This window comes from Suricata suricatta, chromosome 5 (genome assembly GCF_006229205.1).
Source record: "Suricata suricatta isolate VVHF042 chromosome 5, meerkat_22Aug2017_6uvM2_HiC, whole genome shotgun sequence".
Classification (NCBI taxonomy): Eukaryota; Metazoa; Chordata; class Mammalia; order Carnivora; family Herpestidae; genus Suricata; species Suricata suricatta.
This window is the reverse complement of record NC_043704.1, coordinates 79,044,631-79,095,216: the sequence shown is the minus strand read 5'-3', so window position 1 is coordinate 79,095,216 and position 50,586 is coordinate 79,044,631. Positions and strand designations below refer to the sequence as shown.

Sequence of the window (50,586 nt, the reverse complement as noted above, 5' to 3'; positions counted from 1 at the left end):
CATTCCCTAATGCAGGGGACTAACATGACATGTCTTCCCCAGGCATTCAAGGCCCTCTGCATGTTGTCATTTCATCTCCCAGCATCCTAACTCACACTAAAGCAGGCAAAAGCAGAATGGAAGGAATACAGAATTTAGAAGCAGATCTGCATTCAAATCTAGCTGAGTTTCAGAATAGCTTCGGGATCTTGGGTAACTTATTTAACCCTGTGGAGCCTCCGTTTCTTACCAAAAAAGTATTTAAAGAACAATAATAACACAGGTTTGTGGTGAAGAATAAATGAGGCCATGAGGGTTGAGGACACAGTCCATAACAGGTACTCGGTATGTGGCAGCTCTTTTGACCGTGAAGTACATTGAGACACTTCCCAATTCCTGTAACACCCCGCCTTTTCTCAGACCTATAGCCCTGACAAGGTTATCAAATGCCCTTGCACATGGAGTAGGAAGAAGAGACTGGCCACAGATAATGGATGGGGTTGAGGGAGCACCCACATAAGGTAAGCTTCCCATTGTTAGCGACAAACAATGCACAGAGCTCTGAGAGGGGCCATGGATATCACAGGTGAGAAGGGAGGTCCAGAAGTTCGTGATGGCTGGGCAGGGGCCAGCAGTTCCAGTGTCTGAGTTTCTTCCCTGAGCTTCAGGACAAGCCAGGCGCGCCTCTCCACAGCTGATGAGGGCATCTCTCCCGCGTCTTCGTGCGGCTGAACTGTCTGTGATTTTTTAAGAGACATCCTTGAATGTTGTGTCCAGCACAGAGGAGAGGTTGGTGGTGGGCAACTGGGCCTGGGATGTAAACCTGAAGTCTGCTCACTAGGGCTTGTACTGCTCTCATGCCCATTATATATGTGTGTTATTATAAGGGGCTCAAGGAAATAGTGTCAAGAGACTCACTTCATAAGTACGTTTATTATTATCTCCGCTGTTCAAGCCACACAAAATAAATGTCTGGCATTTCCAGAAATTGCTATTGATTCAGCAGCAGATTTTACAAGGCCAATCAATAACAGTTTCCTCTGCGCCCCCCTCCCCCAGTGTATATTTATTTGTGATGGAGCTTTCTGTTCCTCCTATGCTTTCTAGTGCTTGTAATTGGTCCAGAATAAATGGATGATTTCATCTTTTTCCAGGAAAAAAAAAAAGAGAGAGGATAAAAACCTCTGCTGTTAAAACTACCTCCCTCCCCTTTCCAAAAACAAAGCGGTGTGCATATATGTATATATGTGTGAAAGAGAGAGAGCCTGCATTCGGACCTGCCTGTCAAAATACAGCCTCAATGCAGAAACCACAATGTGTGGCCTCTTTGCCTTGCACCTAAACCCTGCCGCAGGAGGAGACTGGGGACCCAGAAAGCCACACAGACCTTTCTAGTCATGGGTTCTTCTAACATGATGCCTTTATACTTTACAGTGTCACCAATTGTAAAACAGGGTCTCAAAGCAGGCTAGAACTTCAGAGTTCACCAGTCCCCCTACCCCTCTTCTACCAGATGAAAGCACAGAGGCTCAAAAAAGGAAAGTGGGTCTACACTCAGGTCTCTTGCCTCAGAATGTGACCTTATTTGGAGGTAGGCTCTTTACAGAGGTCATCAAGTTGAGATGAGGTCATTAGGGGGTCCCCAACCAATATGATCAGTGTCCTTGTCAAAAGGAGAGGCTTGGACATGGAGAGAGACACACAGGCAGAATGCTTTGTCAAGATGAGGGCAGAGATCAGGAAGATATGTTTCTGAGCCAAGGAATGCCAAAGACTGCCAGCCAGTTGCCAGAGGCTAGGAGAGAGGCAGGGAACAAATTCTCCCTCACAGCCTCAGAAGGAACACTCCGATCTCAGACTTCTAGGCTGCAGAGTCATGAAAAAAATAAGCTTTTGTCATGTAAGCCCCCCAGTTTATGGTACCGTGTTACAACAACCCTAGCGAATGGAGACACTTGGCTTCCTCAACCGCAGGTACGCAGGAGGCCCGGCACCGAGGGGTTCAGAGAGAAAAGCCAGAAAAATGCTAGAATGATATGAGAGGCTCAGAAACCAACTCTGATAACTTTGTTCCAAATAAACACAGCACAGGAGAGAGGGTATGGGCGTCCAACTTCTCAGGACAAAGTTTTTGCAACTGTGGAGAAAGTTAACTGCTAAAACTACATAAAAGTTGGTTGTCTGTGTGGTAAAAGCATATGTCATGCTCCAGTTTGTTCTATGATAAAGAAAATAGCTGTCTTTCCAGGTAAAATATAAAAGTAAAGATGCTCTATGGCACCTTGGCAAAATATAATGCTGTAGGGTTCACAAGGGTTACTTCACCAATGTCCTCCTATGGACCGGAAGCCAAAGTGGGCCAGTGGCTAGGTACTCTGGCCCATGGACAGTAGATGGAAGTGGCAGAAGCAGAAGCCTGGAGGGCTTTATGTGAGTTTTCTGTGCTTCGGCTTCCATCGCCACAGAGGCCCTGGACTTCACTTATTAAAGGAAGGGAGGCACAAAATTAAAGTAGACCAGATCCTTAAGTCACTGATTGAAAGGGAGCTGCCTTGGAAAGCCATCTGACCCTTAGTGAAGCCTCTGCAACAAATAAATAGACTCCTTTGGGGCCCTCTGGGTGGCTCAGTTGGTTGAGCGTCTGACTTTGGCTCAGGTCTTGATCTCATGGTTCGTGGGTTTGAGCCCTGCATCTGGCTCTGTGCTAACAACTTGGAGCCTGGAGCCTGCTTCTGATTCTGTGTCTCTTGCTCTCTCTGTCCCTCCCCTGTTCACATTCTGTCTGTCTCTTTCACTCTCAAAAATAAATAAATATAAAAAAAGAAAAGAAAAGAAGTAAATAGATGCCTAAGGGAATAATCGAACCTGGCTCTATGGCCTGACTTGGACGATGACGGCCTTCCCCTTGGCAACCTGCATTTGACTTGTATACTATTCAGAAACAAAATGAATAATGAAAGATTTGAAAAATATACTCTTGGAATTTCTCACGTGTCTTGTTACTAATACACAGCCTTGATAGAACAGCCCACCCCAACTATGTCCACGTGACCTCCTCTGAGAACACAGACCCTGGGTCCCACAGTAAAGGAAACGCCGCCCCAGTGTTCCGGACTATTCTCCGGTGGGAGCTTGGACCCTTACAGGTGAAAAGGTGCTTCCTAACTCACAGCGCAGATATTCTTGGCACAACTCTGATTGTTAGAAATTTATTCCTTAAGATTATCTATCATTAGACTCTCTGTGACTTCCACCCTCTGACCTCAGTTCCACCCTTCAGAGCTCTGCAATAACGAAGAACAAGTCCATACTCCTCCCAGGCTGCTCTCCCCCAGGTTGCTATTTTAATCAAAGGAGATTTCTTTCCAGAAGCCATGTTAATCAAACTATCACTAGTAAGTCAAATCCCAATAGAATGTAGGCCGCAGCATTGTCCCAATTATTTTGTTGTGTTAGGATTTTATGACATCAAAAAAATATTAGAAATAAATGGAATTCCACCTGGGGCCTAACATTCTTTCAGTTATAGAAAGATTTGCATCATAGCAGTATTTGTTTTATTGGGATTTAACCTGCCCATCGTTCTGCCGAGTGCCCCGGTAGGAATGTGGGAAATAGCTTTCTACCACCATAAGCTCAGAAAAAATGTCAGTGAAATGCAGGCAAATAGATGATGATTGCATCGACAGCTCTTTTCATAAGCTAATGGGCTGTCTAAGCTACTCATGCCTGCGTCCCCCATAGGGTCTTGTGAGCACACTGCCAAGCAGCTTGTTGGATTTGGCAAATTGATACACTGGGCTTGTTTGACTTCCCATTTCTATGAATGATCGTCAGGTATTTTAACAATATGTGAATGTGCTTAGAACGCCTAATGGGGCATTAGTTAGGCAAATACGCAACTCAGTTGAGAGCTCTCCTGTTAACACAGGCAAAAATCTCTTCTCCTATTTATAAAAATCTCCTTCTCCATCTTAATAATGGATTCCCTTCATGGTTCAAGTGGAAAATTTTAAATGTGTGCCTACACCTGAGTTTTCTTAGTCCTGTAATTTATGTTTAATCAACAGAACTCGTGTAGAAGGGATAACACACCATTTTACTTGAAGGACTAAAAGAATCCAAGCAACGTGAGGGCTAAAAGAAACCGGAACCTTGCTAGTAAGCAAAATCTTTTTTTAAGACATTTTAAGTTAGAACGCCTAGCTTTGGCATGGCTGGGGAAAACACTTTTATACACTCCTTGTGGGAGCATAAATTCAGATAATCCTTCTGAAATGCAATTTGGCAAACATAACAAAAGCCTTTAAAGTGTGCATACCCTTTGACCCAGACCCAATGGTTTCACTTCTAGGAATTTATTCTAAGGAAATAATACTGGGTGTGTGCAAAGATTTATTTACAAAGATGCTTATTGCAACATTATTTACAATAGCAGTAATTGGAAAAAACCAAATAGCTAACAAAAGGAAATTGGCTTTTTAAGAAACATGATACACTCACACAATGTTATATTACACCGGCCTTAAAATATGTGTTAGAGAAAAACTATTAATATGAAAATAACTCACAATGTACTGTTAAGATTTTTTTAAATACAAGTTTCAACACCATATTTTTAGGATATCAGTTTTACAAACAATTTTTAAATAAACATACAAGAAAACATACCAAAATTTAATAAGGCTTATGTCTGCAAGTTGAGATTATGGGTAGTTATTATTTTCTCTATATCTCTCCCAAATTTTTCTAAATGCTTTATAATGAACACATAATATATTTGGTATACAAAAAATATTGTAATGAGACCAAATCCTATATGGAAAAGGAAGTCTAATTTTTCAAGATGCTGCTATTACTAGGAAATCAGGCACATTTTTCCTACTGCCTTAACTCACAATGCCCAGTGAACCTTTCTTTGACATATTTAACTAGCACAGAGCCAAATAGTCTCCATATTTTAAAGCAAGTTTGAACACCAATGGACAATTCCACAATTAGCCAAGATATCCAACTCAGCTGCATTTGAAATAAACAAGTGTGGAGAATTTTTTAAAGTTTATTTATTTATTTACTTTGAGAGAGAGAGAGAGAGAGAGAGCATGAGAACGAGTCCACAAGCACTGACAGTATGAAGCCTAACGTGAGGCTCAGACTCACAAACCATGAGATTATGACCTGAGCTGAAATCAAGAGTTGGATGCCTAATCTACTGAGCCACGCAGGTGACCTTGATATGCGGAATTTTTTTAGCTGGAAATGGAATACTATCATTAGATGTGGCGTATCAGACATAGAACCCCTTGGGATCAAGTTCTAATTCTGACATTAGCTGGTGACCGTGAGCAAGCCTCTTAGTCCTTCCATGGGACTCTCATACTGGAACTACACGCACACGCACACGCACACACACACACACACTTTCTTAAATAAGGCATAAGGTCAATCTATCCACAGTGCTCCCTAGGCAGTACTTTAGCCTTGCTTTAGCCATGTCTAGTCTAGAATCTCCATAACCAACAACCAGTCAAGATTGGAATGACACAAAGGAAGGAACTGATTCTTTTCTCTCCTGACTTCTTGTTTGTTTGATGTGTGTAAAATAAAGCATATGTTTGTGCACAAAGTGCATAGGTGATAAGTGTACAGCTTAACAAAACTGTAAAGTGAAGCCCAGGGAAGTTCCACCCCCAGGAAGAAATGAGCATCACCCAGAAAGACTGCCCGTGCCCCATTTTTATAACCCTTGCTTTCTCTCTCTAGAGTCGCTGCTCCCCTGACTTTATGTGATCATTTCCTTGATCTGCGATATGGTTTTACCACCTAAGTATGCCTTTCTAACCAATATACTTTACTTGAGTTTATTTTTAAACTTTATATAAATGGAATCATACAAGAAATACTGCCATGATAATGAGTATAAAAGAATTTTGTAAAGTGTGATGTCTCCATGAGTGAATGGAATTGTTAGTAGTAATACGATCATGTGGGTCATAGGCATTGAATTTCCACCCTCCACAGCAGGTGCTGCTTTCATGATTTTTGCATCAAGTCATTTCCTGTCGGGTCTAGACCACCTCATCCTTCCAGATGGTCAGCACAAGCTCACATTCAGGGACCTATCAGGGCTCTGTGTCTGCAACTTCTCTGTGCTTATGACTTCCACCTGGATGGAAAAGTACTCACCTGAGGGTAGGGGGGGAAGGGTCTGTAAATACCTGCTTTGTTCATAAATTAGCAGGCTTCCCTCTGCTGAGTGAGTTCTCCAGCTATTATCAAGGCTCTAAGGTCACATCTGGTTAATCGTTGGCTAGAAATCAATACGCAGAGAGTGATGGTTTATGATAAGGGCTTATCATAAGCAAGTTCAAGTTCAAGGGACTGGCTGTCTTTTTGTTCTTAGATGCTAAAAAGAAGCTGCTAATCCCCTTTCCTGTTGGAAAAACACATAGCCCCACTCACGCTGCTAACTAAATCAAGAACTATTTGATATATTCTGTTTATAGGTACCCTTCTCTCTTTAGTCAATGCATTGTATCCTTAGGCTCAGCTGTTCAAATACCACCTAGGCTTTTTTTCAATCCCGAGGAAATGCATCAACTACTTCTCTAGTGTCAAAAGACCTCAGGGTTACAGCTACCCTTTGTCCCAGTTCTGGAACAATCCCGACACTCTTTGATGTTAGCGGCTACCTTGTGAACTGATCCATGGGGCTCGCAGTGCCTGAGGCTCAGTACTGTGGGTTTCCCAGCTGGCATTTGGCCAATGCTTGCCATTCCTCCTGTGCAACCACCCATGCATGTGTACATGAGCACATGCGTATGTGAATGAGTGGGTGTGTTCAAGCATGTGTAGGCATACTATCTACTCATTCCACAAGTAGAGAGAATCACCATGGATTGTAGCAATAACATAAGAATGCCTTTCATGTAGTAAATGTTGAGTGAATAAGTGAACAAATGAGCAATGCTCCACCTGGCTTCCTACCCCAACATTCCTCCTCTTTTCACAACTGAGGCCACTCAAATTCCACCTTCAGGATCAACACTGTCCCATTCCTACCACCATTTCAGGACTTAGTCAAGTAGAATCTCAGGGACCTTAGTCCAGATTCTCAAAAGGCTGAGTTTAGTGTACCTGGCCAATCCTCCCACAGTGGTATTGAATTCATATTTGGATCACCATCTTCTTCTTCTGTCATAGTTCCCCATGCCATTCATTTAAACACACACACACACACACACACACACACACACACACACATACCCTCTTGTGCTGTTCTTTGGGCTTTGGGGTTATATTCAATCTCTGGCAACCCTCATGTGTTTTCTGTTGCAACAGTTCGGCCTATTTCAGAATATCATATAAATGGGATCTAGTTAAAACTCACCAAACCTAAAGAACAACACAAGGGTGTTTGTTAGTATGTTTGGAAGCTATAGATGTCTCTCCTGATTGTTGTAGTGGTTACACAAATTTATCCATAGTTAACACTCATAAAACAGTACTTTACAAGATGTCAAGTTAAAAATTAATACTGAAAGTCTCAGCACACTTAGCATATATTTTCCTATATGCATGCATATTAATAGAATAAATCTGTATTAGATAGCAGTGTATAACTCATTTTATTTTTAAAACATTGTAAATAAGTTTCAATGTAATTAACTATGTATCTGCATATCGAGTTTTAATAGTTGGGTTGTATTGCATTGAATGGAAATAACACATATTATGTAAGCAATCCCATATTGTTGAATATTTGGGGTGTTACTGATTTTTCTTTGTTTTAATGTTTATTTATGCATTCTGAGAGAAAAAGAGCACATGCACGTCTACGAATAGGGGGAGGGGCAGAGAGAAAAGGAGAGAGAGAATCCCAAGCAGGATTTTTGCTGTCAGCATGAATCCCCATGAGGGGCTCGATCTTGCAAACCATGAAATCACGACCTGAACCAAAATCAAGAATCAAACACTTAACTGACTGAGCCACCCAGGGACAGCACTGGTTTTTCAGTATTATAAATCATGCTGTGTTAATCATGCTTTCAGTTAAAATATTTCACAAATCCTTCATTATACTTTGTATAAATTTTTAGAAGTAGGTTTATGGAGATTTTTTAAGTTTATTTACTTATTTTGAGACAGAGGCAGACACAGCACAAGTCGGGAAGAAGCAGAGAGAGAGGGCACGAGAAAGAATCCTAAGCAGGCTCCATGCTTCCAGCACAGGGCCCAGCATGGGGCTCAAACTCAAGAAACCCCAAGAACATGACATGAACCAAAACCAAGAGTTGGACCTGTAACCGACTGAGCCACCCAGGCGCCCCTCAAGGTACAAACTTTTTAAAGGTCTTTGGCATGCTTGTCAAAATGTCCTTCAGAAAAGTAGTGTCCCAGTGCTCTATCACCCCAAAAGACAACGAGGATGTCCATTTCCCCATATGCTCCCCCACAACCTTGCTCACATGCTGCCATTATATCATGTAGAGTTAAAACTTCAAAGTTCCTCCACATACATGGTAGTCATCTTTGAAAAAAACAACCCACAGGGCCTACCACATTGCATGACATATACAAGCCCTATTTAATATTCATACTTGTGGGTTGGCATGAATAAATTGATCAATTAAAGGCCTAGCTTTTTCTTTGGTAATGAATTTTCCTATTTATCACCAAATACTTAAGAGTTACCCCATGCACAATCATTAATAATTCAGTACCTAGAGCATAATCCACAATATTTTGTAATTAACCCTCACCAACAAGAAAAATTTGAAACATTCATCCCAATACATTTGTTTATATTTTATACATACATACTTCTGTCAATTTATACATTCAAGGGTAAAAAAGCTTAACACCTTATGTTGAGTTTAAAGTAAGCATAAATGAAATTCTAGTGTTTTCTTCTCACTCTCCAAAATATTGTTCTTTACATTCCCCCAGTATGTGTGTTCATACTCACATTTTGTAGGTCACGGCCCTGAGGAGCCTAGATGCCCAGGGTTTTGCACTGGCACCATCAAGAATACAGCAATGGATGACACACTCTTATTCTTGGATTTCACAGGCAGTCTAGGAACAAACACCATGAGAACTTTACACATAACCAAAGTGCCTTATTTCTTTTAATGTTTATTTATTTTTGAAAGAGAGAGCATGCGTGAGCGCGCATACGTGGGAGAGGGGCAGAGAGAGGGAGGCACAGAATCTGAAGCAGGCTCCAGGCTCTGAGCTGTCAGCCTTGGCAGGGCTCGAACTCATGAACTACAAGATCCTGACTTGAGCTAAAGTCGGAAGTTAAACTGACTGAGCCCCTCAGGCACCCCTGGAGTGCTTTAGGAAAACAGAGGAGGGACAAATTTCTCCCTGATTGGGAGGGGAAGAGGAAGCCTTAGGGCAGGTCACAAAGTTTAAGCTCTATTTGCTAAGGAAGTCCCACTTCGCCTCTCTTCTGCTCTGACCTCGGCCACATTGCAGGATGGCAGGGTGGGGGAGGGCTGTTGAGTAGGGAAGAGTCTGCACACCTGCCATGTATGGCTGTTGGTGGCTTTTTCTTTGTGCCTCTTTTTTTCCTGTTTGCTTAATGTATTTTTTTTTCCTCCCGCCTTCAGGACACAGTGACACACATTTCAGTTTGGGCAAGGGACAATGCCAGAAGACTGTGGGGAAGAAGAGCTCCTGTGCAGAAGTGGCCAAACGTTAGCAGGTGATGGCGGACACTACTTCATTGCCTCTTTGTTTTTATACATAAGAACCATACCTTCTAGAGCAAACACAAGGACAAAGTGATCTCTCAGGACCTTGTCTACTTCACTGACGCTGAAACACCCAGGAATAATTTTTTTTTTAAATACATGTAAACACTAGATGCATAGGACTCCTCGAATGTTCCTAAAACATGGCTCGGTCCTTGTCACTACTCTGCTTAACAGCTTCAGCGAATCCCTCCTGTCTCTGGAATAAACTCTTGAATTTTCCATAGTAGCATTCAAAGCACTTCAAATTCTGGTCTGCAGCTGGACAACTGTGACTTGCTTCCAATCTCCCACCAGACACACTGAACCATAAGCCCCTCCCTGCACATACTCAGCCACTTCTCCACCACCCTGCCTTATCCAAGTCCAACTCACCTTCCTGTCCCAGCACAAAAGTCACCATCTCTGGGAGGGCTCCCCATTCCCATATATCACCTTTCCAGGCAAAATCAAGTTCATTCTCCTTTGAGTTCCTATTATCATTCTTTTTTTTTTCCCCCTGTCACACTTTTCCTAACCTGCCTTGGGTTACAGTCATCTGTGTTTGTTACTGTCTCTTAGTTAAGACTAAAAGTTCACTGACCATAGAGTACCAACATTGAATTATCTCTTTCTGCTACATGGCATCTCACATCACCGAAAGGGGAGGATTGCCAACCTGCTCTGGTAAACTGAGGCAATTCTCACCTCACTTAAAAGCTGTTTAGTTTTTCCTAAGTCCCAGGGGCACTTGGGTGGCTCAATCAGTTAAGCATCTGAATCATAGCTCACAGCTCACAGCTTTGAGCCTGGAGCCCATTTCAGATTCCATGTCTCCCTCTCTCTCTGTCCCTCCCCTGCTCATCTCTCTCTCTCTCTCTCAAAAATAAACAAACATTAATTTTTTAAAATTTTCCTAATCCCAGAAATTTGCTTCAAGCTAGGAGAACAGGTTGGGCAGGAAAAGAAAACCTCTGATGTTTATTTTGACTTCTTGAATTTAATAAGCATGTGGCATTTTCAAATGGTGATGTCCAGGCATTGAGCTACACCTGGCTGGACCTGAGCAAAGGTAACAATTCATTATTCATTGGCATATGGATGATAATAAAAATAATGAGAGTTTATGAGATTTCCCAGACAAAGTATAAAGTGACAGGAGAAGTGCATCAAAGATAGAACCTTAAAAAAAATACCAGTATTTTATAGGCAGGGGGGAAAGTGTCCACAAAGGTGAGCAAGAAACTATAATACAAAAAAAGATACAAAGAAAACCAAAGATGTGAAAGTTCCAAAAAATGAAAGAAACAGGAAACAAACTGTAGAATGATACATAAAATCTAATAAAGTGAGGACTGAAAAGTGCTCATGGACTTTGGTAGTTGGAAAGTCCTTCATGATCTTAATGAAACATATTTCTATATGGTTAAGTCATGAATCAGTAGTAAGATAGCAAGAGGACAACTTTTTCCAAAACTTGAATAAAAATGGAAGAAAGAAGATGGGGCAGTGGCTTGGAGGCATAGGACTCATGAAGTAAATTTATTTGGTTCTGTTATTATTGAAAAAAAAAAACCTCAAGCATGTTTATTAGCTAAAAAAGGGAAATCAATAGAGAAAAAATATGGAAGGCATAAAAGAAAGAGGGACTCCAGAAACACAAAAAGAATCCTATACTATGACCAAGTGGGATTTATCCCAGGGATGGAAGATCAGTTCAACACTGAATATCAATGCGCCATATTAATAAAATAAAGAAAAAAGGCTAATATACACAGAAAAAAAGCACTTGGCAAAATCTAGCACCACTTTGTGATAAAAACACTCAACAAATTAGGAATAGAAGAGAACTTGCCAACTCAATAAAGAGCATCTATGAACACCCGCCACTAATAATGTCATACCTAACAGTCAAAGACCAAAAGCTTCTTCCCTAAGTTGAGGAATAAGACAAGTACGTCCACTCATCATCTCTATTCAGTGTTGCACTAGAGATTTTAGCCAGGAAAACTAGGCAAAAATAAATAAATAAAACTTACTGAGATTGAAAAGGAAGAAATAATGCTACCTCTAGTCACAGAGGACATGATCTTGTGAAACAAAAATCCTAAATAATCCACCAAAATACTGTAAGAACTACACACAAGTTCAGCAAAGTTGCAGGATACAAAGTCAATATGCAAAATTTAGTTTTATTTTTATAGACTAGCAGTAAAATTTTTTTAAATAAAATTAAAAAATAATTCCATTTTTAATAATATTAAGAAGAATAAAATACTTCAGGAATGAATTTAATGAAAGGTGTGCAAGCCTTGTTAAACATTGTTAAAAGAAATTAAAGAAGATCTCAATGGATGGAGAGACGTCTTGTGATTTTGTATTTAAAGACTGAATGCTAAGGAACTATCTCCCAAATCCATCTACAGGTTCAATGTAACCTCTAACAAAAGCCCAACTACCTTTTTTTTAAAGTTTCTTTACAATGAGAGATAGAGAAAATGCATGAGTGGAAGAAGGGCAGACAGTGAGGGAGAGAAAATCCCAAGCAGTCACCATCAGCTCAGAGCCTCATATTGGGCTCAAACCCATTAACCGTGAGATCAGGACATGAATGAGCTGCAACAAAGAATCAGACACTTAACTGACTGAGCTACCCAGGTGCCCCCCAACTAGCTTTTTTGCACAAATCGACAGTTGATCCTAATATTCTCATGGAAATGTAAGAAACCCAGAGTAACCAAAACAAATCTGAAGAAGAACAAAGTGGGAAAACTCATATGTCCTGATTTCAAAACTCGCTACAAAGCTACGGTAATCAAAATAGTATAAATTGCCATAAACAAAACATATACATATTAGTGGAATCAATCTGAGAATTCAGAAATAATGCCTTATATTTATGATCAATTGATTTTTTAAATGTTTAATTTTTAGAGAGAGACAGAGACAGAGATATATCTCAACAAAGCTGTCACTGAAGAAAGAAAGGACTAATTGATGGAAAGAGGCCTGGAGGATGTAAGAATGGCGAAACCTCTATGTCATTGGAAGACCTATGTGGAGTGGCTCTAAGACAGACAAGAGGAGAGAACAGCTGTGAAGGTGGGATCCAGGGATGGGGTTGCGGGTGGGTAGGAATTGCAGTTTCACAATGTCCTAGTAACGGGAAGTGATATGGACTGCTGGAAGCAAGCAGTTGGGAATTGTGAAAGGAAACTGAAGAAAAAGACGGCCAGCCAAAAAAGCAGATGAAGCCCATGAGGGAAAAGAGGAGGAGGAACAAACAAAAGAAGGAAGAAGAAAAAAAAAAAGGAAACCTGTACGAGTTACACCTTTCTTCTAATGGCGTCTGGCCCCTGTCAGGCACAGCTGTTTTCTTGCTCCTTCAGCCCCCCATGAGCTCCTCAGGAAGCTGAGGAAGAGGGCACTGTAGGACACCATGCAAACGCACATGTCTGCTGGGCACCTCGGGGTGGCACCTGACTCCATTTTCAACATTGCTGGCCAAAGTGCAGCAAAGCCAAGTACTACAAATATTTGTAACTAGGACGATTCTCTCCTCCAGAACTGGCCGTGAGATAGTTCTGCAAAATACAAATATTAGATCAGAGTGATTGACAGCAACTGAAAATTCAAACACAAGCAAATGCAGCCCATCGTCCTCTGCGATGCCAGCAGGAGGGGAATAATGGCATCACCATCCAGACATCTGAGAAGCAGACTTCCCCACACCTAAGGCTGGGAGGGCCGGGAGGGTAAGTTCGGTTCTGGTGTCCCCTCCAGTTCACTGCAGGATAGACTGAAGGCTTGCCTTCAGCCATGTCTACAACGAAGACTGTGCGCCAGCCCATAAGGCAAAGAGTATAATGTAAAGGAACACTAGAAACTTTGTATGCATGTTGAAGAACACACCAGTATCTCTGGGCAAAGTGGCCTATTAGATAGTGTAGTAGACTGAATAAATGGCTGCCCAAATATATCAAGTCCTAATGCCTAGAATTTATAAATATTACCTTTTTGGAGAAGGAGTCTTTGCAGATGTAATTTAATTAAGTATATTGAGACAAGGAGATCTCTCTGGATTATCTGAGAGGTCCCTAAAGGCCTTCACAAGTGGCCTTGTGAGAGACAGGCGAAGAAAGAAGATGTAGACACACAGGACAAAGGCCATGTGAAGACTAAGCAGGGAGATGTGGCCAATAAGTCAAGGACTGCGGACAATCACCAGAGGCTGGAAGAGACGAGGAACAGATTGTCCCCTACAACCTCCAGAGCACCACAGCCCTGCTGACACCTTGACTTAAGAGTTCTGGCCTCTGGAACTACGAGACTTACACTTCTGTTGTTTTCAGCCATCCAGCTGGCGGGAATTTGTCATGGCAGTTCTAGGAAATGAATATACTTTGTCAACCATGTTCTGTCCTCAGTCCTAAGAGTACCTCCATATTGATTATGAACTGGTAGACAGTGGAAGTTTGCAAGAGTCAATGGGTCCATCATCTCCATGCATCTGCCTTTTTTCTGGTGTTTGCTGCCTCCACCCTATCCCACGATACCACCTTTACTGAAAAAGAATATATTGATTCTTAATTGTCACTTTATTTTTTATTTATTATTATTTTTTAAAATTTTAATGTTTTTATTCACTTTTGAGAGACAGGACACTAGCAGGGTAAGGGTAGGGAGAAAGGGAGACACAGAATTCGAAGTAGGCTCCAGGCTCTGAGCTGTCAGCACAGGGCCCAACACGGGGCTCGAACCCACGAACTACAAGATCATGACCTGAGCTGAAGTCCGACGCTTAACCAACTGAGCCACCCAGGCACCCCTCTTAATTCACAACCCAGGTAAGAGAAACACCTGATGCAGAGTCAGAACAGGTAGGCTAAGTTGTGATCTACCACTTACTGTGTACTTCCGGTCTTGGGTAGTTCATTTTACCTCTAGTTCACACACCTGAAAGTAGCAGTAATAATTCCTACCCCCACAGAATGACTTTTTATGAAAATCAAATAGGTTACTGTCTGTTTCTTCACCTGGGTTGTCTAGGAAAACACACATGAAGCAAAGTTTACAGGAAGCATACGTGCAGATGTATGCTTTCTAGGGGGAAGGAGGAGGTGTAATCTCAGGGCTGCAAGAGGAAGGGGAAAAGAGAAAGAGGGGAGAAAAGCCCAAGAAGATGAGCACCATACTAGCCACAACACCACCACAAAATGCAGTCAGAGATCTGCTTTATGAAATGTCTTTGGATAGGCTCAATGGAACCTTTGCTATGTGCCCACTGTTGGGGCAGAGAGGGGACAGAGAAAGTGTAAGCCTATAATATCACTTACCTTCCACTCCAGTCTCTCAACAATCAGACTTCATCCGTGAAGAATGAACTTGCCTGAACTTCCAGGTGATATCAGCCTGCCCCTCTGGGGAGCCACTGGGGATCTGAGATCTGACTCATCTTCTAAGCCTAGAAACAGTGAGACGAGACAAAGCCTAGGTGGTCCGGGGCACTGGAGCGTGACAGCGGGACTCCCATGCACTGAGTGTGATGGGGTCCAAGCCAGAGTCCAGCCCTGATGTGAGCGGGTCTGAGAGAGCTGGCAGTGGTAGGAAATGCAGGAGTCCTGTCCTGAACATGTTGAGGGCCCGGAGAGACAGGTGGGGGCCAAGCAAATGGAGAAGCTCAGAAACAGGGTCAAATGCTCCATATGAACCAGATTTGGAAAATATCAACCGCTACGCAAATATTATTTCACTTCAGCTATTTTCATTGCCTCCCTTTAATTTTAACCTTTATTGTTCTGAGTAGTTTTGAAGGAATGATCTGCCATTCTTCTGAGGGCACCAACATGTCATTTGTGTGGCTATGGTTTGTCTCAACCTCAAGTACAGGAAGAAAATCTAATAATATTTAGTGGGAAGTTAGTTCTCACCTGGGCAAGATGGCAACTGATTGTGGAGGACACAGTCAATTAGGGCATTACATGTGTCGTCCTAGGTTTCCTTGGGAAACAGACTCTGAGAGGGGACTTTGCGAGCAGGAAGTTTACTGGGAATGTGAAAGGAGCAGGTTGGATAGCAGAAGAAAGTTGGATGGCAGGCAAGGTTGTTCTGGAACCAGCATGGCCCTTCAGAATTGACCTCAATTGAGGCAAATGGCTAGGGCTTTGTACCCCATATTATTTAGACATTGAATGTGAACTGTGCCCCCCCCCCACCCCATGGAGGTGTTGCCTTGGATAAGGCAGAATGGTTCCTGGGAAGACTCAGTTATGATCCTAGCAGTACTGAGTGGCTTGGTCTGAAGGGTCAGGGAGCTACATCACAGCATCCATGGCCAATGTACTTCTGGAGACAGGGCAGATGGGGAACATTGGCTTTTTTAACTTGTCTTGGATTTCTTTTGTGGACTGATTTTTTTTCATGTTTCTTTATTTATTTTGAGAGAGAGAAAGAGAGAGTGAGAGTGCAAGCGAGCAGGGGATGGACAGAGAGAGAGAGAGAGAGAGAGAGAGAGAGAGAGAGAGAGAGAGAGAATCCTAAGCAGACTCCATGCTGTCAGCACAAAACCCAACACAGGGCTCCATTTCACAAACCTTGAGATTACGACTTGAGCTTAAATCAAGAGTCAGACACTTAACCGACTGAGTCACCCAGGTGCCCCTGGCACCTTGATTTTCACAAGGAAAATCATGTCCACTTTCTTCATGAGTGAGGGGGCTTTTCCCCCTTTTTTCTGGTTCCCATTTCAAGATGTAGACTGGACACTTTCAGGTCTTTCAGCATCCCTTACTTTTACTCCATCCCCACCTCCAGCTCCCTCCACCCTCAAGGAAGAGGAGCAGAAGCCAGTCTAATAGAGGCCGGTGTTCCCTATGGGTGGACATGCACGGCTGCCTGTGACCTAAGGCAGGGATGACTGGTCCTCCTCAGCATGTTCTCTCCTTACCTCTTGCCTCCTTGCTGCAAGTGTCTTCTAGAAGTAGGTCTGGCCATCCCACTCCCCCTTGGGCAGCTTCTCTTCCCGTGGCTGGGCGAGCCAGTCAGGTGCCTTGTGCACCTAGAAATTGCAAGAATGGAGCTGGAAGCCCCACGGTGGCCTCACCTCCCCGCTGCCTTCTCCAGCAGTTGACCAGATGTGTATTAGAGATTGCCACGCAACTGACAAAACTGTATTTTAACCCCCATTTGACTAGTGACCAATGTCTCTATTTTCTATAGTTTTTATTCATTTACCAAATATTTATTCACAGTACATGCAGGCCAGGCCCTGTGCCAAGTGCTGGGAGCGTGGAGTAAACAGCACAGGTAAAATCTCTTGCTTTGACAGAGTTTGCATGTTACTGGGCACAGAGAAACAATGAAGAAATCAGCAAACAAATAAACAGCATGTCAGACCTTGGAAGTTGCTGTCAAGGGACAGAGACGAGTGGCTAGTCAGGGTGGAGTGAGATGTGGTATAAGACCACCAGACCAAGCAGTTAGACCTTAATGTCCAGAAAAAGCCAAACGTGGCGGATGTCTTCCTGGCCAAGATAGCAGCCAGTGCAAATGGTCTGGGGTAAGAAACCGTTTGGCAGGTCTGAGGAACAAAAAGGTCCATAAACCTGCAGGTTTGTAGGCAAGAGGGAAGGGGCAGCACATGAGGCAGAGAGAGAGAGAGAGGCAGGGGCCACCTCACAGAGGGCTTTGTACCCACTCAGAATATTCCCCCACAAAGTGCGACACATACCAGCAGCGTGTACAAATATTTGGGGTGGTACACGTATTTGTATTGAAATAACTATAAATTTATCTTGGAGTGTATTAATATATTGGAAAAATATAATTAGCACATCAAAACCACGATTTCCCAGACATTATTAGTCAGGCGAAGCTAAATTAAAAAGTGATTCGATTTAGAGAGAATACAAAGTTAATTATAATACAGGTGTTATGCAGATACAGCCCAAGATCTCAAAAGTGGTGCTCCCACAGCCGAAGTTTAAGAAAACACTGCTTGCTAGTTGGAAACAAGAGGGGGCCCCATTCCCTACCTCTAACATCGGCCTGCGCTGGCGGCTCGGACTCTCAGGCTCAGAGGCAGAGAAGCCCTTCTGCTTGGCAAGGAAGGCCCGCTTCCCTCCCGATGGGCCCCCACTGCACACGGTTGTGTCTGACGGGCAGCGGACCAGCCAGGGACTGGATTGCCCAGTTCACATCAGCATGAGATGAGGTGGCAGGACCCGCTCTCAGCAGCGGGCTGAGGGTGGGCTCTCCGCCCTTCCCAGCCCCACAGCCTGGGTGGCCCAGCTGGAGGGAGCGGGCTCCACTCGCTGCCTGGGGGAGGGTGTTGATCCAAGCCAGCAGGGCCCCCGGGACCACCACGTGAGAGAGGACTGCACGCTGACCAGGAAGGTTATGTAAGGGAGAAAGAAACCTCCTTTGTGTGGAGCCACGGGCGGCCCTGCTTTGTTGGTTGGTTACACAAGCTAGTTCGCCCGTCTGGGATCTCTGCCTTTTGGAGGCAGCACCTCTTAAGGATATAGCAACGACAGGACACAGGAGAGGCAGTAACCTGCAGGAAAGCAAGGCGTGGGATGGGAGGACTAGGTGGTGTTTTCTTCATACACTCAGATGGCCGTCTTGCCAAGGAGGGCTGTAGCACTATATTCTGAACCGGCTACTCACTGGGCAGCGGTACAAGAAGGCACTTTCATTGTAATTCGGAAGACACTTGTGATCTAGGGCAGGGGGAGGTGCCCCGCACAGTCACACTTGCAGGGTATGAAGCCTTCAAAGGAAGGCTAAGAGACTAAAGGGCAGGAAAGCCACGGAGAGATTTGGCTGCCAGAAGGTTGGCCTGAGGGCCCTCTGCAATTCTGAGTCTCCCTCCTTTCCTGCCACTTGGGCAGGGAGGTGAGGAAGGGGGAGGGAGAGGGTTTAATGGGGGAGCCCACCTCATCTGCTTCCTTCCCTGGAGCTCTGCCACGAAGGCACCTGACCCACAGCACTGGGAGCCCAAGGGAACAGGCAAGGTGGGCTTGTTCATGGCGAGGACCCTGTCTCCCTAGATCACAGGCCCCACCACTGTTTTCCTTTGATAAACTATAAGCGGAGCCAAGCCTGGGCCCAGGAGGCACAGTGAAAAGGCACAACACCCACATTTGGTGACTTGGCTCTGGGGGGCTGAGCGTTCAGGGATAGCAAGGGATGAGAAAGAGGCAGCCTTTGTGAGCCGGAGAAGGGTGGTGGCCCAGCCCTGGGAGTACTGCTCCGAAAGACCTGATCTCTAACTGGAAAGCCCAACTGCAGAAACAAGATGGAGAGGCTGGAGAAGAGCTCTAAGTCAGGGACACCCCAGGCACAAATGCCCTCAAATCCAGGCGGCACACGCAAAGGAGTAAAGTGGGCCTAATGTAAAGCAAGAGGAACAGGCCAGGGAACAGAGCAAAATCAAAAGTCAAAAACTGGAGAGGAAGAGAAGAAAATAGAGAAGCCCACACCTGCAGGCCTTCCACTTGGGAATGAGAAGACAGAGATTCAACGAAGGGACGGTGTCCCTGGCGGTCACTCCGAATTGAGGATGGTGGGAGGGCAAGACCTCAGGCCTCCTCTGTCCAGAGCAGTGCTCGGTCAGCAGAGGCGCGGTGCAGGACAGAGCCACGGCAAGAGGAGGGCAGCCACAGTCAAGGCGAGAGCCCCGGGGGGCTAAGGATTTGGGAAGCTGGGACCCCGTCCTGACTCTGCCCCCAACTCAGCAGCTTGGGAAGTAAGTACCTAGCACTTCTCTGGGTTCTAAAGACGGTCGAGTGAGTGACAAAGACAGTTGAGTGGGTGGTCCCTAACATCCCTCCAACTCTGACATCATTACGGAGGATGAGAAGTGTCCCAGTCACCATTTAGACCCTCCTTCCTCCTTGGTCTTTCATATCCCATCTGTCTTCAGCTGTCAAATGCTGCTGCAACAACAGAGTTCATCACACTGCATACTTGCTTACAGCCCTCTATGGCTTCCCATTGCATTCTAGGAAAAAACCCAGACCTAGCACCATATCTTGGGCCCTCAAGGAATGAGGCTTCATTTTCACTTCTCTAGGTCTCCTCCAAATATCCTCTGCCTTATCAGACGGATTGCTTGCCATTCCATTGATACGTTCTGAAGCTTTACACGTGCAGTGCATACTTTTGCACATGCTGTTCCAGCTCTCTCAAATGCCCTTCCCCATCTTGTATGCCAGGTAATAGCGGGGCGGGACAATCTAGCCCAGTCTAGGCAATAAGGGAGTACATTGTGGGAATTTAAAGTCAGTAATAAACTAACTGGAATTCAGCCTTCTTTTCATTGTCACCTTGCACCAGCAAATATCAACAGGGATAAGATGCTTATCCCTGTCCCCAGCAGACCACTTGAAACATCACACTCCTTTCGAGCACCCCTGGGACCTGAAAGCCTCCATTATCCTTCCAAACTCAGCCTGCGTGTCACTACATCAGTAGATTTCCTTGACGCTTCCCCCCACTCTGCACCCCCAGGGGTAACGCTTCTCCTCTGGACTGGCCCATTGTCCAGCGTCACACTGTTATTCTGCTGTTCTTATGATGTTACATTTCCCTCCTGTTTATGAGCCTGTCTCTCCCAGGAGACACTGAATTCCTTGAAGACAGTGGCTATGATATATCGATGCATTCCTGAAGCTTAGCACAATGCCTCGGATATCCCAGGGCCTCGGAAAAGGGGTGATAAGTGAAGGAAAGAGTACAGCTTGAGCTCTTCAAGCTCTGAGTTAGGCATGATGGGTTTCCAAGTCACAACCCAATTAAAAGCTCCAATTTATGTTTAGAATGTCGCTGCAGGTCAAGTCTTCACGTTCTGGCTAGAGCTCCTCTCCTTGCCAGGACACGACAGGAAGGTGTTTGGGTGGTATTGAAATGACTCACTGCCCCGGTGGCTTAACAGGATTACCAAGGGGTTCACATTGCTCAATGAAGCATGGTGGGAGCCCCAGCAGCGCCAGCCAGGTCAGAAGCCGAAGCTGTTATCTGTGTGACTGCTTCTCCGGTGCCTGGGGACAGAGGAAATTAAAAGCCACTGCAGCCTGCTAGCTGAGAAGAGAAAGGTTCAAAAGAAACTCCCAGAGTGCCTCCCCTCCCTCACTGGATTGCGTCTCCCTTTCTGTCTTCAAGATCTCACAAGGCCTTTCTGGAAGGGATTTAACATGAAATCTGGGTCAGTCTCCCCATCATGCAGATTGGGAAACTAAGACTCAGGGAGAAGCATAAACTACCCAAGGCCACACGGCTAATAAGACACAGAATTGAGAAGTGAGTTTGCACATTTTCATTCCCTGTCCCCTGAGGGAACCCGACAAGGAGCCATAGTGCAGGGAGAGCAGGTCCTCACCTGGGCTTGTTTGTTGATCTGGTGTTCCTTTTTTAAAAAATTGAAATGGGTGGGGCGCCTGGGGGGCTCAGATGGTTAAGCGTCCAACTGTGGCTCAGGTCATGATCTCACGGTTCGTGAGTTTGAGCTCCACATCTGGCTCTGTGCTGACAACTCAGAGCCTGCCTAGAGTTTGCTTTGGATTCTGTGTCTCTCCTCCCCCGCCCCCCCCCCCGCCATTCCCCTTCTTGTGATTACTCCCTCTCTCTTTCTCTCAAATAAACATCAACAAAAATTTTAGGGGTGCCTGGGTGGCTCAGTCGGTTGAGCATCTGACTTGGCTCAGGTCATGATCTCACGGTTTGTGAGTTCAAGTCCCACATCGGGCTCTGCGCTGACAGCTTAGTGCCTGAAACCTGCTTCAGATTCTGTCTCCCTCTCTCTCTGTCCCTCCCCCACCCATTTTCTGTCTGTCTCTCTCCAAAATAAACATTAAAATTTAAAAAAAAATTTTTAATAAAATAAAATTGAAACAGAAGTCATATAACATTAAATGAACCATTTTAAGGTCTACAATTCAGAGGCATTTAGTAGATGCACATTACCATGCCACCATCACCTCTATCTAGTTCCAAGACATTTTCAGCACCTTCCCAAAAATACCCATACCTATTAAGCAGCTCCTTCCCATTTCTTTCTCTCCACCTCCCACTCTGGCAATGCCAGTCTCTCTTCTGTCTCTGTGGGGTCTTTTCTGGACATTTTATATTAGTGAAATCGTAGAGTATGTGCCCCATCTATCTAGCTTCTTTCACTCAGTTTAATGTGTTTGAGATCCATCCATATCATACCATGAGTCAGCACTTTATTCCTTTTTGTGGCCAAGTCATATTCTATTGTGTGTACCTGCCACATTTGTGGGGGAGGCGCAGAGAGAGAGGGAGACACAGAATCTGAAGCAGGCTCCAGGCTCTGATCTGTCAGCACAGAGCCTGATGCAGAGCTCGAACCCACAAACCATGAGATCATGACCTGAGCCGAAGTCAGATGCTCAACTGACTGAGCCACCCAGGCGCCCCAATCACACCTGGTTTTAACTAGGAGCCAGGTACAGGAGTAAAAACAAGTCCTTCACTGTAGTCATGCATCCTTCACACTATACCCTTTGAAGGCAAGCACAGAGCCAGCAGTGGGTAATGTCTACTGAATGGGCATTTCCACACTCCTGCCATGGCTAAAGCCGTGTGTGGGCACCCACACAGATGGTCTGACAGTGTGATGTGGAAAAGGGCCATGCACAGAACACAGGTAAATCTAGACTCTGGTTCTAGCTCATCAGACAACCAACTGGGTGGCCTCAGACAGGCTCTCCCCTGCAATGGACCATGGTTTCCTTACCTAAAGGCACGGTAATAATGTCTATCCAACTGACCATTTGGCATTGTCACTGGGAGGCCCACATGGGATCTCTGCAAGCCCTCTGTAAACAACTGTTTGTTTTGTGAATTATCTCACTAAACCCTCCCCCCCCAAAACCAAAACCAACCACCCAACCAAACAAACAAAACAAAACAACTCCCGACTAGCCACCTTCACCTTCCTATAAGGATATGGTTATTGATAGCCAAGGGAGACATACCACCAGAATTCTTTTAGGGAGTGATACATATTTATTTGGAGAAAATACCTGCATGGGCACAGAAGGGGCCTGAATATGGGGGGTGGGGAGGCAAACTCTCCTAGGAGAACTGAGGGCATGCTTATTGCTGAGGGGAATGAGCCTGAGAAAGATAGATGGGAAAGGGTATCAATAAAGCCAAAGCTTGCCTAGTCTATGATGAGACTCCTACCCGAGACCCTCCATCTTCAGTAAAGTTACCAAACTCACAAAGTCCTGGGTGCGAGGGACTTTTGGCAAAGCCCACGGAAGGCTCTGGACTTTGCTCCTTGAATGCTTCAGGCAGAGCTGGTTTGCACACCCAGATGAGAGGTCGCAGGGTGGGGCTGGGTGACGCACCTTTGGGCGCTTGTGGAAACCAAGCTCCGAATTCAAGGCTCTCATAAGGCTCAGCACTGGTGCTTGGGTCAAGTTAAATCGGATCTCCAAGGGCCTTGGCTGCCATCTAGGTTGCACGTAATAGGACCGTGCCATGAGGGCTGTGTCCACAGGCAGTGCCACTGATGAGGGCCACAGTATCCCTGCACCAAAAATACAATGATTTTCACCCTCAATCCTCCTGCAGCCCTGCCCACTGCTGCCACAGTATAAGAACTCAGAGCTCAGCTCTGGTTTTCTTTTGCTCCCAAACAATCATTGGCTTAGAGGGCCTTACATGGCAGCCACAAATGAACAACCTTTGCAAATAAGGCAGACCCTTGGAATGGCACCCATGCATAGTGTGCCCTCAAACGTGGAGAGCTTCTACAGCCACAGGTCTCTCTCAGGGCCTTGTCAACCTCTGTGCTCCTGCCCGGATGCCCAGTGACATGCTAGTTACTGGCTTGGAGCACCAAACTGGTAAGATCAGTTTGAGGCATAGAGTCCTGACTACCACAGGTGGCTTTCAACCAAAGGGAAACTACTCCTCATCAGGGGGTCCATTCCCTTTGGCCAAGCCATCTCCCTTCTTGAATCTGATTCTAAAGAAATCAACAAAAGCACAAAGCTAAATATCCTAAAATGTTCTTTACAAAATCATCCACCACACTAAGCAGCTGGAGACATAAAATTGCAACAATAGGTAAAAGCAAGAAATGTATTGTGAATCACCACAATGGCATTTCTGCGGCCATAAAACAAAGATTGAAGCAATGTGGCAAGTGTTTATAATATTAACCAAAACACAGACTCTCGAAAGTATTTGCAATATGATTACAGGTATGTGAACCTGTGCATTGAATAGGGACATGAAGATTGAAGGGGCTATGGAAAATAAGAGTTGTTGCAAATGACAAAAGGACCATAACTAACTTTTCTTTAATATTATCTTTTATATTATCTTCTTAATATTTCAGTAGGTTCACACCTGTATTCTTATCCAGCTGTTTATCCACATCTGCTTTCCCCACCCAGTTAGATTTCATACATCTGTCTCTATCAAGATATTTATGGTTCCGTTTGTGCTGACTTGTTCCTAACTCACTTACCATGTAGATCCTTCTGTAAGCAAAACCCACGTGATACTGGGCAAAAGTGGCTAAATTGATGTTCCAGGCTGCTATTGCTTGGGTGATGTTTAATGATATTGTCACTGTGCTTGCAAATGCAGGATCCATTTTCAGTTTGGACTCTGATCAGGAAGAGACTCTTCCCACCAAAAAGGCTTTAAAACCCTTCCCAGCAACCAGCATGCAAATACCAGAGCTGCCATGACTGCTAAATCCGGATCTTCACTGGAAAAATGCAGCTCCAGCACCATCAGTGAACAAGACAGTACCCTGCACGGTAAGTGAACAAGACAGAGCTCCTGTGTGAACAGTGAGAAGGCAGTGCTCCTGTGTGATCAATGAGCAAGGCAATGTTCCAGTGTGATCCGGGAGCCAGGCAGTGCTCCTCTGTGATCAGGGAGCCAGCGAGTGCTCCAGTGTGATGAGCAAACAGCATAGTGCTCCTCTGAGATCAGTGAGCCAGGCAGTGCTCCAGTGTGATCAGTGAGCAGCTACAGCGTTAGTGGCACTGCCAGACCCAGGTGAGCAAGCACAGACTGAGATTTCTCTGTGATCAGTCAGTAGAGTTCTAGATCAGTGACGGGCATTTCAGTTCATATCAGACCACGAGGAACCAGAAAACTATGACCCGTGGAGACTCTTCCTTTAGCCTTAGCAACCTGGATGCCAGGTCACCCTCAGAGCCTTTCTAATCTGGCACCTGAACTCAGAATAGTCTCTGGATGATTAATTTTCTATAAGATCATGCAGGGGGTGGTACTTAAATCCCATTCCAGAGAGTGTGCTCCTTAGCACAGTATCATGAAAGGCTGGGCTCAAGGACACCCATCAGGGATCACTCTACAGACAGTTGGATCAGATGAGGTCCCCATCTGACATCCAGAATCAGGTTCCACATCCCAAGTAGGCAAGCCTGGGAGAGCAACTACCCCTAGAGAATTTTGTTTGAACGAGCTTGCATCTTTCTGAATGAGCTATGTGTACTGGATGAGGAAAGTCCTTGATAATTATTTCTAGAAATGCATCACGGAGGAGAAGGAAACACGGGAAAATAGTAACACAGGCTGCTTTGGGGGAGGACAACAGGATAACTGGGGAAAGGGTCAGAGAAGACTCGTACCACATTCCCTTTATACTTACCTGCTTTTTTTTTTAACTACTCATTACCAAACCAAATAGATGGGTGAATAATGAATGGTTAGGTACAACTAAATAAAAAGAAAATCTACGGAGGAAATTTGCTCATGGCATTTCTCTGAACTGATGACTGAGTCCAGCAGATGATATGTGGTGGTGGTAAACATTAAACGGGACAGGAAGAGTCCTGTTTAGTGAAATAGGGCCCTTGCCATCATCTAAGTTTGCTATTTGAAATTCATTTTTTAGAGTCAAGAAAGGATCTCACCATAAAATGCTCACATATGCTCTTAAAAGGGAACAAATCAATTATGCTCATCACACACAAATTCAAAATGAACCCTACCTACTGAAGGGTCAAGAGAGCGGCCAGTTCCTCTGTGACCCCCACGGTATCTCTGTGGCCTCAGGGGTCTGCATCCGGCTTGTGAAATAAAGACAAACTTGGTGGGAAGCTCCAGAGATGGAGAGTATCAGCTGCTCCAATTAAGACTCACGACCACGAATGAGCTCAGGCCCCTTCACAGTCCTGCTTCAGGGCCTGTGTGGCCTGAGTGACCAGAGCCCAGAGCCAGAGGCCCGAGGGGCTCAATCAGGTCTATGCCCTAGAGCACCTCAGGCCATCCACCCACCAGGGCTATTCCTGCTCTCCTCCCAGTGGGGACCCCAGGCCCCTTCCGGACGGTAGTGCCACAGTGTAGGCTGGACTAGAAAGAAGGAAAGGAAGCAATGGAGGGAAAAGGGAACAGAAAGAAGGCCACCCTGTCTGTTCTCGGGGTCATGACAAGCAAAGGTGTGTGACCAGTGGCTGCCCAAAGAAGGGCAGGCTGTTGGAGTGGAGGTGGTATCCCTGTGTCTCTGCCTTTTAACCCAGGGTCCTTTTTGATAACCTTCTGCCAAAAAGGACTGAAGATTAGGTTTCTTAACCCCATCTGAACAGAATGATTTTGTGTACAAAAAGCGCCAACTCAAAAGGAGAAAGGAATCAAACCAGCCAGGCCTAATCATCCCCGGGGGCATTGGTCACTGGTAGTTCCAACAGCCCCTCAAAGATCCACCAGCACTTGAAATCCTGGGGTCTGGCTGGGCCTCCAGACTCTGGCCAGGGGAATATGACCCCTAGAGCTCTGCTTGGGGAAGGAGCACTTTCCGGGCAGTGAAGCTGGAAAAGGACACCTCTCCCTCCTTCCTGCAGGTGCTATCAGTCACGTGGCCTCAATCACTGAGCTGATCACAGCTCCTTGATGCTCAGATGGCTCCTGGCCATTGTGCACTAGAATCTCCTCTTTCCTCCAGCACCCAGAGCCTCCAAACTCTGCTGCTCTTGGGTCTTCTGGCCAGAGCTCCCTCCTCTGCCAGCCTTACCACACCTCCCAGGCATGTCTCTCCTCGGGCACCCAGCAGGGCCCTAGGTGGGCCCATCCTGGGCTTGCTGGTGCCTGCCGCTCCCCCAGGGCCACTTCCCCATCTTCCCAGCTCTCAAAGGTCACTCCCTGAACTCAGCATTTCTTCACCCTGAACGCCATCGCTCTGACAAGACCCTTTCTTGTCTATTGCTCAGTGAGTCTGGTCAAAAGCGACTCCCCTCTCTTCTCCACTGGAAGAGTATCTTCGCTGTGTTTTTGCTGTTCCCTCCTCTGTTACATTTTGCTCATTGTGTGCTTCTCAGAGCTTTGCCCTGGGCAGTACCCTTGGGGTGGTCCCTCGTGGCTGACGCACAGGGAGTCACCTGTAAACACTGGAGACTGATGTGACAGACCAAGTTCGTGGTCACTAGGAGAGCACAGGCTGCCTAAAGTCCTGGCACGTTTCTTTCAGGTGGAGAGTTGGACTGACTGACCTATTTCCTTGTGACTCCAGGCTTTCGTGTATCTGAGTCTACGAATAGGCAGAGCAAAAGGCCACACTAAGCATCTTTTCTGCTCCTATCATACTCTCAGGTTCAGGGAGATCCTGTAGGGATCAATGCTTTAAATCAGCCGTCCCGGCACACTGTGGAAAGGCACTCCTTCCAGGAGCTGACTAATGCTGACAGTCTGTTCTGTTGTTGCTCTCTGGGCAGGCTGTGTTTTTCCTCTGGCCCTCCTGCATCTCTCAGGCCCTCTGGCCTGCTGGGCACAGGTAAGGAGCTCTGAAGGGAGTCGCCCTTCTCCTAGGAGTGCTCCAGAGTCTCTTGCCCTCCAGTGAGGACGTGAAGAAGGTCCCACCCAAGGCTTCCTCCTCCCCACCATCTCTGATCCGGCCTTTCTGCACAGGACAGGGCCCAGCCTGGGCATTCTGTGGTCACAAGGAGGAGGAGACAGACCAGGGTGCAGCGCAGGGAAGGAGGGCAAAGATCCATCTCTTTACTCAAGCATCCTTCAGGGGAAAGAGACAGAATTTGACTTGAGCCTGCTTTCTGGGTAATTCGGCATCAAATAGCAATGAGGCCTGGGATCTGGCCAAGTCTTTGTTTTGTTTTGTTTTTTTCCTTTCCTCCAATCAGCCCAGGGCGCTGGGGAGTGGGAGGGCATGGAGGGGGTGGGGGCCTCGCACATACCGGGGGCTGCGAGGGAATGCTGAGCCCGCAGAAGTGGCCCATTGAGAGCTCAGACTCCCAGCGCCGGGGCGGGTGGCACCCCCCAGCCTACCGCCACAAGGGCAGCTCTGTCCTGTGGGCACAGGGCTCCGTCCCAGCCCCACTGGCTCACAGTGAACAACATTTCCTTATAAGGCCCCGACCGCCTTGCCAAGGCTGGACGCTCCGACAGACTGTAGCTTTCCATTCTCCTCGCCCGGCTCCAGTGCAGGCCTTGAATGTAGCCCTTGTTGTCAGGCCCCTCCTCCCCTCCTCGGCCCCCACCCCACCCACCTCCATTCTCTGCCAGAGCCAGCCCCACCGAACGGGATAAACAGCCCGGAGGCCTCTCCCACACAGGGCCTGCCTCAACTCAGGCCTGCTGGAGGCAGCACAGGGTAGCAGACGGAGCAAGGGGACACAGGGCTCTGTAGGGTGGCCCACAGTTCCCTCACCCAGGCCTGTGGCTAAAGCCAAGGTCCTGACTTCAGTGAGCCTGTTTCCTCATCTGGAAAACAGAGATTCTAACTGCCACAGAGTCTGAATTCTTTGCATTGCATTCAAAGCCCTTCGGAGCCAGACTACCTTCCAAACTTCCCCTCTGTTACCCCAGGGCACAGGCCTTCCAGACTCCTCCCCAAGCCCTGCTGTGCGCCATGTTTTCTCAGGCCGTCAGAGCTTGGTGTGCAGGGAATGACCCCGGTCCTCCCTCCTTCCCCAGGAAAAAGGAGTCATTTCTTTCTCTCCTCCCCTCAGTGTTCGAGTGCACCTCTCTCAGAGCCTTTGTGTTTGGCAATTATAATTTTCGTGTACCTGCTTTTTCCTTTATGGATGATGAGCACGTTGGGGCTCAGAAGGTCTCCTCTTCATCTTTGTATTCCTGAGTTCTGCCACGAAGCAGGCACCTGATCAGTGCTGGATGCCAGATCATTGGGTAAAGGCCAGAATGCACGGTGCTGGGCAAGCTCAAAAGAGACAGCCGATGTGCAAGTACTGTAAACTGTAAAGTACTGTGCACCTGTAGGATGCTACCCTCCACCCCAAACTCTCCTCTTTCCCTGTCTACCTAAGCTCCACATCATGAATTCTGGGCTCACTGTAGCTCCTGAGGGGCTTGACATCTGTCACTAAGACTGTACTGGTCTTTCAGTGCCAGTGTCAGGACTAATGGGGCCTTAGGAAATTATCCAATGGTTTCTACACTGACATCCAGGCAGAAGTCCCCTGGCCACACAAGCGGATTGAATGAAGGGACTCCAAGCCCTCAGCCTCACCTCTTCCACCATTTACATGGGCTACATTCCCATAACTTTCTCAGAAAAAAATATCCAGTGGCTTTAGAAGTTAGAAGTGCACTGATTAATCCAATTTCAACATTTGACAGCTGAAGAAATGGAGCTCCTTAAAAGAAAAGTAGCTTTTCTGACATCATGCATGATCAAGACCACACCTGGGGTCCCTGACTCTTGTCCATCCAAAGCCCCTGCCCCTGCATAACTGCCTGCTTGGGGCAGACAGATGATGGCGGAAGCCGTAAATCTTGTCAAGCTGAGTTCTTATAAGTCTGGGACAAGTTGAGTTCCAAATAAAGAATTTCAGTTTGAACCAGAACAAATCTTTCTGAAATGGGGATTCTGCAAATTATTGGGTCAGTGATTTGCAAGCACAGCACAGTTAAGTACTGTGGTGAGACTCTATTCCCCATGATCCTAGCAACAATTTTAAAGAGAAAAATCATATCCCAGGATGAAATACCCTGTTCTCCATCCACACACTCACTTTCTCAAAAATGATGTTTGTAGAACAGAGCCCACAGTTGATCACAAACTGTGTTCTAACACCATTTGACACAGAGCCAACATCAGGATTTAAGGTGGATCTGCCCTGGGCTCCTCCAAGAAGATTTAGTTTCTTGAATACTAAAAACCCTTGTGATTAGGAGGTTCCTCCTAGAAGATGCCTAAGGGCGGACTCTGCCAGAAGCAAGGAGTGGAAAGAACACTGGGCCAGGAGACAGGAAACCAAGCTCTGTGCCCAATTGCACTCAGTACAAAACCTAGAGCAAGCCAGCTGCCTCTGGAGGTCCTAGTTTTTCACACTACAGAATGAGAGTAAGGATGCCTCCTAGATCATTTCCGAAGGCAGAGAGAATTAGATCAATTAAGATTATGAGTATGGAAGTGGTTTATGAATAACAACAGAAAAAAAACCTATGTGCCTATATAAGGGCTGGACATTAATAAGCAGTGGTTCTCCCCCCTGGGGTTGTTCTTATGGGTAGAGAAGAGAAAAAGGCTTCCTTTTCCAGGAGCCTGTTATGTTTGCTCCATCCCCCAGCTCCCTCACAGGCACTGGCAGCTACACTATTGCTGATCACTTTCCAGGAAATCGAGAGAGAGGTGGGGCTGCTCGGCTAAAAGTTGCTTCAAGAAGCTGGAAAGCAGACAAAGGCAGCCATTCTCTCACCCTGTACTCCCTCCCCTTTCTTCTCAGGTACAAAGAGAAGGGGCTTGCCACGTCTAGGCTCTGGACAAACCCTGGAGGAACTGGGGAAGTCATTTCTCTTCTCCGAGCCTCCATTTCCCAGTAGGTAAAATGAAAAGGTTGGATAGAATGATATTAAGTTCAGGGGTAACAGTGTAATTTATTGCTAAAAAAGAGACAGTTTTGAAAGTGAAAAAATGTATTCTTAATAATTATGCCGGGATGACCACAGCAAGTAGGACTACCCTGGGCAGACTGGATGTACGGACATTTTATTAAGCCTTGTTTCAACTTGCACCTTTACCGGGAAAACAAATGCTGCTGAGAAAAAGAAATTTCAGTTTTCTTGGTGTTGTCTTGGCTACATTGAACTTCTGACTAGTTCTATAGCTTGTTTTCACATTGTTCTCAGTCACCAAGGGCAAACAGTATTAAGGAACACATAAAAGAGCCAGCATGTGAGGGGCACCTGAATGTCTCAGTCAGTTAAGCACCTGACTCACTCTTGGTTTTAGCTCAGGTCATGATCTTGTGGCTTCATGAATTCAAGCCCCACATCTGGCTATGTGCAGCTGGCAGTGCAGAGCCTGCTTGGGATTCTCTCTCTCCCTCTCTCCCTGCCCATCCCCCACCTGCACTGTTTCTGTCTCTCTCAAAATGAATAAAATTAAAAGAAAGGAGCCGGCATTGTCATAAAGCATCTCTGTGTCCTTTATGTCCATGCAACAGCCATATGAGGCAAGCATGCAAAGAAGTCCATCCCACTTTTACAAAAAGCCCTAGAGGGGCACCTGGGTGGCTCAGTTGGTTAAGAGTATGACTGTAGCTCAGGTCATGATCTCATGGTCCATGAGTTCAAGCCCCACGTCCAGTTCTGTGCTGGCAGCTCAGAGCCTGGAGCCTGCTTCAGATTCTGTGTCTCCCTCTCTCTCTCTCTCTGCCCCTCTCCAGCTCTCTCTCTCTCTCTCTCTTAAATATAAATAAACATTAAAAATTTTTAAAAAATAAAAAGAGCCCTAGATAAAGTCAAGGATTTCCTCAAGGTCATAGAGCAAAGGGAGGCACAGCTGTGTCCTGGACTCAGCCCTGTGCTTATTCCATTGGGCCAAGTTAACAAAGACGGTGCTTAATCTGCAAACACAGACTGGCTTCAGGTTGGCCACCTTCCATCCAAAAAGTTCCTTCTCTATCTATAACAATGATACTCGAAGCACAGCAAAAATTTTAGACCCTCTCTCCCCCAACATCCTAAGCTTGAGATTGACCAGGGTCTTAAGAATCCACTAAATCTACAAATGAGAATTCCAAAACCCAGAGAGAATGAGTTGTTGAGATTACCCATCAAGACCCACATCCAAGTGGAATTTAGATCCCTAAACACCTCCTTTAGCATTCTTTAAATACTAGCTAAACACAAATATGCTTAGGGAAGTAAATATAAATTATATCTCTTCACTGCCTTTCAAAAACTCATGAATTACCTTTGGATTTTCTAATGTTGAGGAGTCCCTAGTCTCTAGCTATTTTTTCATCCCTCTAGTTCGAAGAAGTGAGAGTTAAGAATATTTAAGTCTTGGGCAGTGCACTAGCTACTTCCTATTTCTCTTCCCTGCATTTCCAGGGAAGAGCAAATTAAATGAAGCTTCCATATGGGGAAAGCTTTCATAATTCAAAATGTTTACAGAGTCCTGGGGGCAAAACTAAAGGGAACTTGCCATGCAGGGATGAATGCCTGGAAAATGAATAGGGATTGTTGGGTTTGAATTCCAGTTCAGCTCCTACTTTGCAGCACTACCTTGACCAAGTTATTTCCCCTTTCTGGGCCTCAATTCTTCAGGTATGAAATAAAAGAGTTGGATTAGGTAATGTCTAAACATTCTTCCAGCTCTAAGAAGCTATTAGTATCCAAACTGTAAATGTAGATGTTTTTGAGTGGAGGGCTGATCAAATTCTTTTCTGTCCATTAGCCTCGTTGAAGTCACTGCACAGGAGAGGTTTTTATGACTTGCTGGTGGGTATTTCCTGTCCCTTTGCTCTCTGCTCCTTTCCCTTAGTGCTGTTTAGCACAAGTGCCTATTTGCGCTAGCTAATAGAGGCAAAGGGGTTGGTAACCCTCTCCAGTACAAACCAGGGGTATTCAGTTTAAATCAGAGGCATTAGCCAAGTTGCTTAATTGGCTGGGTCCTCATAAATTAATACAGCTCTGGCAAACTTTTCTCAAGCCTGATCATTTATTTCCTAATTTATTACCTGTGTTGAGATCATCACTGCACATATTTCTCTAAGGAACTGTAACTACAAGGCAAAATGATGACTGCATGACATTCATTGATGTCCCTGTTTGAGTCCAAATGTCCCTGAAGATGGAGGAAAACTTTCCAAAAGACAAAGCTTGTTTCTAATACTGAGAAGTAACAACAACACAGCTTGTGATTCTGAGCTGAAGGTTCAGAGCCAGGAGGCCCGTTCTGTCAGTCTTCCTTTTAAGTGGGAGGTGAAGCTGGTTGGAGTCAACTTCTGTGTTTCTACTTGCCTAGCACCTGCTCTCTTTTCTTCTCATACAGAAAGTTCTTATTCAGTGGAAAACTCATCCCATGTATTCCGTACAAGACACTCTTCCCACATAGCTAAAGAGGCAAACATATGTCCTGGGACTTGTCTCCATGTGAAGATGAAGACCACAATAAAGGTAAATATGAGACAAAAGCAAGTCAATCTAATCCTCACCATGACTTTTCTGCTTCCCAGGAAGATGGGTACTTTCCCACAGTTGGGTTTGCTTAGCTGACAGAATGTAAGTCTTACAGATGACTATTCTGCCCATATATGGAGGGAGCTGGAGAGATGGAAGCCTGGTGATGTTTTCTGAGCCCAAGCCTAAAGCCAGAATACTCAGAAGCTTTTCAATTTCTAAACTAATAATTCCCCTCTTTGGCTTAGGCTGGTTTGCGGTAGGTTTCTCTAATTTTCAACCCAAAAGAATTCTGACTCGTGTTAGCTTTGTATTAAATTCTGCATAGAACCTTTAACTCTCAGAGCTAAAAGAACTTCTAATGTGTTTAAATCCATCATATATAGAGAGAGACTGAAAGAATTGGCTCCGGTTTCCCCAAAAAGTCACAGGGCTAGACACCAGATCTCTGAATTAGTCTAAAATGCCCCTCAGAGGTCACTGAATGCAAACTTCACATTGATTCTAATGTCAATTCTACAGTGCGAAATGCAGAAAAGAATGTTAACTTTAAGCATCATTCTTTCCAAGATCTTTAGGGATGACATAATGTTGAGCCTCCCCAAAATATTCTGGTCCTACATTTGTGTCATCCTTTTATTTTTCATAGTGCTTTTATTGCTATTACATTTCTAGATTGAAATGCCTCTCTTAAAAGTGCATCCTCTGGTAACTTACAAATTGTATGAACATGGACAGGTTACTTATAGTACTGTGCATCTGTTTCTTCATCTCTGAAATGGAGGTGATAAAAATAGTGTTCACTTCATAGATCTAGTGTAAGCATTGGCAAAATTTAAGTAAAACATTTAGCCCAATGGCTGGCATACAGTGCTCAATAATCATGAGTATTACTATTAGCTTATGATTTTTTAAACAACACTAAGATACCAGAGAGCTTATGGATAAGAAAGTCAATGACCAGAGAGTATAAAGGACATGCCTAAGGTAACACAGTAGTTACTCGAAGAACAGAAACCAAGTCCCAACTCACATGATTCTTACTTTGAACTGTATTCCACAAACCAGTTGGTCAGTTCAGATTGTGCTCACTTGTTCATGTGCCCATTGATTCTTCTATCATTATTTTATACACTCATTAATTCAGCAAATATTTCCTGAGAACTACAGTTTCTTTCCAGTCCTAGTGTCTATCATTTAGTCCCAGTCTACTAATTCACTACTGAAGTTAAGGGCAAGGGACTTCTGGTCTTTGCACACCAGTTTTCTCAAGAGACTGGCCAAAATATTTCTCAAGCGACTTCCATAGCAGTCTTCTATTTGCAATCCTAAGTACTACCTGCTTGGAGGATACAAAGATGTGGTCATGGTGCTTGCCTAGGTGGGAAAAACAAATATAAACAATGTGCACTTGCCCTACCATGCTGGAGTAAAGCACATGTCACTTAAACAATATTTCTTTTTTCCTTTTCTTTTTAAGTTTATTTATTTATTTTTGAGAGAGAAAGAGAGTGAGAGTAAGCAGGAGAGGGGCAAAGGAAGAGGGAGAGAGAGAATCCCAACCAGGCACTACACTGTCAGTGTGGAGCCTGACATGGGACTCAACCCCACGAACCATGAGATCATGACCTAAGCTGAAATCAAGAGCCAGACCCTTGAACAACTGAGCCACCAAGACACCCCATCTATATTTCTTAAATAAATGTGAGGTGACTCCCACATGCCAGGGTTGACAGGAAAGTTGATTTCTGGCATGTTCTGGGAGTCCCTCTCCCCTCCCCCAGACAGATGACCATTTATAAGAGCTTCAAATAGCATTGCAAACTGGTGGCCCTTGGGCCCACTGAAGATTTTGCAAGTGTTTTGTCTGGCCCATAGTGGGGTTTTTCTTTTATTAAGTCAACTTTTAACAGCTGGGGAGTTTCTCACTAAAACTCAGGCTTCTCTTGAAAAAGCATAAGATCTAGCAACACTGGACCTGGAATCTTTACAACAGCAATGGACATCTTAGAGCTTTACTCTTTCAGAGGGGATACATCTCTCCCTAATTAGAGGTGAATGTTTGACTTCAACTTTAACCAGACTGTATGAATTCAGGGAAAATGTCCATCAGGGCTTTCTGATCATGTGAATCTTAAAACGTTTATGGAGGACACTGAGAAGAGACCTGAATGTTTTGTAATAACTTGAATATATATATATATATATTTAATACATACTTACAGATATTATCTTCCTTTCCCCAAGGAGCACTTGAGTTGATGAGTCTCGGTCTTACTGTGATGTACTGATAATTCTCTGAAGAAAACAGTTCTGATTCGCAGGGCTTGCCAAATTCCACGTGTAAGTATCCCCACCATGACTGAATGCAGAGATGGTGTCACAACTGACTCGCGGCATTTCCGAAATTTTAGCAGTTGGGTCTTGTGAGACAGTATAAGCAGACTTAGCATACTGGCTCTGTCTCATTCTGGGACATGGTAATATGAAAATGTTCTTACTTTCCTTTCACTGTGAACTCTCTGGAGGAGTCAGAAGAAATACAAAATATAAGCCACATCTGCCTTCAGGGAAATTTTGGTCTAGGTCAGGAGATAAAGCGAACACCTTTGAAATAATTAGAGAGCTTGCCAAGAAGAATCATTGACTTCTTCAACATCTCTGCCTCAATGCCCAATAAGAGTAACAAAAGTCATTACATCCAAAATAGGTTTCTTGGATTTTTTTTTCCCAAAGCTGTTTTGTGTTTCCCAATCTGCTCATTTCAAGAAATAACCTTTCATCTGCTTCTCAGGCTAAAAGATAAGGAGTCACCTTGATTCCTTCCTACGTCTCAATCCCCTTGTCCAATCCAGAAACAAATCTTGTATATCCACCTCCAAAATTTATCTTAAGCCATCTATTTCCCTGCATCCCACTGAAATAACCCTTGTCCAGTCCCCTTTTTTACACTTCCTCCACCTCTGGGGCTTTAAGTTCTTCCCCTCCCTCACCATCCACGTGTGCCAGCTATGTCTTCCCTCAGCTATGTCTCAGCATTCCCCATGGTTAGATCCTTCTCATTCTTCAGAGACCTGCTAATTGTCATCGCCTTACAGAAATCTTCTCTGACTATCCCATCCTATCTAAAGTATCTTTTCCCACCTGACCACTAATTCCCCATTCTATTAACCTATAGACTAGCACAATTTTGTCTACTCGTTTATGTCTCCCCCTTCCCCACACACACAAAATGTAAATTCTATGAGAATAGGAAACTTTTATGCCTTGTTCTTACTATAGTCTTCTGCCTAGCACAGTGCTTAACACATAGTAGGCATCAAATAAATATTTAAATGAATGAACGAAGAAGCAAATAAATGAATGATAAAGGAGAGGTGAGAAGATTTGACATTCCAAAGTTTCCTTTTGGCTATAACATTTTAGGAGTCCATGGATTTAAGAGTGTAATTTTGTATAATGTCTGATGTGGGGTCCAGCTCTTAAAGCAGAGCAGGGGTTAGTGGGAAGGCAGATAAATGAAGGCAGCAGCAATCAGCAGTAGTCAGAGGTGACTCCCTGGAGGAGGTGGTAAACACATTGGGCTTTTCCAGCCTTCTTAATTACTTACACAAAAGACATCTGTCACCTTACAAAAAGTTTCAACCTGATCTTTATTTCAATTGCCAACAACTCTACTTCATCTCAAATGTGACTGTGTTTATAATAACCTTGATGGGCACACTTTTCAGGAATATCTAGCTTCTAAAATGTTGCGTCCTTAAGTGTGTGTGTGTGTGTGTGTGTGTGTGTGTGTGTGTGTCTGTGTGTGCATTCACGCACTGATTACTGGTTTTAATTTGACACAGATAAGAGCATGTGTAATTTGCCCAGAGGCCCGCAGACTCGACCCCTTTGGCTGGCTTGATATCTGAAGGAAGGATCTGTTCCACACCTCAGAGAAGACCCACTTAGGACAGGAAGTGAGTCATCTATGTTCCACAGAGGACCTATCACAGTTTGGACTATACTAAATGTGAAACAGATTAAACTGGAACGAAATCATGACATATTTGTTCCCTCCCACACTGTGGGATATTTCATAACCTCCTGGTACTTTACCCTGATACTTTCAGTGCTGGAGAGGTTTTCAGAAATCACCTGTATGACCCTCTTACTCCATGGGGGGGACACTGGGGCCCAGAGAAAGTGATGCCTTGTCCAAGTTTACATAACATGTAGAGCAAGGCCTGCCTCGGATTCCTGTTCTGAATCCCTGTCAAATGTTTTATAGGAATATATACATTCAAGCCGAGTTTTTAAGGAGAAAACTTATTGTATTCTTTTGTTTAACCATCATTAGTAATGTGATGAACTATTTATTGACTATTTATCATTGAAAAATAAATTTTAGCCACCGACCTCTAGTTGTACCGGAGTCCTGGGATACCCCCAAGGAATCCAGCCTAAAATGGTAAAAGAAATCTTCATACAATAGAAAACAATACACACAAATTTATAACAAGAGTAAGTGTTATTTTAACTATCAGCAAAGAACTATATCATTTTAAAAATGACAAAAATAACCAGTTCTTCTCATCTCTTAATTCCTGCAGGTCAGACTTAGAGACCCACTCTTGGGGATTCATCAGGTTTGTTGGAGATGTGAAAGCCATGGATGGGCACATGCCAATTGCTTGAGCTATTACACATGAAATTTTGGAGACTGAAGAAGACCTACTATCTTAAGAAGAGAGAAAGGAGCTTGTGTGAATTTCTTCATCTGTCAGATGAGCAATTGGAGTTTAAATAGTAGCAAAATTCCTAGACACATACCTATAAACATTTTGGTGCCTGACAGGCAGACAGAAATCATTTGTTCAGTTTCTTTACATCCAATCTGAACAGATGCATCCGGGCCTTCTCACACTGCAAGAAGAATTAGAAACACAACCTCACTCTTCACAGCTCCCCGACACACCCTTCTGGATCCATCTTTCTCCCACATTTCCAGTTCCCAGGGGCCCCCGGGGTCAAAGAGACACCCCTAAGCCTGTGGTCAGGAGTTGACCATGAATCAGCTTCCAAACCTTAGACCAGTGCTTCTGAAACTTGAGTGTCTAGGAATTGCCTGGGGTGCTTTCTAGAATGTGGGCTTCTGGGCCTACTTCCAGAGCATCCAATCTCATAAGTCTGGGATGGCTCCCAAGAAGCAGAATTTTAACCAGCCCTCCTAGTTGATCTGGATACTAGAGGTGGAACAAACATGCCAAAACTCTGCCAGATGTAGGCAAATCTTCTTTTCTCTGAGCCGTAATTCCCCATGTAGAATGAGGACACTAAACAAGGATCCTGGCTGAGATCTCTTCCTAGTTCCAACAATGGGGATCTTATGACTTGGGAACCGACTGGGTCCATGCCTTGCTCTGGGTTACCCTGGGAGCCCAAACAGGCCATCTGTTTACACAAGCATTTACCTCAAGTACAGGTTCTCATTCACACTGAGCTCAGTGTGAACTGTGGAAGGATTCAGGAGGTCCCTGCTTGTCCCCCAGCCCCCACTGACCACTGCAAGCCATCCACAGTATCCTCTCTATGACTTGCTCCCTTCTTCATGACTGCAGGCCTTATGATGGTGCCTCCCCAGCCCACTGTCTGTCTCTCTGTGGGCAGGAATGATTCTAGAAAGTGCTTGGTTCTCTAAACCGCTGTTTCTGCCTTGGATCTGGAGCCCATCTCAGCCACTGCCTGAAGCCCACTGTGAAGGATAATGCTCCACATTAATCAAATTGAATGACACAGAAAAAAACAAAACTTAAAAGGAGTGAGTTCTTTAAAGACAAAGGATGCTAGGCAAAGGAGTTTATTATTTTTTTCCCCTTAAGATACTCTAATGATTCCATAAAGCAATTACAAAGTTTTTCTTTAACATTTGTAAACCTCAAAATTAAAGAAACAACACTCATAGCTTAGCCCCATGAAGAGTTTGTTACCAGACTCTGGTTCTCCTAGGCAATGGATCTCCTGATTCTTTCCAGTACCCTGAAGCTATGACTTGCCTGACCATGGCTTCTCCTACCTATAATTATAAGCTCTTTCCCACTGGGCTCAGGCAAACTCATCAGACCCTCTCTCAGTTAAAAAAAGCTTCCACAATCAACTAATTATTTCTACATCTTTACTCTGGACCCTTCCTTGGAAGGGCTCTTAAATCTTGCATTTTAAGCTCCAGTAAGTTACTCAACTTTATTCACCTTCCTCCAACACTTCACTCCCATACACTTTCAGGTGTAGGTGGTAAAGTTCTTGACCAGAGCATGATACATATGGTGGAAAGAGAGGGCCCTGGGAAACAAAACACAAGTTGCCAAAGACTTTCAATTTTCAAAGTGGAGTGAGAGTGCCCATTGGCTGAGAGCCACTTGTAGTGTAGGGCAGTAATGGTCATTGGCTGAAAGAGCACAGCCAAGTGTATTTAGCTCTTATTTCCTGAGAGCATGCATTAACCTTCCAATCCCAGGTAGAATTATTTATGGTATGATATGTATAATATGATATGTCTCAAGAAAAAAGTCTCATGAAAATTAGGATTAAAATGAATCAGCACTGTTAAACGGAGTATACCAGAAATTTACCACCCTTTCCATTATTGATGAGGCAAGGAGCTTCTGGTCAACAAGAGATATCCACTGTTCTCAAACTGAGCTGATATAATTTCAGACAAAGGCAAAAAACAAAAACAAACAAACAAACCCACCAGACACATTCATTAGCTTCTTTGGCTTTAACATTAGTAAATGGACTATTCTTGTTTGACTTTCTATTTTTTTTTTAAAGCTTATTTATTTTTAAGAGAGAAGGAGAAACAGAGTGTGGATGGGGAGGGGCAGAGAGCAAGGGAGACACAGAATCTGAAGCAGGTCTTAGGCTGTGAGCTGTCAGCACAGAGCCCAATGAGAGGCTCCAACTCACGAACCATGAGATCATGACCTGAGCAAAGTCAGACGTTTAACCGATTGAACCATCCACATGGCCTCTATTTGACATTTCAAGACTGAAAATGTTTTAAAGACACACTTGGTTGGCTTTCCATAGATATCAGTTCCCCTTCTTCTGGTCACAACGCCACCTCCTTTTCCTTTGGCTATACCCTCTCCAATCCCAATCCCTAGACCTCTCCCTATTCCAGGGAGAGGCTGGGACCAAAATCAATCAGAGTCTACATGCCTTCCAGCTACCAAAATTGTTAACTAATAATGATCCTTGATGGATAAGTCCAGCACTCTTCTTAAAAGTTAGAGAAGAAATGGGTTTTCATTTACTCTGGGGTTGTGACTAGCCATATTGCCACTATGTAGAGTGTGCCTGCACACAGGAACAAAAACAAAAGGAAGCAAAGATGAGAGATGGGAAGCAAAAGTGACAACAGCTCAAGAACCTTGGTTGTCAAACCAGAAGCAAGCTCTATCCCCCATAATACCCCCTTTTTTGCTTTAGCCTGTTTGAGTTGGACTTTTGTACCTTACCACCAAATAATTCTCTCTACTTCCCTCTTACCTCATTACTACCTAAATAGATCTTTGGGCTCCAGAAATCCTTTGCTGGCAGGGTGTGCCTGAGTGGCTCGGTTAGGTAAGCCTCCAACTCTTGGTTTCAGCTCAGGTCATGATCTCCTGGTTGATGAGTTTGAGCCCCACATCAAGCTCTGTGCTGATGGTACAGAGCCTGCTTGGGATTCTCTCTCTCTTTCTCTCTCTCTGCACCTCCCCTGCTCATGTCCTCTTTCTCAAAAATAAATAGACATTAAAAAGAGAAAAAAAATTTCTGGTTGGGAATCACTAACCAAGCATGAGAAGGTCATAGAAATGTGTTTGTTATAGCTGTACAGTCTAAACCCATATCTAATTCAAATCTCAACCTCAAATTCCTCAGATCACTGATTCATGTTTATTAGCACCTACTATGTGCAAACTCTCCCAGGATCTTTGGGGAGCCAGATGATAGCCAGCCCTCACCACCCTCACAAGCTGGTAAGAGAACTAAGAGGAGGACCGAGGAGAAACAGAATCTTCTAGATGAGAATCTGGGAGAACTTCATAAAAGAGAGTTTACTGGAGCTGGGCCTTGAAGGGATCGAAGGAGTCACAGTTGATCTAGCCTGAAATCCATGTGTTGTCTCTTAATCTACATTCAATTTAAGTCCAGCAGGGGTGAGTACTAATGCCGGGTCATGCTCAGAGGAGCCAGGCTGCAGGGCTGCATCTATTGGTCCCCCAGGGCATGCTAATGGGTATCTGGGGCCTCATGTGGAGGGAGATCAGGCCACCCTCAGATACCCTGGGAGAATAATAGGACAAGGACTGCATGACTGTAAATTCACCTCAGAGTATCCAGGAATCATCAAACAGTTTGATTTCATAGAATAACAAAATCTCTAAGCTGGCAAAACCTTAGGAATTAATCAGGCTGCTCATTTGACAGAGGAGAGATAGAAAAACTGAATCGGTCAAGAACTTGTCCAAGATCACTTTTGTAGAGTCATTCCCAGAACCAGGGCTCCAGGACTTTGACCAGCTGAAAGGAGATACCATCATTATTTCAATTCCATCCTAGCAGGGGTGAGAGGAGGAGTCTGGAATTGAATTTTGATAGAAGCTGTCTTTTATCTCCAATAGCTTTTTGTGCCTTGCCTTGCTTCCGCACGTCCCCTGATTTTACCATGGAATGAGACTCTCCTGGGGCTGAGTCATGCAGGCTTAGAGGACTTTCATTGGTTCTTTAGCCAATGATGGTTGTTTCATTGGCATTTTAGTCAGGAACTGTAAAATCCCCATTAAAAAACCCTAGCTGGGGATGTGCCCCTCCCTGAGCTTCACAGGGGCTCCTAGTGAAATATGGACATCATCACATGATGGTAGTTTGGGGGTAAGGTCCCACTGATTGCCAAGACACTCCTCCAGAGTCTCTGGAACATAATACATCAAAGAAATAATTATTCTAAGTACAAAAAAGAAGGCAGGGTATACGCCTATGGGAAGGCTTTTTACCAAAGCACATGAAGGGCCGTAGGGTGTGGTGAAGAGGGAGATGCTTTTTTTCTAATAATCTTTGCTTTCCATGGTGCATTTTATCATTCACACCCATTTTCATATGACTCCTTATTAAACCTTGTGGAAAAGGCAAGACAGAGTTATATTATCTTCATTTCGAGAGGAAGTAACAGACTCAGAGAGGGTAACCAACCTGTCCCTCGTCCCCTATCTAAGATGTGGCAGAACCTGGGCAGACAGAACCCAGCCTGACCCATTGGTGGCTGGCACTCATTTTACAACATGAGTCTTTCTTGTCCATGGTCAGATCTGAGTCACCACTGGGGCTGACAAAGGATGAAAAACTGGAGCCTTTGCAGGAATAACAAGGAAGCTGAGATGAGAGCTCCTTTGTCCTGCTCCACAAGCCACACCTGCTGACAGGCACAGCAAAGCTACGCGTTTTTTACATCTCTGGTATCAGTAACAGACCTGACTGGAGGAGACAGTGTTATATAATGGAAACGAGCAACACACATTGGGTGAGGAAGGAATGAAGGAATGAAGGAATGAAGGAATGAAGGAATGAATGAATGAATGAACAGAAAAATGAATTTGTTCACAGATTAGTTTAGTGCACAAACATGGATTATGTCTCAGTTGAGCACTGAAGATGGACCTGAAATAGCCTCTAAGCTCTAGTCACTGACCCTAGAGAAACACACATTCTAGTAGGGGAAGAAACAAACATGCAGACAAATAAATGATCACACACCATGAGAAAAGCCAGAGTGCAGTTAGGTTGATGTGCTCTAGAAGCCCAGAGGAGGAAGATGTGACTAAGCGCTCTTCCCGTGTGATCAAACTTGCAACCCTCTGTCGGCATGAGCTTCCCTAGGGTAGCAAGGATCAGCATGACTCATCTTTCCATGCCTATCAGACATTACACTGGGAACATTCGAGATCACCAGTTAGTGCTTGCTAAATAAGTTCTCCTGGAGGAGTCCTGAAAGATTCTGCAGTGCAGGTAGCCTGGGCCATGTGACAGAGTCCACAAAGCCCTCAAGCTACCTGTCCTCGACAAGGACCCCATAGTGTTCCCTGAGCTCTGTGCTCAGAATCATCTGGCCCCGGAGTCCTCTCTCACCTGCCACAGTTATCTTAAAAGGTGGAGTAAGATCAAGGCACAGGGAACATCACAGTCACAGTAGCCCTGCTCATCCATCAAGGCTAGAACACTTTACTTGAACAAGGCAGATAAGAGAATAAAATAATGCCTGACACAGCCTTATCACCTGATAATACAACCTCAGTTTTTTCCATTAAAATCACTGAGAGCCATAGACCTGTACTTTGGCTGATAAAGAGATCACAGAAACAAAGCTATTAATTTTTATCTTCACTGTGCAATAGCACATTTGAGAGAATATGGTATAACCAAGGGGGAAAAAGACTTCTTCTGACAATGGCAGTTGGATATGAATTTTTCCCCTCCTACCTTTCATTGCTCTCACCTTGTTTATCCAGTAAGCTCTAGGAATGTTGAAACATGATGGATCTGGCTATGCTGTAATATTATAAACCTCTGTCCTTACTATACACCCATCCTTGGAGGACTCGATACTAATAGTTAGAATACAACTTCAAGGACTCAAACCAGTTAATTGCCTCTCTAGTCCTCAATATTCCCATCTGTAAAAGGAGGATTTAGACAGTTGGTCCCCATAGTCTGCTCCCACCTCAGTCCTCCGGGACACCGGAGGGAACACAGAGCAGTTCAGTTTGATGACAAGGGCAGTCTTTCTTATTTTTGTTTTAATGTGTATTTACTTTTGAGAGAGACAGAGTGAAAGTTGGGGAGGGGAAGAGAGAGGGAGACACAGAATCTGAATCAGGCTCCAGGCTCTAAGCTGTCAGCACAGAGCCCAACACAGGGCTCAAAGTCGGGAATAGAGAGATCATGATCTAGGCCGAAGTCGGATGCTTAACCTACTGAGCTACCCAGATGCCCAAAGGGCTCTCTCTCCAAGCATGAGAGTTGCCAGGTAACCGCAGAATCAGGCAACAGATACAACCCATGCTTAAGCAGGGCCCAGCTCGGGCCATCGCCATGGGGCAGGACGTCTATGGAGCCATGAACTTGGGTACCGGGAGCCCATATCCTCCTTCCTGAAATTTTCCATGCAAATGGCCCAGTGTCTGTTTCCAGGCCCTCCTGATCTCTCTCCTGGTTCTTCGTTCCCATGTGCACACCCCTGGGACTAGGCAGGTTGTGTTCCGCAGGTGGGGGGCGTGATTGATGCTCAACCTTCACATCTTACGCTTCCCTGCTCTCAGAAATACTTGAGTGGAACAGTTTGTGATATGTTTGTCTTTGGGGGCAGGGGGGCAATGCCCATCAATGCTGGCATGTAGCAAGGCCAAGGATGGAAGCAAGCAGGAAGGTGAGGATAGGGCCAGAACCTCCATTTGCACTCTTACTTGGACTACAAATGCTGGGGTGGGGGCTGACTGCCACAGAACAACTGGATCTACTTTGAGGGATGGAAAGAAAAGTGGGGGTTCAGTGGCCACCTTTCCTAAGCAAGAGCTGTCCAGTGGGACACTTCACAGGCTGACAGGCAAACCAGGCTCCCTCCTAACCTTGCCTCAGGCTTCACTTTTTAAAGGAATTTGATTTTATATTTTAAATGTGAGTCTGAGTATCTCTTCCACTTGCTTTGGAATAAAGCTCAGAAGCAGCCTCTTTATCACTGATACTCTATTTCTAAAAAACAAACAAACAAACAAACAAAAAAACTGAGGAAGGCTTATAGTAAAACACCAGATGGTTAAATATACGGACCTGCCATTGTATGAATGAAAGAAGTTAATTATGTCATGAACAATTTTTACTAAATGTAAGAATAAAATAGCTCTGAGCCTCCTGACTGCCATGGCAAAAATAGAAAGTGATGGGCTACCTGGCCTTTATTAGGTGATCAAAAGTACAAATATCTATTTTTTCAGAGGATATGACCTTTTCCTAGGTAGGAGGTTTGAGGAAGAGGCTTACCACCTCATGATCAGATCTTCAAGTGATTTTGCAGCCATGCAGAATCATCCTCTATGCAATCATTTATCATATTGACACTTGATAAAGTCTGAGGCCATGATACTAGGAAAAAAATTGTGAACTCATTGCTACCGGAATATGAACTAATACCATTTAACTGACCTAAACTGACACAGGGACATAACACAGAAAAAAATCAAAAGAATGGACTATTTAGACAAACATTTCTCAAAATTCTTCATCCAGTATTCCTAATAACAGCCAATGGCAGAGAAAAATAAAATTCTACCTTGTAGGATTTGGAGATAGAGCATCAGTCATGCCCCCTTCTACCCTTGGGTCAAGATGGAATTTATCTCTAAATTATAATCACTTCTAGCTTGCTACTTGATAATAAACTTGTGCTTATTTTATTTTATTTTTTTATTTTGAGATAAAGAGACAGAGAGTGAGCAGGGGAGGGGCAGAGAGAGAGGGAGACATAGAATCTGAAGCAGGCTCTAGGCTTTGAGCTGTCTGTCAGCACAGAGACAGATGTGGGGCTCAAACCCACAGACTGTGAGATCATGACCTGAGCCAAAGCTAGATGCTCCATTGACTGAGCTTGTGCTTATTTTAATATAAAATTAATTTCCCCCAATTCCTTGCTCAAGTTGCTATCACTAAGGCTTGACTATTCTCTGGCATTACCAAGTATTACAAATGTCTAGAAAACCATGGCTGGCTTACATTTTTTCTTATTTGTTCTTTACAATAAACTGATGAAGGATGTATTACCCATTTTAATGAATGGGGAAATTGAAGAACAAAGAGATTAAGTAATTTTTCCAATAGCACACTGAGCCAGAAATATATAATACTTGAGTGAAACAGAGATCTCCTGACTCGAAGGCCAGTCCTTTTTCCAAGCTTCTACAATGTTAAGTTTATTGTTTAGGAAATAATCAAGGAGTGAATTGGATGGTCCAACTAAGTTTTCTGATGTTGCATTACTGAAACACAATACCCACTGGAAGGCGACTGCACCGAGTTTCCAATGTCCCCTCATATTCCACTCTGGATCGATTGGAGTCTCCTGATTCACTGCCAGATTCCCCCAGAGGATGCTCGAATTTCTCTCTATAATCAGCCCATACACCATCAGCTTCCTGAGCCTGGAGCAGGAGGCAGGAGTCCTTACTCCTAGACCTCCGCAGAGGTCCCAGAGCTTACAGCTGTGCTGGTAAACCAGCTCTTCTCCGTGAAGCAGGTCTGCCGTCCTGAGAGCTGCGTGACACAGTGAGAAGGCTTAGAAGTCTGGGGACCTGAGTCCTGATCCTGACTCCACCACTGAGTAGTTGTGGGAAAACTGCTTAACCCGTTGGTGCCAGGTATACCAGGGACCGATCATGAGAAAAGAGTGAGATAATATCTGGGAACCCTTTGAGCTCCGCAGTGGCAAGCAGCTACATAAACACAAGGTGCTATTACTTCCAAGCCCATATCAGCCCAGGACGTCACAGCAGAAACCTCCTCTCTCCCCACACAAGAAAGGACTGCCTGGTCCTGCAGCCTCTCATCCAGCTGAAATCCCCAAGATCTGCAGGAGTTAGAGGGAGTCCACTGGCTGGGTCAAGAGGAGGGGAATCATTGAAGCGAAGCCTTAAATCTTAAAATCACAGCTCCTTCCAACTGAAGACAATATTAGCAAGTCAGCATACCAGTCTTTATTTAAAGAAAAGGAAGCTGAGTCCAGAAAGTTTCCTATGCAATTCACATTCCCTAAAGGCCCGCTGGACACAAGGTAAGTGCCGGGCTGAGAAGGAGACTGGGATCGGGTCTTAGATGCTACAGAATTTGCCAACAGTCAGGGAACATAGGCACATCACAATTCATGGACAATGTGATATGCGCAGCATTGCAAAGTACTACCAGGACTGTGACAAAAGCTGAGCCAAAGGTTTCATGCAGCCACATGGACTTGGGCAAAACATTTCAACTTTGAGGTTCCGAAAAATAGAAACCAGAGCCATGATATCCCTCTCCCACATTTCTGTTATGTTTGACAGCTCCCTAATAATTTTGTGATGGCTGGCAGGTTTCATCCTCCTGAGGAAGTAGGGAGGAAGTAGTCATTCTCTCTCATGAGGCTTTGAGAGCTGGAGTTCCAAGCATGTGGCCCTGACCTGACTCCCAGATGGGTCACTTGGAAAAGAACTAGGGAGGTAACCAGACTCCAGTCCCCTGGGGCCTGCTCTGTGCAGGTGAACACCCATGATCTCTAACCTCCTTTCAGCTCTAAAGTCCGGCGAATCTACACATTTAACGAGGGGTAGAAGGCTAGCTGGAACTGAGGCGCTTTGGGGAAGTATTTGCCATGCTCAGAAAACTGTGAAAGAAATCAGCACTTTTTCCCTTTAAATTCAGCTACCAATAAAGTATTTCTTAATCCAAATGACTTAACACATTTTAGTAAGATCCTCATGTTGTTTTATATTTTAATATTTTAAATTACACAAATAGAACGTGGATATATTTTTACTGCAAAAAAATTCAAATATCTGAAAACAAGCTCCCCCTTGGTTGCCCCTCCACACGTATCATATCATTTTAACCCTTCACTCTACGTAACTAATTATATGCGTATTTAGAACTCTCTCAATTCATTTTGCACTTTGTTTCTCATATAAAGGGTCTAATGTTGTATATATTGTTCTACAGGGTTTTATTTTTTAACTTAACACATGGTGGAGATCTAGCTAGGTTAGCTGCTGTCAATGTATTGTCTTCCCTGATACTTCAGAATATCACTAACACTATAGGTAAGCCAATCCTCTGTGAATGGGTCTTTAGCAATCTCTGTCTTTTTCTTTATTACAAAAAATGCCACAATGATCATATATGTATGTGCCACTTTGAAACACACACACACCCACACACACACACACACACACACACACATATACACACACTGTATATTGCATCATAAGAGACAATTATGAGGCGCCTGCGTAGCTCAGTCAGTTGAGCGTCTGACTTCAGCTCAGGTTCATGATCTCATGGTTCATGAGTTCGAGCCCCACATCTGGGCTCACTGCTGTCAGCAAGAGCCCACTTCAGATCCTCTGTCCCCTCCTTCTTTGCCCCTTCCCCACTTGCATGCATGTGCGCTCCCCTTCTCTTTCAAAAATAAATAAACATTAGAAAAAAAACCATTGCCAAATTTGTACTGGTTTCCAGACTGACCAATGGTATACGAGATAATTGATTTTCTTATACCATTGTTAAAACTTGATATCACTGATCTTTTTAAGTTATTTTTGGCCAATCTGATAGAATTACATTGTTGATGTTAATTTGCATTTCAAATATATTTCCTTTAAAAAGGGAAATAATAGAGGTACCCAGTGGCTCAGTCGATTAAGCATCTGACTTCAGATCAGATCATGATCTTGCAGTTTGTGGGCTCGAGCCCCTTTCGGGCTCTGTGCTGACAGCTCAGAGCCTGGAGCCTGCTTCGGATTCTGTGTCTCCCTTTCTGCCCTTCCCCTGTTCATGCTCTGTCTCTTTGTTTCTCAATAATAAATAAATGTTAAAAAAATTTTAAGGGAAATGATAAAGTTAAAGTGTTAACACTTTCTTCAGAGAAAACAGGACATATTGAAAGATAAAAGTGTCTGGGGTCAAAGGGCCCGGTGACTTCTTCGATCTGCCACTGACAAGCTGGGGAAATTCTGTCAGCTTGTTTGCCCTCTCTGGGCCTCACCTTCCTGTCTGTAGAATGCGGATAGGTAGTGCTTCGCCTGGATCCAGGTTGGGCAATCATTGTCACAAAAGTCTTCATGCATGGTTGGCTCTGTGCCAGTATTAGATATTCCCTGACTTTTATCGGTGAATAAACTGATGCTCAGAGAGGTGGTTTGCATGTGCCAGAGGAGAAATCTGCTCTTACAGCTTCAACAGTCCTCTCTTTCATTGAAATATGTGTAGTCAGACTTTCTTACCAATCAGAGAGATAGGGCTCTGGAGTTTTTGTTCATTTCTTGGTTGATTTGTTTTGATTTCTGTTTGTTCACTTGTCTCATTTTGTACTTAAGAGAATCACAGACAGAACAAGACCTGGGGTAGATAATGGACAGGAGAGCTTCACGTTACCTAAACCCCAGAACCTGGCTTCGCCTGGAGTAATACCTGAACCTCATCCGAGTTCATTTCTATGGTCACCACTGCACAGCTTGCTAGAGACCAAAGCGCTCCCAAACTCAGGCAGATGGAAGATTTGATAAACCTAAGACACCCTCAAATTCATAATCACACCTAGAAACACTGTGGAGGCACAGAGGACATTTTTTACGTTTTGGCTACTGAGCTCCATTTCCCTTGCCTAGTAGCACCCCACTCTCAGTCCTCAGGGTCTGTGTGGTCCGTCTGTCCCTGGCCCTGGATGGAATACATGACTCAGGCCTACATCACTCAGCATGTTGAGATCTCCAGCCCCAATGATTGGCTTACAGCAGAGTATTTGCTACAAGAAACAATCAGAATGATCCTTGAGAGTTTGCGGAGAAACTAGAGACAGAGAACTTCCATATTTTCCCATGGCACATGATCATGAAAAGATTTAGTCCTGGTAACTTCTGGCAGCCTTCTTGAGGGAAGAGAAGGTCTTGGAATGGAGGTGATATGAAGGAAGAGGACCTTTGTGATGGAGACAGTGAAACCAGATCCCAAGAATATTGCCAAAGTCATACGTCCTTCTGGAAGGCTCAGTTACACAAACTAATGAATATTCTCTATGGGCATATACTTTGATTTTTTTCTGAATCTGATGTTCTGTCATTGTTTTTTTTTTAATTTTGTAAGTTCACTTATTTATTTTAAGAGACAGAATGAGTGGTGGTAGGGCAGAGAGAGAGGGAGAGAGAGAGAGAATCCCAAGCAGGCTCTGCACCATCAGCACAGAATCTGGTGTGGGACTCAAACTCACAAACGGTGAGATCATGACCTAAGCTGAAACCAAGAGTCAGACGCTTACCCAACGGAGCCCCCAGGAGTCCCCGATGTTCTGTCATTTGTAATAACTGGCACTAGTGGAAGCATGGACCCACATTCATGCTCAGTGCTTCTTTCCGTACATGGAAGACAGTGTGATGTTATAGCAGAAGCCCAGGCCTGGAAGGTCTGTCACTGGCTTTGTCTCTTTGGGCTTCAATTTCCACAACTGTAAAATGAGAGAAGCAGACAGATAAGCTTGGGACACCTTCCTGCTCTGAAACTCTCTGAATCCATAAGCCTACAAGTCTTGATGCTCCTGTGACCGTTAGAAGTTGCGGTTGTCAAATACTGACTCTTTGAAACATTCCATTCATTACGTCTAAGGAGGGCTTAAGTGGCCACCAACAGAGGGGACCTGAAGAACATAAAACAG

The 50,586-nt window shown here is 44.5% G+C and overlaps 3 long non-coding RNA genes across 5 annotated transcripts; 2 read left to right on the top strand and 1 right to left on the bottom strand.

The window, feature by feature from the left end:
- Positions 1-8,272: 8,272 nt before the first annotated feature.
- Positions 8,273-12,821, top strand: LOC115291900. Of its 2 annotated transcripts, none has more exons than XR_003908720.1 (3): positions 8,273-8,314; positions 9,597-9,691; positions 12,654-12,821. It is a non-coding gene; the product is annotated as an uncharacterized LOC115291900 (long non-coding RNA). The 2 variants fall into 2 exon arrangements; XR_003908719.1 differs by lacking the exon at positions 12,654-12,821 and adding an exon at positions 10,646-10,785.
- On the bottom strand, positions 8,954-17,876 carry LOC115291897. The gene is made up of 4 exons (XR_003908715.1): positions 17,753-17,876; positions 16,666-16,776; positions 15,056-15,183; positions 8,954-9,057 (listed from the first exon to the last, which is right to left on the bottom strand). It is a non-coding gene; the product is annotated as an uncharacterized LOC115291897 (long non-coding RNA).
- A 6,477-nt stretch (positions 17,877-24,353) lies between these two features.
- On the top strand, positions 24,354-37,798 carry LOC115291899. Of its 2 annotated transcripts, none has more exons than XR_003908718.1 (5): positions 24,354-24,523; positions 32,989-33,113; positions 35,364-35,459; positions 36,965-37,078; positions 37,712-37,798. It is a non-coding gene; the product is annotated as an uncharacterized LOC115291899 (long non-coding RNA). The 2 variants fall into 2 exon arrangements; XR_003908717.1 differs by lacking the exon at positions 24,354-24,523 and adding an exon at positions 30,437-30,526.
- The last annotated feature ends 12,788 nt before the right edge of the window (positions 37,799-50,586 follow it).